This window comes from Rhineura floridana, chromosome 4, assembly GCF_030035675.1.
Source record: "Rhineura floridana isolate rRhiFlo1 chromosome 4, rRhiFlo1.hap2, whole genome shotgun sequence".
Lineage (NCBI taxonomy): Eukaryota > Metazoa > Chordata > Lepidosauria > Squamata > Rhineuridae > Rhineura > Rhineura floridana.
Window position 1 is genome coordinate 166,327,290 of NC_084483.1, and position 72,089 is coordinate 166,399,378.

The 72,089-nt window shown below is 42.4% G+C and overlaps 1 protein-coding gene and 1 long non-coding RNA gene across 8 annotated transcripts; one reads left to right on the forward strand and one right to left on the reverse strand.

The window, feature by feature from the left end:
• Positions 1-4,125: 4,125 nt before the first annotated feature.
• Positions 4,126-7,788, reverse strand: LOC133383775 (uncharacterized). Its single transcript, XR_009762409.1, has 2 exons — positions 7,365-7,788; positions 4,126-7,156 (listed from the first exon to the last, which is right to left on the reverse strand). It is a non-coding gene; the product is annotated as an uncharacterized LOC133383775 (long non-coding RNA).
• Positions 6,795-39,643, forward strand: TLR5 (toll like receptor 5). 7 transcript variants are annotated; one of them, XM_061625107.1, is made up of 3 exons: positions 6,795-7,662; positions 7,760-7,931; positions 34,947-39,643. In XM_061625107.1, exons 2-3 carry the CDS (start codon positions 7,911-7,913, stop codon positions 37,590-37,592), a joined length of 2,667 nt encoding a protein of 888 aa, XP_061481091.1. In that variant the 5' UTR covers positions 6,795-7,662; positions 7,760-7,910; the 3' UTR covers positions 37,593-39,643. The 7 variants fall into 7 exon arrangements, 6 of the variants coding, with proteins under 6 accessions (XP_061481091.1, XP_061481092.1, XP_061481090.1 ...); XM_061625108.1 differs by having other exon boundaries at positions 6,795-7,401; XM_061625106.1 differs by lacking the exon at positions 7,760-7,931 and adding an exon at positions 23,983-24,165 and having other exon boundaries at positions 6,795-7,401.
• Positions 39,644-72,089: the final 32,446 nt, after the last annotated feature.

Genomic DNA, 72,089 nt, shown 5'->3' on the forward strand with positions numbered 1-72,089 from the left:
CACCCTAAGAGTCGGAAACAACTCGCACTACAAGTGCGGGGACACCTTTACCTTTTTTTTACATATGAAATCCTGTGTTTGAGAGATTCCTTCTTCTTCCAGATCAAAAGTACTTTCATGATCAGTAGCTGATATTTTTTGGTCTTTTAAAAATTTCTTAACTGTGTCTATTGCACATTTACACTCATATGTTAGCTGCTTAGTCCCAAAAATAATGTTTAGTTTCCTAATCATCTCTTTGCATTCTGTCATTGTTTTCCCATTTGCAGTAATGCAAAAGCATACATGAAAAAACTTTTAACTTCCTGTGAAACTTTTATTCTGCTTACTTGTCCAGCAATTAGCTTTATCATATGTGCCGTGCAAATGTGAATTATTGTAAATTCAACAGGTCTCTTATTTGAACACACTTCAAAACATGCTTTGAGGTATTGCTTTGGAGGCATCTTGTTAAACACTTCAGTGACAGCATGAATTAAAGCCCAGCTGAAGTCACATTCAACTTTTTGTGTTCTGAGATGTTGTCCAGCCACATTTAGCATGTTCCTTGAATACAATGTCAGTCAGTGTGAAATAGTTGGAGTGCTCTGGTCAGAAGTGAGCATCTCTGGTACTGGAAGAATGATAGATGTGTTTGATGGATTCTTTATGCACAAAGCATAATACAAAATACGATGTTTCACTGAAGGCGCTCTCTGGATTAAGGACCCTGTGGCATCAAGATACAACTTGCATAAACCCACCCTCTGAAGATCACACAAAAGATGTAATTGAACTTCCATGTACATGTGCAATGTAAATGGTGATACAGCAATATACTGCACATAGCAATGTTCTGTTTTATATGGTGCTATTTCTGAAGCATCTTGCTTCTCTTGTAAGTTAACACAGTCCTGAAAAATGTTATGATCAGTGCGTCCTTCAAGGTTTCCCTCACTGGAAATTTTTTGTAAGACTGCAGTACTTTTCACTTCATTATACATCGCCTTTATACATCTTTATACATCGCCTTTATAGATTTCTCGGCGGCTTTTGATACAATAGATAGAGAGCTGCTTTGGCAAAAATTGGCCCGTACTAACATAGACCAAAGATTGCTATGGTTGATCAGGGCCCTTTACCAATCTAACGTCATCCAAGTTCGACAAGGGATCAAAGGCATCTTGTCAACGAAAATCCCCGTATTCAGAGGAGTAAAGCAGGGGTGCCTATTAGCTCCATTTTTGTTCAATTTTTTTATAAATGACATAGTGGATGCATTATCATCTCCCTCCTTCTTCCCATCCTCTATTGGAATAGAAAAAATCTCCATCCTCCTATACGCTGATGACGTGGTTTTATGTTCTCAAACCAAAATAGGCCTTAAAAGAATGCTACATAAATTGGAAGAGTATTGTCAGTCCCAGAAACTTAAGATAAACCATTCTAAATCAAAGGTCATGGTGAGTGGAAAACATATGAAAGCAAAGAATTCCTGGTCACTAAACGGGGTCCCAATAGAACAGGTTAATTCCTATAAATATCTCGGCATATTGCTGACAAATAACCATTCCTGGACCCCACAGTTAAAAGCAGTGACCACAGCAGGCGCACGCGCCCTAGGTATAGCCAAAAAGTTTTTTTACACGCGAGAGGGCCAATTGATTCCCCCTATGATTAAAATATTAAAGGCTAAAATCCTAGCTAAGATACTATACGGCGCAGAACTATGGGGCCCAGCCGCTAGATCCACCTTGGAGCCCACCCAGAACGCCTTTATGAGGATAGTGTTAGGCCTCCCCCCGGGCACTCCGGCTGCCCACATGAGAGCTGAACTGGGACTCCCCTCAGTAAGGGCACGTATAGATATGGCATACCTACGATACTGGCTTCGAATTCTTAATATGAATAATACATCTATGACTAAGAAATGTTGGCAGGTACAAATGGCGAAGGGAGGTTGGGCGAAGGAATATCAATCAGTACTCATAAAATACGACCTTACATTAGATAAACTTTTAGACTTAAGCAAAATGGCTCTCCGCAATTGGATTTATGAATGTGACGCAGCCCAGGACCGAGCCTCAATTGTGATGGCCCGGTTTTCAACATGGTACCCTCATATTAAACTTAATCACACGTTAGCAAATTATTTAGACTCACTTGACAGAGCCCACATTAGAAGAGCCTTTACAGCTCTGCGCTTTCAAGTTATGTCATCGGCCTATTTGGAAGGCAGATATCGAGGCATACCAGTGGCTCAACGCCTATGCATCTTTGGATGCATGGCAATAGAGGACATTACACACTACATACTCCATTGCCCACTTTATGACAATCCTAGGCGGAAATTTTTATCCACTTTTTTAAACCTTTTAATGCCTTATTCAGATAGGGAAAAGATTATAATGCTTTTATTGGATGAATGTAATTATGTATCACTAGCGGTTGCCAATTTTGCCATGGCAGCACAAAAAATGAGAGATTCCTATGTTAAGAGTGTCTCCCCCATGAATGAGTCACCCAAAGAAATGTAAATTGTAAGGTGATACGTATCAAAGTATGTTTGTATGTTTTAACATGTATTCTTGCACATGGCCCATGGCTAAGCATGCAATAAAGATTATTTATATTATTCATTATAGTTGCCAGCTATAAGTATATTAGGGTCACATTGGCTTATAAGTGTGTTCCTTAGGTCACTAGGTGTTTCTCCCTTAAGTTTTTTCCCCAATTCCTTCCTTTCTGGGATACGTGTATGCCTTTTGTATGACTGGCCAATGGTGTGTCTGATTTGTCCATTGACAGTGATGTTTATTCTTACATTATCACCCTTCTTTGGTCTCTCTTTAATAGTCATTTGTAGCCGAATACAGCCATCAAATTTACATTTTGCTTTGCCAAAATGGAGCATTTATTTTTTGTGAGTTCTTCCTTTTAAATCGATTATATTTGAAAGCAAAGACACAAAACATGTTCTTTTCCTCCAGCTTTTTTGCTAACATACTAGCTCATCTGTTCTGTAATCCAGATTGTGATTTGCTCAAGTATATATCTCTCCATTCAGATGTATTTAAAGTTACTATAAATGATAATGGGCATGTTGCAGCAAACACACCTTTTGTTTCAATAGGTAACTCAGTGCACAACATTTTCTGTAACGTTGAATTGTTAATAGTCTTCTCTTCATCACTTGTATGTGTTTCAGAGTGCATAGAAACTGATATCTGATCTTCGTAGACACTCTCTTGAAATTCCTTTCCTTTGGGTCTGAGAACATCACTGCCATTCTTCTGTCTAAATATAGTTTGATGTTCCAACTTTGGATCATTGTGCTCAGTTTGGAGAGTAGCATCTATATCCACAGATTCAGTCAGTGAATTAAAAGATGATTCATTTTGGCTAGCTTCATTAGAAATTACATGAAATGCACTGAATTTATAGTCCTGTTTAAAACGGCAGTTCTGTTCTGATTCACATGCTGGACAAAACCATGGTGTAACATCAACCAACTCCTGTGCAGATTTATAACCTATACACTTCGGGTGAAACCAATCATTGCAATGATCACACTGAACATAAGATGAAGAATCTTCTGGCTTCTTACAAATACAAAACCTTTTGATCCCAGCTTATCTCAAAGTTCTACTTCTCAGGGCTCTTCTATCTTCCTTCCATAAATTATAAAGCCATTTCCTACACTTCTCAGTGTTTCTATAAAGCTTAGTAGATATCCTACCCCAACAAGACATCTCATTTCCGTAACCTTCTTTGTTCAAATACTGCACTTCTTGAATGAAAGCATGTATTATCTGTTCTTCAGCATCTAACGCAGAACTTAAATATTTCCATGACATCTTAAAGGAAATCTCCACATTTGCAAATATAACTGTGGTGCTAACTGTTAGGCAAGGTGAACGGGAATGGTAACTAAAGTTAGGTTTCAATTGCAAAGTTAGGTGTGGAGGCATGAAACAACGATTGCTGTTTCAGGATACACACAACAAACTGATGGATATTTTGGCAATCAGCTGAGAGAGTCTGACCTACAACCCTGGCCCCAGGGTGTTTTTTCCCACCTGGATCCTTATCTTTGATGATAAAGAAGATGGTTATTTCTTTGAATAATCAAGCCAACAACACTACTGACTTGTTAATTTTTATATATATATATATAGTAAACAAAAAAGTACCTCTAAAAGTATGGTTGTATGTGTGTATGTATTTATTTATTATATTTCTATCCTGTCCTTCCTCCAAGCATTAGCCCAGGGTGGCAAAAAAGTGATACCGCCCCCAAGTCTTTTAAAAACATATTAAAAACAGAAGATCTTTACAAAATCAAATACAAAACATTGAAAAACACCTTTTGGAAACTACAAAACATTGCTGAAAACATCTTAAATATAATTCCAATACAGACGCATACTGGGACAAGGTCTCTCCGTAAAAGGGTTGTTGAAAGATGAAGTACATGATCTCTGATGGGATTTATTTATGTTTAATTTTTGTATCGGGTCTTCCCTCTTACTCACCTTGTTACAGCTCAAATATTATTTCACAAAGCCATTGGTACTGGCAACAGAAGGAAACGTGGCAGGTTAAACAACAATGATTTCTTGAAGATGTAATTTCATAGTTGACACTCAAAAGCATTCATGGATGGCATCTTGGAGAAGACACTCTCCCAGATGCAATGATTATGTTTTATGGTGCCCCAAACCATCTTTTGTGATGGGCACCTCATTTCCTTATTCTTTTCCTGTACATATTCGCTATATTTTCTAATACATATATGCCTTTGTCTGTGCCATACAGACACAAGAAGTTCTGAATTGGGTGGGAACCCTCTCCAGAATGCATGGGTGTATGACCTGCAGTGCCCAAAGCATGTTTGATGGTGGAAACCCACAGTTCCTTATGTATTTTCTACATAGCTTGATTATTGTTGTTGTGCATAATGTCCATACCTGTTCCGTATGACCACAAATCATGCCAGGCAGAATGCAGTGGCATCTCGAGGAGGACACTATTCACTTTGCTCAAGTGAATGATTTTTCATAGCCCACAGAAGATTTTGTAGTGGTCACCCCAAATTATATCTTTTCCCCTATTTACTCTTTATTATTTTAGCTGGGAAGGACATGCATCTCATAGAGTACACCATCTTTTTTCCTGGGGTATATGATTTCTCCTGGCCCAGAGCAGATTTTGGGGTGGGCACCCCCAGTTACCTGTCTTTTCCTGCGTCTTTTTGGCCATGTTCGTTTTGCGTAGATGCCCTCATCCACGCTCTGCGCCCAGCAGAAGCTCTCAGCCAGGCGGGACGCACTGATATCTTGTAGATGACACCCTCCCCTTTTCTGGGGTGTATGATTTGTCCTGGCCCAGAGCACATTTTGGGGTGGGCACCCCCAGTTCCTTATTTTTCCCTGTATGTTTTTCCCTGCTTTGGTTTTGCATAGATGCCCTCATCTGTGCCCTGCGCCTAGCAAAAGCTCTGGGCCAGGCAGGATGCACTGGCATCTCGAAGAGGACACCCTCCCCATTCCTGGGGTGTATGATTTGTCCTGGCCCAGAGCAGATTTTGGGGTGGGCACCCCCAGTTCCTTATTTTTTCCTGTATGTTTTTCCCTGCTTTGGTTTTGCATAGATGCCCTCCTCCATGCTCTGTGCCCAGCAAAAGCTCGCAGCCAGGCGGGACACAGTGGCATCTCGTAGAAGACATCCTCCCCTTTCCTGGGGTGTATGATTTGTCCTGGCCCAGAGCAGATTTTGGGGTGGGCACCCCCAGTTCCTTATTTTTTCCTGTATGTTTTTCCCTGCTTTGGTTTTGCATAGATGCTCTCCTCCATGCTCTGCGCCCAGCAGAAGCTCTCAGCCAGGCGGGACGCAGTGGCTTCTCATAGAGGACACTCTCCCCTTTCCTGGGGTGTATGATTTGTTCTGGCCCAGAGCAGATTTTGGGATGGGCACCCCCAGTTACTTATTATTTATGATTTTGTGACATCATTATGTATTTACGATTATATCAGAAGCCTATTTTGATTGCATGAATGTATTGTTAGTCTAGACGGGGAGAATCCCCCGATCATGGTGATATATCATACAGGGTATCCCAACATATATTTTGGGGTTCAGAGACATGTTAAGTTTGGCTTGAAGTTACTGTAGCAGTCAAGTTTTCTTCTTTTTTAGCATTTTGAACTTTCAAGCAAATAAGGAACTGGGAACTAGGAACCAACTTCATGATCGCTTGTTGGAGGAGATCTTTGCAGATACCATGGACCACGAAAAAGACAAATAATTGGGTGTCAGAACAAATTAAACCAGAACCTTCACTAGAAGCCAAAATGATGACATTGAGGTTATCATACTTGGGACTCATAATGAGAAGTCATGATTCACTAGAAAATACAATAATGCTGGGAAAAACAGAAGGGAGTAGAAAAAGAGGAAGGCCAAACAATTGATTGATTTCATAAAGGAAGCCACAGACCTGAACTTATAAGATCTGAAGGGGGTGGTTCATGACATATGCTATTGGAGGTTGTTGATTCATAGGGTTGCCATAAATTGTGACCAACTTGAAGGCACATAACAAACAAACTGGATCCCAATGTCAGTGGTGTTGAAAGGCCTGCCAGAAAGCTTTTAGCATGCCTTGTATCGAATGTGCAAACCTTCGCCTGGTCAAGTGGAGGGAATATGGCTTTCAGTGGTCCCAGGCACACCTCATTTGGTTTTGGGCCAGCTTTCCGTAGAAGTACAAATAGCGCCAGGATTTTGCCCTTGTTGTTCCGGGGGGAGGGGAGGGGAAGGAGCTCACTATTTCCTGACAGGATTGCTGATAGGATCTTTGCAAGGATACTCCAGCCAATGTTAACAGGAGATAGAGCCAGCGTGGGTTGCTCACCCTGTCAGTCGAGTCCCTAAACAGTTGGACATAGCTTTGTGCAAAATCAGCTTAAGCAGATATTTTAACACTCCGACGGGAGGTGCCAGTGAGATCTTTACTGCCAGATAAGTCTGCGTAGAATTGTAGCCTTCCTTCGTTGTGAAATCCAACAAGGGTGGGGGTTTCTCTTCCGACGCCGCCACTTCTGCTGTTTGGAAGGACTTCATCCGGAAAGCAACTACGCTGCCTGAGGACAGCAGAACAAGAACGAGGCAGGTCCTGGAAAGGAAAAGAAATCGGATTGTCTGCTGAAAGGAATCCCCTACAAGCTCAGAAGGACAGCGGCATTTCTCATTCTTCCACTCTCCGTGTACTGATCGGCGGAAGGATTAAGGAAGAAAAGATTTAAGCAAAGGGGCGGAACCTCTACCCAGGAATCGACCTGTGGTGAAGGAAGGGGCTTCGCGTGGCAAGCGCACATACTTACTTCTCATTTTTGGCAATGAGAGGCGGTACCTGGAGAGGTAGGCGCGCGTGGGACGCTCCGGGCAAGATATAGCGGCCCCCTGCAAGGGCGCTCAACCTTTGCCACCCGCCCTAAATTGCTTTGGTAGAGAGGAGGGGATTTCAGTCTAGGCAGCTTCTGTCCCTCCTCCTTCAGGGAAGGGCTGCGGGCCGAGTTGCTGCTTTGCATGCAGAAACTCTACGGCCCAATCCCTAGTGCCACCATATAGGGCTGGGAAAGACGCCTGTTTTTCTGGACATCTCGCTGGTACCCTCCGAAGGTACGTAGATGAGGGTGTGGGCAATACGTGTACTAGTAAGCATAAGACTGAAGAAGCGGCTAGACCTTTTTCTCTCTGGCTTTCGTTTAAAACGCAGTTGTTCCCGGCTGGACACACCTCCTCACTCTATTGCTGATTAGGACAGCCCACAGTAAAAGCCTTGGGCCAACCACTGTGTCTGTAATAAAGCATTTTCATTGGACACACCTGGAGTGGCAATGGAGTTGATGGCCAATCAGTTTTGAAGTATGTTTGAAGCTGACTTCAAGGTAAAACAGCTTCCAAGGTTTTGGAGTAAAAGGGGGTAGAGTGTTACTAGCATTGTGTATCTGTGCATTCAGAAAATGGAGGCGGATATGCACTGAAGCCAGCAAAACTGCAAGTGTGTGTCTACCCTAAGACATGCTGGGGCTTAAGCCATGTCAAGATTCAGGCCACATTCACACCAGACATGTATTCCACTATTATTCCACTTTAAACAGTAATGGCTTCCCCCAAAGAATCCTAAGAAGGGTAGTTGTGTGGGGTGCTGGGAGCTGTTAGAAGACTCTTGTTCTTTTCACAAAGCTACAGTTGCAGAGTGGTTTAACAGTCAGCCCCTCTTCCCACATGACTCTGGGAATTGTAGCTCTATCGGGAATAGGGAGTCTCCTGACAACTGTCAGCACCCTTCACAAACTACAATTCCCAGGATTCTTTGGGGCCAGCCATGACTGTTTAAAGTGGAATAAATGTATGGTGTGAATATGGTCAGAGGCCCCATACCATAAAAAGTAAAGAGAAGAAGAAAGTGTATTACTTTGTAATATATGTATATATATTAATACATATATATATACACACACGCACACACACACACACACACACACACACACACACACACACACACACACACACACACACACACACACAAGAGTAATATAATGCTGCCCTGGGCTCCTGTTGGGAGGAAGGGCGGGATATAAATAAAATAATAAATAAATAAAAATAAACAAATACGCTTCATAAATAAATAAAAAATAATGAAAAAATAAATGGTAAACCATTATGTCTGCGTATATACATTGGCAAAGTTGCAGTGAAAAACAACTAACTAAAACATACTTCTTGCAAAAAGGTCTATTTGTAACACCAAGACTTTTATAGAAACACAAGCAATTACAGAAATTAGAATTAAGGGAAGTACAATGTGGCTTGTAATGAAAAATTAATACTGGTATTCTAAACAAAACATACATACTTGCAGTAATCATATAGGCATTATTGTATACCTTTAAATTAAAATTATTTATTTATTTATTATTTGATTTATATTCTGCCCTTCCTCCCAGCAGGAGCCCAGCGCGGCATGATTTCTTTCTTAGTATATGTGAAATTGAAGACTGCTAGTGTAAAAGAACACAAGAACATTACACAGATTAGCACTTTGTAAATGGAAGCAGCAAAGTAATTTACAAGTTCCTTCTGTTTGCACATCAAATTTAAAACACTTTCTTTTGTGATTTTAACAGAGCAAAATCATGGATGAAGTTGTCAAATGATAAGCTACGAAGCTTATCATTTTGTATGCATATGATGCTTAGTGCAGACAGCTTTTCTTGCAGCAATGATGTCCACAGTTTATTCTTAATCCTTTTCAGTTGTGAAAATGACTTTTCTCCTAACACTTTGTTACCGCTAGACTCAAAAATAGCTGCAGTATTTCTTCTACATAAGGGAAAGCCAACTGAATCTTACCTTTGAAGATGGCCTAATGCAAATTCTGGTGGCATGTGTCCTTTCTCTGAATAATTTTGCTTGATATAAGCATGGAAGTGCTGTATGAGCAAATGTTCAGCACAAGGAATATATATAGCATATTTTTCTCTAGCTGTTTTTGTTGCATGCCATTATATCTATATGTCTGTTAGCTGCATTATCATATGACTGTACTCTGCATTTACTGAAGTCAACTTTGCAGTCATTGCTCAGATAATCCAGTACTTTGTTGGTTATGCTGTCACCAATATGATCTTCTAATTCAAGGAAAGCTGGAAAGCGTTCAATGGTAAAACCATCATCAGATGATACATATGTTACAATAACAGTTAGTTGATCAACTTAGGAAAGATCTGGTGTAGAATTAATCATACAAAACAGGTTTTTTTACTTTTTTAGCCATAAACTGGATGCTTCCTCATATGCCATTTTAAACAAGTATGCAGGCGTCCCAGATCCACTGCTTCCATAATATTTTCTATGGTTGGCAAGAAATGGATCAAACTTAGCAATGAGTTCTACCAAGCCAAAAAGTTTTGCATTATGTGGTCAACCAAACTTTTCATTGCCTCCCCCCCAGCCTCCGGTACTCTTGCACCTTTTTTCAGAGCTTGGAAAAGTTACTTTTTTTGAACTACAACTCCCATCAGCCCAATCCAGTGGCCATGCTGACTGGGGCTGATGGAAGTTGTAGTTCAAAAAAGTAACTTTTCCAAGCTCTGCCTTTTTTTATCTGTTCCTCCAGGTGTGAATCCAACGTTAAACCATGCTGCCTCATCAAATACGTAAACAAAGCTGTTCTATGATCCTCAGGGTCAGTCATCAAACCCTTCGTTTGGAATTGATGTCATCGATGATGTTGAAAAGAGCTTGCAGACAAAGCAGTAAACACAACCGATTGTTGTAGAATATACTAGCTACTCCCGATTGTATTTTTCACCATTAGCTTTTTTAAAATAAAATAGATCTTTTGAGCAACATCTAAATCAGTTTTTGAATAACTGCTTTGATTTCTCGAATGAGCTCTTCCATTGTTGACACTCTGAGGGAATGTTCTGTGTTCAGAATGAAATTTCAGCTTCAGTCAAGACACCCCAAACACTTTGTGTATCTATTTCCTTCAGCTGGGATATCAGGCTCTGTAACTCTCATGTGTACTAGTCACATTCTGATTCATATCCATATAAACTATCCCAGTAGAAGAAGTGGATGCTTGTGGTTGCTGTGGACCTGGCTGACTACCTTGAGTATGAGGTCCCTTCTCTTTACCTGTAATGAAGCAACTGTCAAGTTTCGATAATTTTTTTAACTGCCCTTCAAGCAGCTTCTTTTTTCTCTTCTGACATTCACTTTCAAAAGTTCTCATCATTGTTAGTTACAGCTTTTGCTTAGCCAATGAAAGTAGTCATTAGAATTGTCTTCAGATGAGATAAATAGGCCTCTGCCCACCAGTGGTGTTGTAGTGGATGCTGGGAGTTGTAGTTAAGAGGCATGGAAGAGAAAGTGAGAGGGCAGAGACAGAGTTGGACAGTGGCCTGATTGATTACTTTTCAGTTTTGCTAAGCTCCTGAATAAGGCAGTTTCAAGTCTTATCTATGGGAATTTGTAGTTCATATAATACAATGCTCCCTTATATTTTGTGCCCCCTTCCAGAACTTTGAGACTGGCTACAGGCTGTATGGTGGTATATGGAGGGGTGGGAAAGTGGAGAGGAGGGGATTAGGTGTGGAACAGAGACTTTAGAATGTGTTGGTAGTCTAGCTCCCATTGTCTCCTCTTGAGGTCTGAGGTGAGGTTGGGCAACCCTGTGGATGTGAATAGTCCAGCAGCCCTGGAAAGGAAGCTGATAGAATTGGGTCTGGATTGGGAAGGAGAGGCCAGGTTCAGAACTCTGCTGGTGCCTTTTATAGGAGAGATTATATAAACCAAAGCAATTTCAATTCTTCTTAGTTATCTCCAACATTGAGGCCCTGAGCCTTGGCTTGTTCCTAAATCCAGTACTAGTCACATCCTTTAACACATCCTTGTGTTGTGGAAGGCAGAGCTTGTCCCAGGAAGGAATGTAGGAAGCAACACAAGATAAGCTGCCTTCCCCTCTTGCTTGGGAGGCAGCCAAATTAAATAATGACAGGAGAGGGAGTGCTTTGGAGCATGTTTAAAGGGCATTTCCTTCCATTTTGGGCTGAGATTGAGCTATACTACAGATGAATCATATCAAGCTTCATCATCTAAAGTGCTTCTGAGCATATGTAGTAGGGGGGAGAAAGAGCTTAATTCTGAGAGGAACACATGAAAGAAGTAAATTGAAGAAAGTGGCGCTGAATACTGCAGAGTTCGTTTCCCCCCCACCATCAGCTATTTGTGTGTTGGGCTGCACATCTAGGATAGAGGTCTGCCTTGGGATTGGTTCCTGAGCACTTGAGCCACAGCATGCCTCTTTAGAAATCAACCTCTAGTATTGGGAAAGCAAGTGGAGACATTGGGGGTAGTAAAGTGCTGTTTAAGAGCAGTCTACTACTTTAGTAATGTTTTTGCAGCATACCACAAAAGGAAATGGATGCAAAAATTTAAGTGTAGAATACTTGTGCGCTAGATTGCAATATGGCCATAGTTAGATGTAAATGTAATAATTATTATATGGCCACAAGAGTGGCTGTATACTATAGCCAGCGTGGATTTTTCACATTCCACAATGTTAAATTGAAAATAGCCTCCCATGCCATTCTGATGCTTCCCATAAGCTCATTTCAAAACAAAACCTTACAAAACTTATAGTCCTGAACTCAGAAACACTTGCTTAACAACCCTCTAAATTTTCATGGCGATAACAAAACAGTCAGAGAGAATAGAGAGTTCAAAGTCTAAAAAGAGAGAGAGAAAACCCAAGAGCCCCTTTGGACTTTTTTCTGTCAAGAGTTCTCATAATCTGTTGAAATTCATTAAAAATCAGCCATGTTCACAGAGTACCTGTAATCCTATTACGGACCTTTCCCCATACTCTGACCTTCATCTTCTGCAGTTTAAAAGTTAAAAAAAAAATGCCTGGCTGACTTTTAATTAATTTAAGAAATTTTGGCTTGAACCCATGATAGTGTCGGGCATGCTCAGTAAGAACCAACTTTCAGTGTTCTAAAAGCCAGACTCAGAGCTGCTTGGCTTGGCTAATCAGGGGGCCACACCCACACCAGACTTTGATTTCACTTCAGACAGTCATGGCTTCTCCCAAAGAATCCTGGGAAGTGTAGTTTGTGAAGGGTACTGAGAGGAGACTCCTATTCCACTGACAAAGCTTCAGTGGCCAGAGTGGTTTAACAGTCAGCCACTCTGATTGAAGGTTTGTGAGGGGAACAGGGCATCATCCTAGCAACTCTCAGCACTCTTCACTAACTACACTTCCCAGGATTCTTTGAGAGAAGCCATGACTGTCCAAAATGAAATAAAGCCCTGGTGTGGATGTGGCCAGGGACAGCTTTGGTTTAAATTTGGGTGGAAGACTACATGTGCCTGCTGTAGAATAAAAAGGTGGGGGAAACCCTGAAAAGCAATGATATTGTTCACAATGTTTTCCTTTTGGAAAGGAAAGGGGCTTCCCCTCTGCCCAGTGCCCACCCACTCAATCTCCTCCCCTCCCACTCTTCCTCCCCTCCCTGGCCCTCCCCAGGTAAGTGTTGAACTACAACCTGGGAGACCAGGGTTTGAATCCCCACACAGCCATGAAGCTCACTGGGTGGCCTTGGGCCAGTCACTGCCTCTCAGCCTCAGAGGAAGGCAATGGTAAAACCACCTCTCAATACCGTTTACCATGAAAACCCTATTCATAGCGTCGCCATAAGTCGGGATTGACTTGAAGGCAGTCTATTTCCATTTTCAAAGATGATTGCACAGAAATAAATCCAATTGAACTCAAAAAGTATGCAAATAATCAAATCCACCCTCCCTACTCCTTCCTCCTATCCCCTCCCTCTTGTGCCTTCCCTCCCCCTTCCTTTGCTGCTCCCTACCCATCCCCATCCCCTTCCAAACTCCTCCTCTCCCTCCCCTTCCTCATTCCCATAGTCAGTTTTACCTATCTTAAGCAGTATTGCACAGGAGTAAATACCATTGAACTCTATAAGCATGCAAATGATCAAACCTGCCCATGTCACCAAATTCTTCCGAGCTACACAGGAAGTGGATTGCACTCTGAAAGACCTACCCAAATGGTGTTTGCATTTTGACAAATTTGTAGGGCAGTCCAATATCTCAGAGAGGAGGTCAGGTCTCCTGCTCCCCTGGTGCATTCACTAGAGCTGCCCAATTTCCCTGCTTTTTAAAGTTCGATAGAAATATCTGTGAGGTATAGGTATCTTCTTAAACTGCAACATTTTTCCCCATTAGTGAATACTCTCTCTCTCTGTATATGTGTATGTATTATACATATAAGGATGGATGGATGGATTTTTTAAAAGAATAGACTGGATAAAAATAATACTTGTTTATGTGGTGCTTATCTTCAGCAACATATGTCATATGAGTTATCACAGAGGCCACATTCACACCATACATTAATTCCACTTTACACAGTAATGGCTTCCCCCAAAGACCTATTCTCTCCACAGAGCTACAACTGCCTGAGCGATTTAACAGTCTATCCCTCTTCCCAGAGAACTCTGAGAATTGTAGCTGTATGAGGGGCATAGGAGTCTCTTAACAGCTCTCAGCACCCTTCACAAAGGACACTTCCCAGGATTCTTTGGGGGAAGCCATGGCTAGTGAATGTGATCCTTTGTCCACATTTAATGTAGGAAACAATACCTATTCGACTGCAAGTAGTATAAAAGACAAAAACAAAAAACCTCCAAGTGTTTATAATGCACATAAGTAGAGTTTCACGATACTGCTTCTGGTGAAAAAGTTAAGTTATGCACAATATAAAGATATGCTGTATTCAGTTTAAGCTTCTAACTATCCATTTGCCCCCCTAGATATTTGCAGCAAGTAAGAATTGCCTGTAGGCAGGAGAGCTTTCATAAACAGGAAAAGAGCTAGTCCTTTTCTCCCCCCCCCCCGCTTTTCAGGTTATCCATGTGCCACAAACTACACCCCCATAGGGGCAGGTGGGCAGGTGGGGTATTATTATTATTATTAAATTTATTAGATGCCCATCTGGCAGGAGTTATCCTGCCACTCTGGGCAACGTACAATAAAAGATGGATACATTCCATAAAGACAGAAGCAAAAGATTAAAACCACCCCTAGAACTGCAATCTAACAACCTAACCCCCCTCCCCAGCCTGGTTGAAGAGCCAAGTCTTCAAGGCCCGTCGAAAGCACAGCAAGGAGGGATCCTGGCAAGGCATTCCATAGCGAAGGAGCCACTACAGAGAAGGCTCTTGACCTAGTCCTCTCCAGTCTAGCTGTTTTTGTTGGGAGAATAAGGAGTGAACCATTCATGGACGATCTTGTTCGATGGTGCCTCTGGTGAGAATGGAGGCGCTCCTTTAAGTAGAGAGGGCCGGCTTCAGATAAGGTCTTGAAGGTTAAAGTCAGAACCTTGAATTTGGCCCAAGTGACCACCGGCAACCAGTGCAGCTCCCTGAGGATTGGAGTAATATGATCTCGGTGGCGGCTGCCTTTAATCAGGCGAGCCGCTGCATTCTGCACTAGCTGTAGCTTATGGACCGTCTTCAAAGTAATGTGCAGAGAGGGGCTTGCTTTGTAAAATTGGATGTAGCTTTAAAATCTGCACTCATTTTTAAATGCCTATTTTTAATTAACCCAAAGTTGTTCTTTAGATATTGGAAAGTTACCTAATTCCCTGTTAGAATAGATTATTCAGGGTTTTACAAATTAGTTCAAAATTTGTAAGATTTTCAACACGCAATACATGTTGACCAGCCTGATTTTGCTGGATGGTCTTCAGATCAAACACCACTTGGTGTTGAAGTTAGTGATTTTTAAAAAAACTAAATCAGCTGTAGAGGCTAAGGTTGCCAGGTTCTTGGCCTGAGACTGATCCAGTATCTTTAGCAGAAGAGAAAGTCAGCCAAGTGCAGGTGTTCTTGCAACTCTGTAATGGGAAAAACCACAAGGTGGAATTCTCCCTTCCACCTGCACAACTTTTAAAGATACAGAAGACCTCTTGGTTGCCAGGCCCGGCCCCCAAGAGGTCTTCTGTATCTTTAAAAATTGTGCAGGGGGAAGGCAGAATTCCACATTGTGGTTTTTCCCATTACAGAGTTGCAAGAACACCTGCACTTGGCTGACTTTCTCTTCTCCTAGAGATACAGAGTCAGTCGCAGGCCATGGACCTGGCAACCCTAGTGGAGGCTCTAATCTGCATTGGTGCAGGGGTGAGGCTTCTTAAGAGTTCTCCCTCTAGAGGTTTTTCTTTGAAAAAATTGCTGTCATCAGGCTAAGCTGCTCTTTTCCCTGTGAGGAAAAAGGTCTAAGTACCTGAATTTTTTTCCTCATGGGTGAAAGAAACTGGGGTTTGTTTAGTGGGAGGAAATGCCAGAGGCAAGAAGCTGCCTCTCCTCCACAGGGAGAAACTGTGCTGGAATCATTAAGGGACTTCACTGCCTTGCCCTACCCTGCTACCTGGGACCCTTAACGTAACAGTATTTTGCTGAAGCTGGTTGCAGCCCATGCAGCTGTTTGGAGTAAAAAAAAAGAAAGACCTGTTGGAGCAAACAAGGCACATGGTGGACTTTGGCCTTTATGTGGCTATCTGGTGTGTTTGTTTATATAATATTATTGGTAGAGGCTATTACAGTGGTTTAAAACAGCAGCAACAATAAATCTGTTAAAATCAATATCAGATCCCATTTAATCTATTCAGCAGCCACAATAAAGCTGTTAAAATAAATATCAGATCCCAATTAATCTGTTCTTGTGTTTACTTTAAGCTGTTTGTTTTTAAAGGTTTGTAGTTCTTAACATTTGGTAATATTTGACTGATTTTTAACATATTTTTCCATTACATGCTGGTACTTTGCTCATGCAGGGAAGGATTGTAATATTTCCTTCAAGGGTGGGGAACCTGTGGCCCTGCAGATCATGTTGGACCCCAGCTCCCATCATATCTGACCATTAGCCATGCTGCCTGTAACTTACAGAACAACATCTGGAGTCCAACAACATCTGGAGGGCCACAGGGCTATAGAATATTGCAGGCTGGTAACAGTAAACAGAGAATTTCACTTGCACCCTTTGTTAGGCTTGCTGGATATTCCTCTCCTGCTGAGTTCTAATGATTGGGAGTGTCAAAGAACAGAATACTGAATGTTCTTCTGTATGTGCAGATTGTTACAGAAAAGTCATATTTCAAGCCTTTTGGAAGTGGGGTGATGGAGAAAGTTAATATGGATCACTGTAGCATCTCTGTATTGTAGATTTTGACATCCAGTTGACATTCTTTAAAGCTGTTATTCAGTAGTTCTCCAGATATCCCTTAAAAGGAAAACATTAACATTCTCTTATTATGCAGAGGACCTGAGTGACTTGCATAGGTTCAAGAGGCCAGAATGGTAGGAGTTTAAATAAAGCAGGGGTGGGCCTAAGGGCCAAATTCCCTTCTAGGCAGCCTTCCGAGGGCCATATGTCGGGTGGGCAGAGCCAGAGGCAAAACTGGGCAGAGCAATGAATGAAAATTTTACCTTTGCACAGTAGACTAGTTTCTACACACCCTTCTGGGTCCTCCATCCAGACAAACAAGAAGTTCAAGGACGCATTCCAGTTAAACAAAAAGTTCAGGGTGTGCTGGAAGAAGGCATCTGGCCTCGAGAGAGGTCCAAGGGTCAGATAGGGTTTCATTTCGCCGAGGTTCCCCACGCCTGAAATAAAGGTGCCACTGAATCTCTATCAGTACTAGCATTGGTCCCAATCCAGCTGTGTGTGCGCACAGTGGCTGGAGATGTGCATGCCTAACCCCACCAAATGATCAGCAATAATGCTCTTTCAGCCCCAACAGCTGTTTGGTGCTATGGCTAATTTTCAGCTACAGCTGTTCACAGGTATGTATGACTTCAAGTTAAATTAGAGCTACATTGGGCTATAAAAAACTATCTATCTTGGTTTCTCTTTGTAAACCTAGTGTGCACATCAACATATGTGGCTTTATAAAGCTAAGTAGAGAAGAGTAGGTGTCCAAATAATGGCTATAGGCACCTGTATTCCTTTTACTGTCCTATATTGCAATAAGTTAAAGACTATTCTGCCCAATAGCAGTAATCCTACTGCTGGGCTCCTACTGGGAGGAAGGGCAAGTTATGAATCAAACAATAAAATAAATAAATAAATAAATAATCAGTCTTATATTTCTTTGTTTTTTATCCTAAACTTAAGCCTTAACAAGGGACAGTGATGGCCATCTTGGATGGCTTTCAATGAGGATTAGACAAATTCATGGAGGATAAGGCTTTCAAAGACTACTAACCCTGATGGCTGTGCTCTGCCTCCATAATCCAAGGTGGTATGCTTCTGAATACCAGTTGCTGGAAACTGCAGGAAGGGAGAGTGCTCTTGCACTCAGGTTCTGCTTGTGGGCTTTCCATGGGCATCAGGTTGGCCACTGAGAACAGGATGTGGGACTAGATGGGCCACTGGCCTGATCCAGCAGGCTCTTCTTGTGTTCTTATGTAGTGATGTATTTTGCCAGTGCATTTAGCTTTAGGGTAGCACTTGGAGAAGGAGCAGCTGTTGTTAAAATACTGCTTTCTAAAGTACAGAAAAAACCATTTCTGTTTGCAGTTGACTGATGTAGAGAGTGAACTTTTAACTGGAATTTCAAGGTTGTTCCAGTTGGTACAGGGCACCTCTGTGGCGCAGAGTGGTAAGCGGCAGTAACGCAGCCGAACGCTCTGCTCATGGCCGAAGTTCGATTCAAACGGAAGGAGGAAGTCGAATCTCCGGTAAAAGGGGTCGAGGTCTGCTCAGCCTTCCATCCATCCGTGGTCGGTAAAATGAGTACCCGGCATATGCTGGGGGGTAAAGAAAGGCCGGGGAAGGAACTGGCAATCCCACCCCATATATATGGTCTGCCTAGTAAATGTCGCAAAACGTCACCCTAAGAGTCGGAAACGACTCGCACTATAAGTGCGGGGACACCTTTACCTTTTTTACAGTAATATAGGTAACATCTTTGCAGCTGATAAATAAAGACAGTAGCTTATTCCTTTTGGGTGTTCCATATTGCTAGTATTGTTCAACGTCCATATTGCCTAGTATTGTTCAACATGTTTATAAGGGGAAGTGGTCAGATGAGTTTGTCAGTGAAAACCAGGAACAAGATGAATTCAGTGTCCCTGTAAACCATTCCAAATAGGTCCATATCCTTAAAAAGTGTCAGTCATTGTGTCCTCCTAGGAGCTCAAGGGGTGTACATGATCCTCTCCCCCATTTTAATTCTCACAACAGCTCTGTAAGGTAGGTTAGGCTGAGAGTTAAGTGACCATCTGGGTCTCCCCAACCGTAGTTCCGCACGCTAACCACTATAACATGCAGGTTCTCGAAGGAAGCTGAATTTTGTGATTAGTATGCTGCATAGCCACAGTTCTGGGTATAGGAAAGTATAGGTTTAATAGACTTACACTTCTTTCTGTTGAATTAATTCAGTCAGTCGTAGGAGCCGGGTGAGTGTATGTGGTTGAATAACAGAAAATGGCACACTAATTTATTTTTTAAAAATGAAAAGGTGCCATGGTTAATTGGGCTGCAGATAGGGAAAAACAATTCTTTCTCTAGAAGTACTTATGCAGAAAATGGGAATCACCTTAGAAGTGGTATCACTTCTAAAACAAAGAATGTTTTTGCTTGAGAACTATTATTTTACACATATGCAAAAAATGTTTGCTATTTCTTAATCTTACTGGACCTTCTCGGTTGGTTGACTACGATTACTTTAATTGGTAGCTGCCCTAAATATAGTACATTGAGTGTTCAGTGGTGTGTGTGTATGCATTTAATCTAATCAGAAATTATCTTTTGTGCAGCTAATCTTGGATCATCTTCCTTGCATAATCTAAATATTTTCTTTCACAAATCTAGACAAAAGCCTATTTTATTTTTAGTTCCTAAAGACATAGCAAAAGTGCTAAAGATAACACTTGGAGTCCAAATCACAACTCCACATAGAGGCAGGACGTGTTTTTGGTAAGATTCAAAGCCCCAAATAAGGTTCCCATTCCTTAGCTTTGCCATTGCAGAAGATGAAGACGAAGTAGTAGCTCATCTATTCTTATAGGACAGTCCAACACATGTTTACTCAGAAGTACGTCCCACTGTGTCTTTACAGTTGACAATGAGGACATTGAACTTGTCAAGGATTATCAATGGCACAATCATTAACCAAAATGGAGACAATAGTCAAGACATCAGAAGAAGGCTAGGACTGGGGAGGGCAGCTGTGAGAGAACTAGAAAAGGTCCTCAAATGCAAAGATGTATCACTGAACACTAAAGTCAGGATCATTCAGACCATGGTATTCCCAATCTCTATGTATGGATGTGAAAGTTGGACAGTGAAAAAAGCTGGTAAGAGAAAAATCAACGCATTTGAAATGTGGTGTTGGAGAAGAGCTTTGTGGATACCATGGACTGCAAAAAAGACAAATAATTGGGTGTTAGAACTAATTAAACCAGAACTATCACTAGAAGCTAAAATGATGAAACTGAGGTTATCATACTTTGGACAGAAAATGAGAAGACATGATTCACTAGAAAAGACAATAATGCTGGAAAAAAACAGAAGGAAGTAGAAAAAGAGGAAGGCCAAACAAGAGATGGATTGATTCCATAAAGGAAGCCACAGACCTGAACTTACAAGATCTGAACAGGGTGGTTCATGACAGATGCTCTTGGAGGTCACTGATTCATAGGGTTGCCATAAGTCGTAGTCGACTTGGAGGCACATAACAAGAACAACAACTGTGTTTAGGATTGCAGTCTTAAAATGTCAACAAGAACAAAGTTGATTTGCTAAATTGTGAAGCTTTGAGAATCCTCTTGTCTAATTTTATTGGCTCACTATTGAGGGTTCAAGTCTTGTCCAAAATGTCACTGTTCCCTTGCAGATCTAGTGAATGGTTGCTGCTGATACCTTCCTCTTGCATATCGGTGATACCTTTTTGGCTACATGATCATTGGCACTGTCTGCCGGAATGTCAGAAATACAGTAGGGACCCGCTCATACAGCGGGTTACGTTCCGGACCCCCGCTGTAAAGCGAAAACCGCTGTAAAGCGGATCCCGTTGACTTACATTGACCAAAATGGTGCTCGGTGGCAAAAATCCGCCATAAAAGTGGAACAAGTGCTGTAAAGCGGGGCCTTTCTACAATTCACAACTGCTGTATTAGCGGAACGCTGTAAAGCGAAGCGCTGTAAAGTGGGGCCCTACTGTAGAAGGAATTATGCCCTTCCACCAACACTGGATACTGACTGCAGTCCTGCTGTTGCAAAGCAGCTTTTATTACCATGTCTATGCTGCATGCAGCATGCCCCATGCTCGGATCCTCTCATGCCTTTGTTTGAGACAGGATTCATCTGTTTTCAGTGCCAAGGCCCAGCTTTGAAAGGACAGAGCTTGAAGTGTCTTCGAGCATGTGCAGAGTGCAATTCCCTTATCACTGAGAATCTCCCATGCATAAGGAATCATGGGACGAGGTTCCAGATCTGATGACTTTGTTTCCTGACAGTTCTGGTACCTTTTTCTAAGTGCTGGATTCTGGCACAGCAGTTGTTAAAAATAGCACAGGCATGCCATTTTGAGAACAGCCCTGATGCCTGTGATCTGTATTAAAAGGTGTTTTTAACAGCAAATGAGGCACAACTGCAGTACATGAGGGCCTAAGCAGCTTCCAATGTATTCTGGCCCACAAACAATAGAACCCTTTAAAAATGACTAAATTCCTATTTGCATCTGGAAACAAAACACACCAGGCCAGCCTTTCCGCTTCACGTACCAGCTCCCAAAGTGGGTGCATTTTTTCCCCTTTCCAGCGTCTATCTCTGTGCTGTTACAAATGAGCCGTCATCTTGCCTTTTTGCTTCCGAAGCAAAAAATGTCAAGGGCTGATGATGAGACTTGGAAGCTGACCTAGGCACAGAATCAGGTGCTGTATGATGCCTGCAACCAGATCATGAATATTTATATACTATTTTTCTTTTCTTTTACTATGATTATGTTAGTATTTTAATGTCTAACATGTTTTTACAACCGTAATCTTCTCTGGGACGCCTTCTTGGCAATGAAGAGTAGGCTATAAATAAATTAATACTTTATGCCAGACCCCCCAGGGTCCTGCAGTCTGAACTAATTGTGTATCTTCTAATCTTTTTCTAATTTTGCATAATTCTGCTTTCAGGATGAATTGTCCTGCTTTCAAGGTTGATAGTTGATTTATTTATTTAAATTTTTTTGCTCTCAGAAAGAGGAGGAATGAAAGGAAGAAGAATGTACACATAAAGAACCTAAGAATCACTTTATGAGATCAAACCAATTGTCCATTTGTTCCAGTTCTTTGCCTCTAGTGGCAACTGCCTGGATGCCCCTGATAGGTCTGCAGAGTGCGATGACAGTGGCCATGCCATTTGTCCCAGCGTCTGGCCATCACAGATATATTGCCTCTGAACGTGGTCTTATTTATTTATTAAAATTATATCCTACCCTTCCTCCTAAAAGGAGACCAGGGCAGTAAACAAGAAGTGATAAAACACTAAAAAATACATTTTAAAAACATTTTAAAAAAAAGAATCATAAAAGCAACACATTTTTAAAAACATCTTTTCCCATGCCTTTGATAATCCCAACTCCATGATTTTAGCTAATACTTTCAGTTTCATTTTTTAAAAAATAAATAAAAAGCTGCCTGGGCCATCACTATGCATGGTAGTGAATTTTGTGTATTAGTGTTGATAAGAGGTAGAGGAACGCATATGATAAGCTTGTTTCAAATAACTATAAATTAACTATACATACATAAGAAGCTGCCTTATACTGAATCACACCATTGGTCCATCTAGATCAGTATTGTCTACATTGACTGGCAGCGGCTTTCCAGGATTTCAGACAGGGCCATATCAAGCCCTACCGGGAGATGCTGAAGATTGAACCTGGGACTTTCTGCCTGCAATGCAGATGCTCTAGCAATGAGCTACAGCCCTCCCCCTTCACACTTACATAGTGCCTTTGATATCTATGGTATTTTACTGCAGGAATAATGAACGGGTGGCCTGCCCTCAAATGTTGCTGGACTGCAGTTCTCCTCATCCCTGACCATTGGCCATGCTGGATGTGATTGCTGAGAGTTGGAGCCCAACAACTTTTGCCAGGCCACTGTTTCCCCACCTCTGCTTTACATGGTAGTATGACAGCCAGCAATGTTAGAGGGTTGAACTTAGATGAGGAAGACCCAGGTTCAAATTCCTGCTCATCCATGAAGCTCATTGTGTAACAATGGGCCAGCCACTTTTACTAAATATACATCCACATCATCCATTTAAAGCACTCTTCTATCAGTTTAACAGTCATGGCTTCCCCCAAAGCATCCTGGGGACTCTAGTTTGTTAAGGGTGCTGAGAGTTGCCTCATAACAAACGACATTTTCCAGGATCCTTTGGAGGAAACCATGGCTGTTGAAGTGGTAGAAGAGCATTTTAAATGGATAGTATGACCAAACCTCACCTGCCTCACATGATTGTTGCAATGATAAAATGGAGATGAGGACGCTATGTATGCTTCGCTCCACTCCTTGGAGGAAGGGTGGAATAAAGAATGTAAGGGGGGTAAGGAATGGAATAAGGCGGAGGGGGGGACAGTTTAGACTGATGGCTCTGAAGTCGGTGGGGCAGTGAATCCCCTCTGGGTTGTAGTCTGAGCTTTCAATGAGCTGTCCGAGGTACTGAAACCTATTAGTTCAAAATGTCAATGCTGTCAGCAAAAAGGACAGATTTGACTCATTTTGCTGTTGCTTAAGATGGAGTTGGCAAAAGAGAAGAAACTAGAGAGACTGCACTTTCCACACCCACTTGTATGCACTTCTTAGTTCCCCATCTGATAGTACTATTGGCATGGAACAGCTGGATTCCTGTTGTGGCTTTTGCAAGTAGTGCAGGTCAGTTTTTACAAGCTGAGCAACAAGCCATGCTCCTCTTTTTTGTGAGATTTATTGTGTTGCTATCTTTATGGCACTAGAGGAATGCTTTTGGCCATGTCTAGATCTACAGCTGGATATTTTTGAACAGGGATAGCCGATGTGGTGCCCTCCAGATATTATTGGACTTCAACTCCCATCAGCCCCAGCCAGTATGGTCAATGGCCAGGGGTGGTGGGAGTTGTAGGCGAGGAACATGAGGGCACTATGTTTGCTACCTCTGGTTTCTTGAGGCTGCGCTTCTACTGTGAATATTTCCCTTGGGGACAGGAAATCGTGTATTTCATGTCTGGTGGTAAAGCCTTGCCAAGAACAGCATGTACATCAAGGAGGAGAGATGAGTGTGTTGAGAAGGAAGCACTAGTTTGCATACTGATGTCAGAGACTGCTGCCTGCTGGCCTTCAAGAACTTGTATATGGATGTCTCTTCCAGCTTGCACAAGGAGAAGTCATGTGGATGAGATCGATCAGATGTTGTCATGGACTGCCTGGCTTGCCCATTGTTTGAACCGCATGGAGATGAAAAGGGCCACCCTCTGTTGTCTCCACTACATAAGGACTGCTGCTGCCAAATGCGGCAGGGATGGGCATGACTTGTGTGCAAGGAGAGGCAAAGGTGGGTGAAAGAGACATGAAGGTGAGAGAGATCATGGGCTCCTCCAGCTGACCTGTTTATTGAGCGTTCATCCCGATTTGCTTGCACAAAGCTTATGCAGAGGTTAGACTGTGTCCAGTCTTTATTGAGCATTTGCCCTGATTTGTTTATGGGGAATTTGCACATCTTCCCATTAATCATTGGCTCATCCTACATTTTTCACTGTAATTTCCTGTCACTTTCCAAACTGCAGAAAGTCTTTTTCCCCCTCAGTTTTTTTAAAAGTGGATTTGTCATGACCAGTATAGTACAACTGGAAATGGGACAAGCAAACTGCCAACTAGCAGGTACTGAAAAGAGGCAACAGCATTTTCCCTCACTCCAGATAAACCAACCAACCAACAATGCACAATTTAGGAAACTGAGGCTGAAACACTGCATTTTGCCTGAGGCCTCTCCGAGTGGAACTTGTAACCAGCTTGAAGTCTGAATCCCTGGCAACAGCAGACAGGGTGACGGGGGGGCACCTCTCACCAGACCTCCAGTTGATCGCATCGCTGCTGCTCACTTAGAGAAATTGCCACACAATCTAAGTGCTTCATCATAACACAAGGGAGGACCAAGTACAGTTCTGTGTGGCAGAAGATACGAGATGCCTGTCTATTTTGTTGGGATTATGTTCCTTTCTCTGCATACTGCTAGATGATGTGGATGGTGAGGGAATACTGAAATCCCGCAAAAGTTGGCACAGATCTTGGCATCTCCTGGAGCCACTGGGAACATCAGCTGCAACATTCCAACTGGATTTTTCCCGGGGACTGTGACCTGGTACAAAGGGGAACGTGATGGTAGACTGTGCAACATTGAAGTGGAGAATCTATTAGGAATAAAGCACTGAAGTCAAGTGAATGTGACCAAACACAATGTGCAGAAAAATGACTCGAATCGATTATTGTACTGGACTTTTCATTCATGAATTCAAAATCATGAGCAGTACGAGGCTGATTGTCTTAGGTAAGTGGCCGAACTACTGTTGTTATTTATTTTAATGTACTTCCAGTCCACTTGCAAACCTCCTCCAGGCACCTAGCAAGTTTCAAACAATTGCACAAGAAAGAAAGAAAGAAAGAAAGAAAGAAAGAAAGAAAGAAAGAAAGAAAGAAAGAAAGAAAGAAAGAAAGAAAGAAGATTTTTTAGAGGCTCAGTACAACCTTAGTTTCAGGAACTGGATGCAGCCTTTCAACCAGAATCTCCTTTCTGACCATTAGCTGATTGTTGCAGCTCCTTCCTCTGCAAAAAGATCTGCTGTGAGAAGGCAAAATGTTTCAGACTTGTGTTCCTTGCAAAGGTGCAAAAAGGAGCCCCATGCATTTTGCAATTGCATACATATGTTAATATTTTGTTATTTAAATTTTTGTTCACTGTATTGTTCTTTTCTGATGTGTATTTTTTATTTATTTTTTATTTATTTATTATTTTTTGTGAGCTGCATTGAGGGTCTTTTTGTCCAAAAGGTGGCATAGAAATAAACCAAAACGTAACATAATAAATCCACTTTAATCCATTTTAATTGCACAAACCTAAATTTCCAGTATGCTCTTGAATCCCTCGTGCAAAATACTGACAAACAGGAGGTGACTAGTGTGTGTGACTCATGAGGGAGATTGGGACAGGATGTTAGTGATTTACCAGCCAAACTGTTGGCTACAAGGCTCTAGTCACATTTTATTTTTCCATACTAAGACTGTGAATTATATATCTGTGTGTGTGAGTGAGAAATTTGATTTATTTATTTCCTTAAAAAAGGTATAGCCCATCATTCATTGGTGCCAGTACTAAAGTAGGTATAGCATAAAATAAATAATCAACAACCAAATCAGAGGTTAAATATAAACTTGCTACTTTTTATTCATTAAATACCTAAAGGTTTTATGAGATATACATTTGTGCATTATGACGATGATGATACTTCCCTTGCAAAGCAATCCAAAGCGACTCACAACACTAAAACCAGTTGTAACAAACAAACCCATTTAAAACAACAAAAACAACTCAACAACCTGAAAACACATCAGTACAGCTAAAGACAGGTCTTGCAAGACCTGCCGTGTTAAAAGAGGCCACTGATACCTGAAGCCCTTCAAATTTAAGGCCAAAAGCCCAGGTAAAAAGGAAAAGTTTTGCCAGGTGTCTAAAAATAAATAATGATGGTGCCAGGCATGCCTCTCTGGGGAAAGCATTCCACAAGCAGGGACCCACCACTGAAAAGGCCCATTCTCATGTCGCCCCTCCACACTTCCCTCAGAGGGGGCGCATAGAGAAGGGCCTCAGATGACAAATGCAGGATCTGGGTTGGATAAGACAACTCTTCCTCTTTTTCAGTAGTTGGGATTGATGTAAAGTAGGTTAGCAGCAGGGGACTCATCCCCAAGAAAGATTTCTTTGTTTAGATTGTTTTTCATATTCATCTCATTTCTTTGCATATAATGCCCTCAAAGCAGTACACAATAGATATTAGCACTAAAAATCATGATTTAAAACTCAGCAGAAGGAAGACATAGCAAAGAACACTTTGAGAGAGCTTGGTTGCCCTGTACATGAAGTATAACTTGGAACAATTTAAAACCTCCTTTCAGTGTTGGTATAAACTGGAGATCATAGTAGATGAATTATACTGGGATATTTATAATGGAATGATTGTGCAAGTGAAGGGTCCTTTTTCGTGTTCTCTCTTTAGATAGCTGTGATACTTAATTGTAAATATGTAAATTCTTGCTGCTGACAGACAGTGAAACCGCCAGAACTCCATTAAAATGGCATAAACACAATTAAAATAATGATTACTACACACCAAATACCGCTGATTTTTTTTTTTTTAGTTTTCAAACCTGTCAAAAAGTGGGAAGAGATGAAGCCTGTTAGATCTTTCCAGGGTGGGTATTCCACATGCCACCATCAGGAAAGCCTTTTTGTAGTGCCAGCCAACCACATTTCCAATAGAGTGGCCTCTGTGCTTTCCATTTCTGGAGAATATCCCCAGTAGTCTCCAACATAAGTAATGACCTTCTTGCTATGTAGCATGTCACTGTGGAGGGTTTTATAGTGTTGTAAGCTTTGGAAATTGGTTTAGATGACCTCTCTGGATCCCTTCCAACTCAATGGTTCTTGACAATTTAAGATTGCAGTGAATGGGGATTCTATCAGTGTAGGTTGCCTGGTCAGAGCCTTGGAGTTGTTAATAACCTAGCCTTTGTTAGGGGGATTATCCAATGATTTTAAGCCCCTCGCCCACAGTCACTATGGAATAGTTAGCAATACTCTTCTAGAAAGGGGAAATAACTTTTCTCTCTCCTCCTGGCTAAGGAATGTGATAATCTACTTCTCTGTACAAGCAGGAAACGAAACAGGAACAGGCTGACGGTTTGAGGGCAGACTAAGAAAAGGACAGAGGTGGGACTTTTCAGACACAGTCCTTGTGGTTCCCCCTAGAAAAGTGGCTCTTAACCTTCTTTGGGTCATGGACCCCTTTGGGAATCTGATGAAAGCTATGGGCCTCCATAAATAAATAAATAAATAAATAAAATTTATTGCCTTGGAAATTGATTTTTTTTTGTGCTTGAGTCATGGCCACACACCCCCTCCGAGCTTATCCATGGACCCCAGGTTAAGAACCCCTGCCCTAGAAGACCAAATGTAAGTGCAATTAACTTTAGGGTTTGGCTGGGTTGTTTAATGCTGTACTTCCAGAAGGTGTTCAAGCTATATATTTGAAAATAAACACAAATATTGCAAAACACCAATAAGCCTCCAATGACCTCCATCCAAAGAAAACCAAACCTGGGTAGCACTATAATTGGACTGTGCATAACATTAAGTAATAACCAGCATCTTGAATTGTGGTTGGAAGAACATAAGAACATAAGAAGAGCCTGCTGGATCAGGCCACTGGCCCATCTAGTCCAGCATCCTGTTCTCACAGTGGCCAACCAGGTGCCTGGGGGAAGCCCGCAAGCAGGACCCGAGTGCACTGGCCACCAATGCAGGTTTGAAGCAAAGATATAATATACTTGTCACAGCCTTCCTAAGTATGTTTGCTACTGCATTCTGTACTAACTGAGGCTTCTGAACAGACTGTGAGCAACCTGAAGTACAGTGGTCTATCCTTTAAGGTTGCAAAGGCATGAATTATATTTGTAGGTCAAAAACTGGATAGAAATAACAGGAACTTTTAAAAAGATATAATTAGTTAAAAGTTTTCTTCAGCACAGATGCAGCTTGGAGAACGAATCAGACTTGATATATGATTCAGTTTCAGCTACAAACCTAGGTGATCAAAAGACAACCAAACTGAATGACTGGAGAGTTCATTCCATTGACTCTCTGGACCTGATGACTATAATCACTTCAAATTTCTCAGGATTTGCTTTCAGTCAATTTCCGTGCATCCAGTTTACAATCTGAACCTGATACGCAGCAAGGACTTAGATGGCCAGCCCTAGGTCAGACAAGAAGGTTGAAGAGAAATGGGTGGTATCTATATATTGAAGATATCTTCAAACTGCTTATAATTTTGTCAAGTGTGCCTACATGTATGCCTACTGAAAAAGAAGGGAACAGTATGGAAACCCACAGGGTGGGCCATTGAGTAAAGCAACTGCCTCTCATCAATACCCACTGGAATATCCTTGGCAAGTCAGTGGAAGTCCTTCTGAAGCAGTCTAATGAATATCGAACAGATCTATCTCCACCATTGGAGGCAATGTGCCTCTGAATAGAAGTTGCTGGGAATCAGAGGTAGGGATAGTGCTTTTGTGCTCAGGACAGGCTTCCCATGGGCATCTGATTGACCACTGCAAGACCAGGATGCTGGACTAGATGAACCGTTGACCTGATATATCAGGCTTTTCTTATGTTCTTAAGATCCAACAGTTGTTGAGTCACCAACACCTTCCAGTCAAGACAGAATATGAATTACCTAATTTTAGACCAAGAGAGCCTTTACTGAGGCCACTTGTTCAATCTCCATTCCACTGTTAATCCATTAGGAATGCATCCAGAAATTCAGCTGCATCCATGTGAATTGCAGTTGTCAGATAATCACCTTGTCAATCATTTCTTCTAAAAATGAGATGGGCCAGTAAATTGGCCAACAACAACTTAAATGAAGAGATTGACAATTGCTGCTTTTTAAGATGTTGGATATTCTCTCTTTACCTTGGAGCATGTGTGGGGAACCTGTGGTCTTCCAGGTGCTTCTGGATTAAAACTCCCATCATCCTTTTCCACAGATTTCCCCTCATAGATCCCCTTTAGAGAAATGCAAAGTGGGCTTCTGCCATGAGGCATCTTAATAGTTAGAATTGCCTATATTTTCCTGCTACACACTGGGGGTGGTCTTGGATTAAAATAGCTCCATTAGAACAGGAGTTGGAGCCATTCCTCAGGTGCTGTCTGTAAAAATCCCATTGTCCAGATTGACAGTAAATAAGGCAGGTTACTCCTTACTTTGTCACAAGAATCAACTGTTCAGTAAAATCTGTACCACTTCAAAAGACAGTAAAGGTTTCTAGTATTTTTTTTTAAATAGAGCATTTGTTTGGCAGAAAATCTTTTCTAAAAAGCAGTCTGTGCAAGATGCTAGCAGTCCATACTGTGCATGCAGCAATTTAGTTAATTCGGTATCAATAATTCATGGGACATGCCTATTTGTTAATTGCTGGCTGAAGGCCCAGTTCTCCACACTCCCCAGTGGAATATATTTATGGGATGGCTTGAAGGGATTTTGGTTCCACAGCAGTTTACATTTACTAAATTTGAACACAATTATGCTGAAGGGGACAAAAAAGCTTCCTCTGGTTTCCAGTCAGTTACTTCAGCTATAATCTCAGTAAACTTTTTAAAAACGGAAGTGTTTTTTGTCTTACTGGCAACACATAGCATTTTGTGCAAACCATAACATGACCTTTGCATGTTATAGGCTTGCTGGGGAGACCGTTTCTGTAGGTTTATCCCATGATATGGCTTTAATGTTTAAAGCAGGAGTAGCCACTATGGCGCTATTGTGAGCCACATCTCCCGTCATCCCTGACCCTTGGCCAGGCTGTCTGGGCTTGATGTAAGTTGTTCTTCACAACATCTGGAGGGCACCACATTTGTTTTAAAAGCTTGCATCCACATACATGGGACCAACCACAGTGGTATTTCGTCCACATTTCACATCCTTGGAGGGATGCCTCTTCCAGCTGAGGGATCCTCACTGCCTTCTCCAACCTGGTGCCTTCCCTATAGTTTGTACTATAACCATCATAATCCCTGGCGATGGCTGATGCTGGCTGGGGTTGATGGAAATTGTAGTCCAAAACAACTGGAGGACACCAGCTTGGGGTAGGCTGCTTTGAGCCACAAAATGATCCCACAGTCAAGTAGTTGCTATTGTAAAGCTATAACGTGCCAAGGTCACGTTAAGTATATTATTGCCTTCACATCATTTTCTTTACCAAAGGAGCAGCAGGATAAGAACAAGCTTTATTTTGGGTATTTCTCAGGGCAGTAGCTGCATGAACATAAGAAGAGCCTGCTGGATCAGGCCAATGGCCCATCTAGTCCAGCATCCTTTTCTCACAGTGGCCAACCAGATGCCTATGGGAAGCCTGCAAGCAGGACCTGAGCACAACAACACTCTCCTCTCCTGTGGGTTCCGGGTGGCAGCTGGTTTTCAGAAGCATACAGCCTCTGACCGTACTAGCTATTGATAGCCTTATCTTCCAAGTATTTGTCTAATCCTTTAAAGTTATCTAGGTTGGTGGGTATCACTGCCTCTGATGGGACCGAATCCCATAGTTTAATTATGCACTGGGTGCATAATCCACCTTCATTGGATGTCCATGAGTTCTAATGCCATGAAACTTTTCCCTATCCACTGTCCCCATGGCAAATATAACTTTATATACTTCCATCATGTCACCTCTTACTCACCTTGAGTGAATTTCTGTATGAGCTGACCTGGACTAATGTATGGAGTGGAACATAACTATCCATTGGGTTTTGCACTCCTTGAATCTTGCAACACAGTTCTTGTCTCCAAAAACCCCACTAAAATAAGTTTACAGAATGCATGTATGCATGTACATGATATACATTTAGAATGTATTTTTGACAGAAAATATGTATTTAATACTAATTGTGAGTATGTGGTTTTTTGGTGCAGATTTTAAAAGAAAATTTGCCAAGTAATGCAGAAATGGGATGGATTTTAAAAGAGTAAACATATATAAAAGTAACATAGACTGGAAACAGACATATCTATCGTTCCCTAACTGTGTTTCCTGCTGGATATGTGTCTTGTATACAATCTGCTGGCTTTTACTGAGTTTCGGTTGAACATCATAGGCCCAGCCAAAGAAGGTTAGTTTATAGGGTGTGCTTCTGTAATAGTATATTCACTTGCTCATTTATTCATGAGAATCTAATCCTAAACTGTTACTTTCCCTGGTGTGGTTTCCCAACACCAACACTACCTTTTCTTATGTAATTGCTGGTTTGCAACAATTTCTAGGTCTTCCAATGCAATTGCAGCATGAATTTTTTGGATGTGAACTGACCAGTGTGACTGTCACTTGGTGTGGAGGAGTGATCAGTGTCCTTGCATTCTAGTGTGCCAGCTACTCCACTGTATGACTCACTTCCCTTTTGCTCTCTAATCAGTAAAACTGAAAAGCAGAAAGGAAGTCTTACCAGTTTCACTGGTATCCTTTTTAAAAAAGCTAACCTATTATTATGTAGCCCAGCACTGGTGCATGTACAAACCTTTGTGAAACAAGTCCCCATTCACCTTCTCTTCCTTGGAGCAACAATGAGGGTCTCCTAGGAAAGGGCTGGATGGGTGGATCCAGGAAGAAGAAGGGCTGCATAGTCCCCAACTCAGCTGCTGGCTTACTAGTTACCAATGTTTCAGTTGCTCATCCTTTATTTTACTTTATTTACTGCTTAATATGAAGAAAGTCTCTATGTGGTTTATAAAATAAAAAATACAGTGTGCATGTGTGGGGGTGATATGTAGGAAGTATCATACAGGAATAGAAGACATAGATAATTTCTCCCAGCAGATTGGGGAAGTGGTGCATTGTTAAATCCATCTTTGCATAGTAAAAGGATGACCTTAACACGAAAGGAGAGAAGCCTGTAGCATTGTGTAGTAGCAGCACTAATTATTCTCAGTCTGGTTTCATTATTCTGCGCTGTGGTGTTAGACAAGGTCTGAAATGCTGTACTTGAGAGGTAATATAGGGAGCTGTTTTAAGAGCTCTGTTCTGTGAAATGTTATCTATTATGATTTATACCCTGCCCTAAAAGTGTAGATAGTGCAGGTGATAAATTTATACAAACAAATTATAATGCATTGAAAAGAGATAACAACTTGCAGGGGATGGGCAAAAGCAGGATTTGAACCAACTCTTGCTCATCTCTGGTCAATAAGAAATAGAGCCCTCTAGACTTTCTGTTTGTCTCTTCCTTTGTGTCTTTACATGCAGCTGAACCCTGGCAAACCCTGGGCATACTAGGGATTAGTAGTCTCCACAGCCCAGCTACTGTGCAACAAACTACTGACTTTCCACTCCTCCTTGCCAAAGAATCAGGTCCTTGTGGTTCCTCACTGGCAGCTGTTCAACTGCCCCTACAAGTTGTATCAGCTTTGCTGGTTATAGCTCAGGAGCTAGGCCATGTAGCACTGGAAGCTGGTCCACTGGGACAAATGGAGCAACCCTCAGTCTCCCCTCAGCCAGCCTCCACTTGCCTGTCTGCTTTCTTCCAAGCATGTCAGAGGGTAGCATTGCCTGTCTGCCTCCTTCTTAGTCTTTGTGTTGACCTTGTTGAGTTCAGCGGAGAGGACGATAGGGACAGAACAAGAAAGAATTGATGGCTTGTCGGGTCTAGTTTCACTTACTATTGGCATCTGTTGGTCTACCATTCCCAATGGCACCATCTACCACTGCTATGTAGTGTTTTATCCCAGGTATGCCTGGCATTTACCAAAGTGCTGCTCAGCATTATTTTGGATCACAAACGTCCTCCACCCCACCCTCGCATCTGAAAGATGGCCTTTTTAGTTATCATTAAGATGAGCCTGGGAAGCAGCCACTGAGAACTCCTCTTGTTCTGACCTTAGACATGCTTAACAGTTGAATCTGAAACTGCAGTCTGATGTAAAATCAGACTAATTACAATATGTTGCTACTTAAGCAATGAATCTAGGTGTTGGATAAAACAACCTTGGCTTGTCCAAGATGCATGTGTTCAACCTGCTATGTTTTAACCACTCCATTTAAGGAGGGGTGGGCATGGTCAATTAAAGCATAGAGCACACCTAGAGGTTTACTAGAATATATTTAACCTCCCACTGTTTTATCTTGTGCAAATTGAGACACTCCTCATGTCCACTGGAGATTATTTTACAGAATAGTCAGTGCCATTATTCCACAATTATTTTCAGAGTTTTTTTTAGTGTAAATTATGTAAAGTGTTGCTGTACTTAATATATTCACAGAAACAGAAGCAAAAGAAAACAATTTACCACAAGAAACTTCACCAAAATTGCAAAGTAAATCAAACACATTTAAAGTGAATATCTGAACTATATCAACTGTCTCAATATTGTTGCTTCCTCCCTACTGAAACAAGATCAGCACAGCACATGTCTTGTTTCGGTTATTTGGGCTGATTGCAGGTGTTGCTACCACTCACTATGTGCTCAGAGGCACATGTTATCAAATGCTTCCAAGCTACACAGGAAGTGGATTGGACTGTGAAAGACCAACCCAAATTGTGTTAGCATTTTTACATATTTTAGGGCAGTACAATATCTCAGAGAGGAGGTCAGGTCTCCTGCTCCCCTGGTGCATTCACTATAGCTGCCCAATTTCCCTGCTTTTTAAAGTTTGATAGAAATACCTGTTGACTATAGGTACATTCCTAACCGCAAGGTTTTTTTTGCATACTAGTGAATCCCTTTCAGCCCAAGGCCTTCATTCCCTTCTGGGCAAACTTCCAGAGGTCATGTGCCAAAGAGGCCAGAGCCAAAGGTTGGCAGAACAACTAATGTAAATGTTACCTGTGTACAATAAGCCAGTTTCTATACACACACGCTCTATCCTCCATTCAGATAAGGAAGAGGCATTATCAGAGTTCAAGGACACATTCCAGCCAGGCAGAAACACTCAGGAAGGGTATAAAGCAGAGCAGGTAAGGAGAAGGTGTGTGCGGCTGGGGAGGAATCGTGGTGTGGAGAGAGGCCTTAAGGCCAGTTAGAGAGGCCTGGAAATCTGCAGTTGGCCCCTGGCCTGAGATTCCTCACCCTGATATATTGGAAAAGTGCCCTACAGTTGCTGATGGCCCTCAACTTCATCATCTTGGTCCACTGACCATGCTGAGTGGGACTGATGGGAGTTGGAGTCTGACAGTAGCTGTAAGGCCGCAGGTTCCCAACAACTGAGCTGTTGGATATAATGGCTAAATAGAAGCTCCCATTTTCAGAGGCACTGATCATCAACTGCACGGGACAAATCAGAGGATGGCCACAAACTTACACCCTGCTTATTTAACACAAAGCACTTAGAGGCTTTGATGATTAAGTAGCATACAAATCCTGTTAAACAAAATAAAATAATGAGCTCAGAAGCATGTGTGTGGCTACTGTTGGAAATGGGCTATTGAGCTAGATAAGCCTTGGCCAGTTCTGGTAAAGCAAACCTATGTTAATACCCAATGTGAATTACAATGCTATTTTCTTTCCTCCCCACTTCTAGGGCAAGACCACAATGCTTCATTGTCACCTAATATTTCTCATTGGAATGACACTTGTATACAGAGAAATATGTGCAGTTCCTCAGTGTGCCGTAAAAGATGGACTTGTGTACTATGATGCATGCAACCTCACAGAGGTTCCCCCTCTGCCTGAAGACATTGTTTTACTCTCCCTAAATTTCAATTTCATCCAAGAAGTGAATTCCTCCTCCTTCCCACTGCTGAAACGATTGCTGATTTTGTCACTTGGAAGCCAGAAAATCTATCCTGTAATAATAGGAAAAGACACTTTTAGGAACTTGCCAAATCTTCAGCAACTGGATTTAGGTTTCAATAACATGATTGTGTTGGATCCACAAGCTTTCAGGGGCCTGGCAAACTTAAATAAGCTTCTGCTATATAAAAATGGTCTTAATGGATCCATTCTGGAAGAGGATTACCTTCAAGATTTGGTCTCTTTGGAATTTCTGGATCTTGCATTCAATGAGATCACTAGAGTTCGTCCTCATCCTTCATTGTACAACATGCAGCACTTGAGACTTCTGAACTTGAAATTAAACCACATTGAGACCATATGTGAAGGAGATTTGGACAGCTTTCATGGAAAAGTCTTCACAGTGTTGATTATCAATTCTAATGGGTTGTATCGAGGAAATTCTCAGGACTGGGCAACTTGTGGGAATCCTTTTAAAAACATTATCTTAGATACGTTGGACGTTGGTGGTAATGGCTGGGATGTAGCAACAACACAGCAATTCTGTACAGCTATTCAGGGAACTGCGCTTGAGAGTCTGAAGCTCTCATCTCACTCGATGGGCTCATCATTTGGCTTTAATAACCTACAGGACCCAAACAATGATACATTTGCTGGTCTTTCTAATAGTGGTCTTCGCTTGCTTGATATTTCACACGGCTTTATCTTTTCCCTTAACCCACATGTATTTCAGTATCTCAGTGATCTGAAATGGCTTGATCTCAACAAAAATAAAATTAATCAAATTCAAAAAGGAGCATTCTTTGGACTTTGGAACCTTCAGTACCTAAACCTGTCATACAATTTGCTGGGCGAACTCTTTACTTACACTTTTGAAGGACTTGAGAATGTGCTTTCTATAGATTTGCAACATAATCATATTGGGGTGATTGGTGGGGCTCCATTTAAAGGTTTACCAAGGCTTCAGACTGTGAATCTCGGGGACAATGCCCTAAAAGTAATCCTGTCACTTCCAAATCTCTCCTTTGCTTTTTTAGCTGGCAACCGGCTACAATCTAGAGACTACAACAGAATAGTGGCTATAAATGCTACCTTCCTTGACTTGGAAGGAAACAGGATGGACAATCTGGGGGACCTCTATGAACTTCTCCGATATCCCGTTTCACAGTATATCATTTTGAGAAATAATCGCTTCTCATATTGTGACAAATACAATGATATAGCAGAAAACAACCAGTTGCAGTACTTGGATCTTGGAGACAATATGTTAAAGCTTGTGTGGGAGAGACTTTTATGCTTGGATGTGTTCAAGGTACTTTCAAAGCTTCAAGTCCTGCATCTCAATAATAACTATCTTAGTTTCCTTCCAGAGGGTATCTTTAGTGGCCTAGTATCACTGAAGAGGCTTAACTTGGCTTCAAACCTGTTGACATACATTTCCCACAATACCTTCCCTGCAAGCCTTAGGAAACTTGAATTATCATCAAACCAGCTGCTTCATCCAGATCTTCAGCTCTTTGCAACTCTAGACTATCTAGATATCACATATAATAGATTTTACTGTGATTGCCTCTTAAGCAGCCTAATTGTGTGGCTGAACCAAACCAATGTCACCTTAGCTGGATCACCAAATGAAATGTTTTGTTTTGGACCCCCTGATTTTGCTGGCATTCCCCTTTATGCACTGACTGTTGATAACTGCAATGAAGATAAGATCTTGGAGCCTCTACAGTTGTCACTCTTCATTTTTACCTGTGTTGTTCTGACAATGTTCCTAATAGCAGTGATTGTCTTTACACGCTTTAGGGGAACTTGTTTCATTTGGTATAAGACTATGTCAAGAGTGTTCTTGAAGGAGCAACCACCAGAGTTGGATAAAAAGACATATAGATATGATGCCTATGTGTGCTACAGCAGCAAGGACTTTGAGTGGGTCCAAAATTCCTTGATAAGGCACCTGGACTTCCAGTATTCAGACAAAAACAAATTTGCTCTCTGCTTTGAAGATAGAGATTTTTTGCCAGGAGAGGATCACATCACCAACATTCGCGATGCCATTTGGAACTGTAGGAAAACTATTTGCGTTGTGACAAAGCAGTTTCTCAAGGATGGCTGGTGCGTGGAAGCTTTTAATTTTGCCCAGAGTAGGTATTTTTGTGACCTGAAAGATGTCCTCATTATGGTGGTAGCTGGATCACTTTCTCAGTATCAGCTTATGAAATACCAGCCAGTCAGAGCATTTTTGCAAAGGGGTCGATACTTGAGGTGGCCAGAAGACCCCCAAGATGTGGAGTGGTTTCTGAATGCACTTTCTCACCGAATATTAAAGGAGAAGGAAGTTAAGAAGAAACCAAAAAAGAAGAAAGTTACGAAGAAACCAAAGGGGAAGATGAACCCAAAGTCATTGGAACTGAACATTGTAACTGTCTCTTAGCTGGTAGTTTGGCTGGCTGCCATTTCAATAGCATGGTAGTTAATTCTCCAAAGAAATGTGCTATTCAGTTCTTACAACATGCTGAGCCCTAATCTCTATACATGAGCAAGGCAAATCTCACATTGAAATGGCTGTATGTGAACACTGGTGATCTTCATGTCATTTCCCCTTTCACTGCCAAGGCTTTTCAAAGATCAGCATGTTTCACCAGAGGGATCTTGTACATAAAAGTCTGGGTAAAATTAAAGGGCTATTGCACATTTATAGTAATAATTATGTGACCTATAACTTTTGTTGGTTAAAGGGTTATTAAATTATTGACTTGTTTAGTCAAAGAAAAAAATTCGCTACTTTGCAGTTAGACTTGAAGACACATTGCCAATCTGCAGCCCTGGTGGCTTCAGAGACTTAGGATAGAGACACACATTGTTGCGCCGGTTCCAGTGCGTCCCCACCTCTCTTTTCTGAAAAAGGGAGCACACAATGGTAGTCAGCCTCCACCCCCTTTTAGTCTAAACCTAGTCGGATCAGCTTGAGTGCATTTTTTAAAAATTTGGCTTCAGACAGATTTTGCAACTGATTGGCAGATCAAGCTGTCTGCCTTCCAGGTGTGGTCAATGGAAACACTTTGCTGTAGGCTCAGGCAGAGGCAGTGATGAGCCGAACACTTTGCTGTGGGTGGTCCTGAAAGTCAGTAGTGGGGAAGGGAGGTATGCCAGCTGACAGCAGAGTCGCTTCAAATCAAAGCCAGAAAAAACATTCTCACTGCTTTTGAAGCGACTACTACACTCACAGCCTTAAATTGAAACACAGGATGGCTAGATTTTTCCATTGTGCCTTTTTCAGCACTCAACAGAGCTGGTTACTGCATCTCAAGCCTATCTTCTTCTCATTATCAATATTTTAAAAACTAATTGTTTCAGTGTCTCCCAGTCATGACTTTGTGACTCAAAGGAAAACTATTTGGTTCTTCATCACATGTTGAATGTACATGCACACATACCCAGTGAGAAAGTGGCATCGTTGTGGCAAGCTCCACTTCTGACCTGTGAACGTTCATTATAATGTAAGGTGAGGACCACCTGCAGATACCTTCTCATCAGGAAGTCCATTCTGCACAACATAGTGGGCCTTTAGTGTTGTGGCACCGACCTTTTGGAATTCACTCCCCTCAAATATTAGACAGGTGCTGTCTCTGTTGTCTTTTCGGCACCTGCTGAAAACCTCCCTCCTTCAACAAGTCGTTTAATATTAGACTCCAGTGTTATAGCAGGTGATTCAAGCGGGGTATCCAGAGCACAGCCTTGTCCCAATTTCTTGGATGAGTTTCAGTTGGTGCAGCTTGATGACGTTGACATGGTGCTTGGACAGGTTCATGCAACCACTTTTGTGCTGGATCCTTGCCCTTCGTGGCTAATAAAAGCTAGCAGGGATGGACTAGCCAGCTGGGCCAGGGAAGTGATTAATGCCTCTCTGCGAGAGGGGGTGGTCCCTGGCTGCCTGAAAGAGGCAGTAGTGAGACCACTCCTGAACAGACCCTCCCTGAACCCAGAAAATCTTAATAACTATAGGCCGGTAGCAAATGTTCCATTCCTGGGCAAGGTCCTTGAACGAGTGGTGGCAGGCCAGCTCCAGACACTCTTGGATGAGACCGATTACCTGGATCCATTTCAGTTGGGGTTCAGGCCTGGTTTTGGCACGGAAACAGCCTTGGTCGCCCTGTATGATGACCTCTGTCGGGAGAGAGACAAGGGGAGTGTGACTCTGTTGATTCTCCTTGATCTTTCAGCGGCTTTCAATACCATCAACCATGGTATCTTTCTGGGAAGACTGGCTGAGTTGGGAGTGAGAGGGACTGCATGGTGTGGTTCCGCACCTACTTGGTGGGTTGGCTCCAGAAGGTAGTGCTTGGGGAACATTGCTCGGCACCCTGGACTCTCCAGTATGGGGTTCCACAGGGGTCAGTTCTGTCCTCCATGCTGTTCAACATCTACATGAAACCGTTGGGTGTGGTCATCCGGAGCTTTGGAGTGCATTGCCATCGGTATGCTGATGACACGCAGCTCTATTTCTCCTTTTCATCTTCTGCAGGTGGGGCTGTCAATGTGCTGAACCAGTGCCTGGCTGTGACAATGGACTGGATGAGGGCTAATAAACTGAGGCTCAATCCAGACAAGACTGAGATGCTGCTAGTGGGTGGTTCTTCTGACTGGATGGGGTTGCACTCCCCCTGAAGGAGCAGGTTTGTAGCTTGGGGGTTGTCCTAGAACCATCTCTGTCACTTGAGGCTCAGGTAGCCTTGGTGGCATGGAGTGCCTTCTACCAACTTCGGTTGGTGGCCCAGCTACGCCCCTATCTTGACAGGGATAACCTGGCTTCAGTTGTCCATGCTCTGGTAACCTCCAACTTAGATTACTGCAATGCACTCTACGTGGGCTGCTGTGATGCCCTTCCCTGGCTCTCCCTGTCAGGTTCCTACCTGCTCATGGTTACTGCCTGTCACTAGGCACCACCAGGGACTCCACCAGTCCGGACTGTCCTTTTTTATGGTTTCTCTCCCCGCTCTAGCACAGATCTCAACAGATCCCCCTGCTGGGCAGCACCACCAGTCACGTCCTATAACCAGTAGTCCCAGACACTCTGCCTGAGTCTCTCTATCAGGTTACCTCTGTGACTGAGTGCTTAAGCTGTCCCCAATCCCTTTGATCTTTATATATAATTCTGGTTTGCTCTCAATACTTGTGGTGTTATTCTTCCCTTCCCTGCTGCCACCATTTGTTAACCTTCAGCCTTGGTCATTACCTTACCCTCCCTTCTGGTCTTTGAAACCCCAGCCAAGGATCAGGCCTTTGGTAAACCAAAAGTATTTATTAAATAACAAAGATAACAAAGATTACTTTATAAAGGCACTTAAGCATATGGTTTCATCTATTCCTGAGGTACTGGTCTTAGTATTAATCCGAACTCCACCCTTTCCTCACATCCACCAACTCTCCACACAATCTCCTCTCAAAAACCCACCAAAACAACCCACAACGTCCACCCTCCACCTCACATCCACCCAGATTTGCCTGACATCCTTCCATTTATACTGTCAGCCATTTTAAACATTCAGCCAATCATCCAGCATTCTACTGCCCATTCACTCCCCCCTCCTCTTTCATTCCACTTACCATGTATCTCCTATACAAACAGCACTTACCATATATACACTAATAGAGGAACATCACATTTCCCCCCCCCTTAAAACAACGGCAGAGTATTATTCCTGTTCCAGGATTTATAGGTCGCGTTAACAATATAACAAGTCTCTATGGGGAAAATGTCTTTTTTTTGTTCCTTCGTCTGGGTCACATCACTGCAGTCCCGGCCACTTGCCTGGAAAGTCCATCGGCCAGTACATTGTCCTTGCCTTTTATGAACTGGAAGTCCACTTGATAGTCTTGTAGGGCCCAGGACCACCTCTGCAGCATAGTGTTATGGTTTTTCATAGTCTGCAACCATAACAAGGCCCGATGATCCGTTGTTACCATGAATCTTCGTCCCCACACATATGGGCGCAACTTGTTCAGTCCCCACACGACCACTAGGCACTCCTTTTGAACCGACGAATAGTTTTTCTCCCTTGGCGTTAGCTTGCGACTCAGATACGCCACCGGATGTCTGGTGCCTTCTCTCTCCTGCAGCAAGACGACTCCCAGCGCGAGGTCTGACGCATCTGTAGCAACGATGAATGGTTTCTCATAGTCTGGTGCTATTAATATAGGTCCTTGGCACAAGGCTTGCTTCAGCAGATCAAAAGCCTTCTGACATTCATTCGTCCATACCACACGCTCAGAACACTTCTTCTTTGTGAATTCATGCAAGGGGGTTGCTATTTCCCCAAAATCTTTCACAAACTTCCTATAAAAAACAGCCACACCTAGAAATGCCCTAACTTGTTTTTTGGTTAAGGGGATAGGCCACGCTTGTATTGCCTCCACCTTGCTCCATAAGGGGGTGATTTTCCCACTCCCCACCTTATGTCCTAAATAGATTACTTCCTTTAGCCCAAACTGGCATTTCTTAGCTTTTATTGTGAGGCCTGCTTTTCTTAATGCCTCTAATACTGTGGTCAGGTGTTGGACATGCTCAGGCACCAATTTGCTAAAAATGGCCACGTCATCGATATAGGCCACTGCAAAATCTGACATGCCTCGCAACACAGTATTGATTAGCCTCTGAAACGAACTTGGTGAGTTCCTTAGTCCCATGGGTAAGGCCACAAACTCATATAACCCATCTGGTGTACTGAAGACAGTTTTGGCTCTGGATTGCTCGTCTAGTTCCATTTGCCAAAATCCTTTACAGAGGTCTAACGTAGAGATAATGGTTGCTGCCCTAAATAACTCTAACATTGCATCTACCCTAGGCATAGGATATGCATGTGGGACAGTAATTTTATTGATTAACCGATAATCAATACAAAATCTTGTCGTTCCATCTTTTTTCGGAACCAGGACAATACATGAGGCCCAGGGACTGATGGATTCCCTGATCACTCCTAGTTCCAGCATATCTTCGACCTCCTTTTTAATTTCACTCAAAACTTTCCCATTCACACGGTACGGAACAGATCTGATTGGGGCATGATTTCCAGTATCAATGGAATGTCTGGCTATACTGGTTCGGCCAGGTTTATTACTAAAGAGATCTCCATAGTTTTTCAAAACTCTCAGAATCTCTTCCTTTACTTCTTCTTTCACCTCCTCCGACCATTCCACTTGATCTACCCCTCCTTTGTCTTTGCTTTCCTGTACCAAATCTGGAAGTTCAGGCCCACTTCCCTCAGGGAATAAGGTAACTTGCAACACCTTTGCATCCCTGGCATGGTAAGGTTTCAACATATTTACATGAACCACTTTGTTTTTGTTTAATTGGTCTGTGGTAATTACATACGTCACTGTGTCAAGCTTTTCCCTTATGGTATATGGTCCCTCCCAGTTAGCCTGTAATTTATCATGTTTCCTGGGTATGAACGCCATAACCATATCTCCCACATCATAAACACGTTCCCTGGCTGTTCTGTCATACCAGTAACTTTGCTTCTCCTGAGCTTGACTCAAATTCTTTTGTACAGCTTCCATCATCGATGTTAATTTGCTGTGGAAGTCTAATACAAAATCAACTACAAATGTTTTGTACTCTCCCAGGGTTCCTTCCCATGAATTTTTTAACAGTTCCAAAGGTCCCCTAACTTTTCTAGTGAACATCAGTTCAAAGGGTGAGAAGCCTGTTGACTCCTGAGGGACTTCTCTGTATGCAAATAAGAAGCATCCCAAACGTTCATCCCAGTCTTGTGTGTGATCTTGAACATAACTTCTTATCATGCCCTTCAGAACCCCATTAAATCTCTCAGTCAATCCGTTAGTGGCTGGATGGTAAGTGGTGGTCTTTAGATGTTTTAGACCACAACACTTCCACATACATTGCATCACTTCTCCCATGAATACACTGCCTTGATCTGTCAGCACTTCATGAGGGAAACCCAGCCTCATAAAGATTTTTAACAAAGCCTCTGCCACTACAGGGGCTTCTATGGATCTTAATGCTTCCGCGTCTGGGTACCTGGTGGCAAAATCCACCACCACCAATAGATATTTCTTGCCATGCCTTGTGGGTTTGGAAAAAGGGCCCACCAAATCTACTCCCACTCTATAAAAGGGTTGTCCAATTATAGGAAGGGGCTTTAAGGGTGCCTTAGTCTTTACTCCACTTTTTCCCACCTTTTGGCATATACCACAAGATAGACAATATTGTTTTACATCTTTGGAGATATTTGGCCAAAAATAGTGTGCAGCCAATCTCCTCTTGGTCTTTTTTATTCCCAGATGTCCTGCACATGGGACATCGTGGGCTACCTCTAGCAATCTGGTTCTGTATTTGCTAGGTACTATCAATTGCTTCACTGGTTCACATTCATCCTTTCTCTCAGCAGGCATCCACAGTCTATATAAAATCCTATTCTCACACACAACTTGATTCCTCAGTTTGTCAGTGAAAGGAATCTGTTGGGTCAGGGCTTGCTCCTTTATTTGCTTCAAACTGGTATCTTTATTCAGCTCTTCCCTGAATTGATCTGCCTCATCCCCAGAGACCACTTGATACAAGTTGTTTCTTTCAGCAGGCCTGCTAGTGGTTGCTATGGTGACCTGAGGCTCGCAAACAGATTCTACCCTGTTTCCTTCAGCCTGTGTTAACATGGCTTCTGTTTCTTTGCCAAGTTGCTGTCTTGTCACCACATATATTTTCCCCTGTGCCCCCATAACATCTCTTCCCAGTATCACTGGTTCTTGTTGTTGGGCATTAATGCCTACTTTATATCTGCCCTCTCGGCCTCTCCATGCCATTTTCACCAGGGCCACAGGCAAGCTTTCTGGTTGACCCCTCACTCCTTGGATATTCACCGTTTCCTGAGGTAATATTTCTTCAGATTTTATTAAATCTGGCCTCAGTAACGTCTGAGCGGCACCAGTGTCAAGCAATGCCCAATAATTTGCCCCTTGTACACTCAGTTCCTCTCTCAGACATGAATCAAGGTCTGTTACTTCTGTCCAGTTTATCTGGCAGAACTGAACCTTTTTTGTGGTTAAATCTTTTGGTTCTATTTTTACTGCCCTTGCCTGAGCAGGATTACTAATGGGGTTGGCAACCTCACATTGAAAATGTAGGTGCCCCGGTCTACCACATTTGTAGCATAATTTCTCCTCCATTTTAGGGCACACAGATCCACTCTGGGGTGTCCTGTGCCCTTCAGATTTTACTGGAGGGCTCACTCGCTGTGGCACCACATCCTTTCTGCCACCATTATATGGTCTGGGTTTAAACTCTCTTGATGTTTTCCCCACCCAGCCAGTTCTGTTGGAGGCAAAGTGATCCGCCATCTCTGCGGCCTCCTGCACCGATGTAGGGGAACGGTCTTTGACAAGGAGCCTTATTTCTGGTGGTAACTGATGGAATAATTGATCCAGTATCATGAGGCTTTTCACCTCTTCCAATGACTGAGCTTTGGCACTACTCATCCACTTTCCAAATATATCCATCAACTTAGGTCCCAGTTCAACAAAAGACCTCCCTGCTTGGATCTGACAGTTTCGGAATAATTTTCTAAAGTAGTCAGGTCCCAGTCTGAACCTTTTGTATACTGCCTCTTTAAACTCAGCATAGGTGACGGGCTTGTCTGAGGGGAAATATTGGTATACCTCAGCCAATTCCCCTTTGATCAGGTTTGATAAATATTGCATATATTTATCCTCCGGTAGCCCCCACAATTGAGCTGCTTTTTCAAAAGTGCTGAGGTAAATCTGTGGATCTTGTCCAGGCTCAAACACTGCAAAGTCTTTTGGTGTAACTTTTATTTTTGTTTCATTTCTGTCCTTTCTTGTTTCATCATCCCTTTCAAACTTTAACTTTTCCACCTGTAATTCAGCATCCACTCTCATTCTCTCAAATTCCAACTCCCTCTGTTTTTCCTTCTCTGCACCTTCCATCCTCAATCTCTCAGTTTCCAACCCCCTCTGTTTTTCCTTCTCTTCCATTTCAAAGACCCTCTGCTTGTCTTTTTCCTCAGCCTCCCTCCTCAATCTCTCAGTTTCCAACTCATGCTCCCATCTTAACTTCTCTCTCAAGTACTCTATATAAGCGGGATTGCTTGAGTATCCTTCTGGGGTCTCTTCCCTGACAGGTTGTTTTTGCTGGGCAGTTGCAAATCCTATAAGTGCTACCCTCAATTCATCTACCCCTTTACCCTCGTGAGGTAAATTGAATGTTATGCACTTCTCCACCAGCTCCTCTCTTTTCATTTTTATATATTCAGCCATAGTCACTCACTCTTTGCCGCACACTCTTTGCCAGTCACTCTCACAAGTAATCTTGTCTTGCTATTTCTGTTTGCCACACCACTGTTAGGGATTCTCTAGTATTCGTATCTGGATTCTCTGTTGTTCGTATCCCACTGCTGTGCTACCACATGTGACGCCCTTCCCTGGCTCTCCCTGTCAGGTTCCTACCTGCTCGTGGTTACTGCCTGTCACTAGGCACCACCAGGGACTCCACCAGTCCGGACTGTCCTTTTTTATGGTTTCTCTCCCCACTCTAGCACAGATCGCAACAGATCCCCCTGCTAGGCAGCACCACCAGTCACGTCCTATAACCAGTAGTCCCAGAGACTCTGCCTGAGTCTCTCTATCAGGTTACCTCTGTGACTGAGTGCTTAAGCTGTCCCCAATCCCTTTGATCTTTATATATAATTCTGGTTTGCTCTCAATACTTGTGGTGTTATTCTTCCCTTCCCCGCTGCCACCATTTGTTAACCTTCAGCCTTGGTATTTACCTTACCGTCCCTTCTGGTCTGTGAAACCCCAGCCAAGGATCAGGCCTTTGGTAAACCAAAAGTATTTATTAAATAACAAAGATAACAAAGATTACTTTATAAAGGCACTTAAGCATATGGTTTCATCTATTCCTGAGGTACTGGTCTTAGTATTAATCCGAACTCCACCCTTTCCTCACATCCACCAACTCTCCACACAATCTCCTCTCAAAAACCCACCAAAACAACCCACAACGTCCACCCTCCACCTCACATCCACCCAGATTTACCTGACATCCTTCCATTTATACTGTCAGCCATTTTAAACATTCAGCCAATCATCCAGCATTCTACTGCCCATTCACTCCCCCCTCCTCTTTCATTCCACTTACCATGTATCTCCTATACAAACAGCACTTACCATATATACACTAATAGAGGAACATCACAGCTGCCTTTGAAGATAGTTCGGAAACTGCAGCTTGTGCAAAATGCAGCGGCCAGATTGGTAACAGGGACCAGATGGTTTGAACATATAAAACTGATTCTGGCCAGCTTGCATTGGCTGCCTGTACGTTTCCGAGCTCGATTCAAGGTGCTGGTTTTAACCTATAAAGCCTTACACGGCTTGGGACCACAATACCTGGTGGAATGCCTTTCCCAACATGAACCCACCCATACACTACGCTCAACATCCAAGGCCCTCCTCCGGGTGCCTACTCCGAGGGAAGCTGGGAGTCTGGCAATGAGGGAGAGGGCCTTCTCAGTGGTGGCCCCCAAATTATGGAATGATCTCCCTGACAAGGTGCGCCTGGCACCAGCACTGTTATCTTTTCGGCACCAGGTCAAGACTTTCCTCTTCTCCCAGGCATTTTGGCATGTGTTTTTAAATTGCTTTTTAAAAATGTGTTTTTTAAATTTGTAAATTTGTTTTTAATGTTTTTAATTGTTGTAAACCACCCAGAGCGCTCCGGCTATGGGGCCGTATACAAATGCAATAAATAAATAAATAATATTAGACAGGCACCGTCTCTGTTGTCTTTTCAGCACCTGCTGAAAACCCTCCTCCTTCAGCAAGACCTTATCCCAGTCTGTGTCTATGCTGGATTCTTTTTTAGATTTTTTAAAAAGATGTTTTTGTACTCTATCATTTGTTTGCTGCCCTGGGCTCCCTTTGGGAGAAAGGGTGAGATATAAATTGAATAAATAATAATAATAGTGTCCATTGGGAACCCCCATGCATAAGTTGCACATTCCCTTTGGACGCTCTAATGATTGCACATAGGTCAGGGGTGAGGCCCACTCCACATACATGTTCATTCTACATGGAATGAACAGCTAAAGAGCTCTGTATAATAACTGGTTTTGTATGTAAACTATGTCGAGGAGCAAGTTTGGTGGAATGAAAGCAAGTTCAGCACTTCCTGTTTTTATTTTGTACATAATATTGATTGAAATACAGTGATTATTACTTAATTCCAGTGCCTATCTGAATGCATTTCAAACTAACCACCTCAGAGTATGAAGGACTGTTCAGCAGTCATAAGGAACCTGTGGTCCTCCAGATGTTGCCTTCCAACTCCCATCCTCCCTGACTATTAATCATGCTGGCTGGAGCTGATGGGAGTTGGAAATCCAGCAACATCTGGAGGGCCACATGTTCCTCGCTGCCACTATACACAAAGGGGCTATTCAGACAACGGCGTTTGTCTTAAAGATACTTGGTTACTGTGCATACAACCTGAATGAATTTCAATATTTAGGATTTTGGTTCAGGGCAGAATGTGATGTTCCTGTATTAATGTAAATATGGTAAGTGCTGTTTGTATAGAAGATACATGGTAAGTGGAATGCAAGAGGAGGGGGGAGTAAATGAGCAGTAGAATGCTGGATGATTGGCTGAGTGTTTGGATGGCTGAGAGTATAAATGGAAGGATGACAGTTGAATCTGGGTGGACATGAGTGGGTTGTTTGAGAGGTGTTTGGTGGACGTTAGTGGGTTGTTTTGGTGGAGTTTGGAGGTGGGTGTGAGTTGGTGTATGTCAGGACAGTGTGGAGAAAGAGGGAGGTGGAGTTCGGATTAGTAATAAGTCAAATATCACAGTAATAGATGAAACCATAAGCTTGTAGATCATTATCAAAGTTATCTTGTTATTAATGTTATTTAATAAATACTATTTTGGTTTACCGAAGGCCTGATCCTTAGCTGGGGTTTCACAGACCAGAAGGGAGGGTAAGGTAATAACCAAGACTGAAGGGAAACAGTAACAAATGGTGGCAGCGGTGAAGAGGAGAAGATAACATTATAAGTATCCAGAGCAACCCCGAGTTATGAGTTATCTGCATTGATACAAGGGGGTTGGGAACAGCATAGGCACGCAGTCACAAATGTAACCAGATAGAGAGACTCAGGCAAGGTCTCTGGGAACATTGGTTGTAGAACGTGACTGGTGGTGCTGCCTAGCAGGGGGATCTATTGAGATCTGTGCTAGAGCGGAGAGAGAAACCATAAAAAAGGACAGTCCGGACTGGTGGAGTCCCTGGTGGTGCCTAGTGAAAGGCAGTAGCCACGAGCAGGTAGGAACCTGACAGGGAAGGGTGCCACAGGTGTTGGCTGTAGCGGTGGGATACGAACAAAAGAGAGTCCAGATACGGACAAAAGAGAGTCCCTAACAGTGGTGTGGCAAACAGAAATAACAAATAAAGATTACTTGTGAGAGTGACTGGCAAAAAGTGACTGGCAAAGAGTGAGTGAACTCAAACACCATGGCTGAATATATAAAGATGAAAAGAGAGGAGCTGGTGGAGAAGTGCATAACATTCAATTTACCTCACGAGGGTAAAGGAGTAGACGAATTGAGGGTAGCACTAATAGGATTTACAACTGTCCAGCAAAAACAACCTGTCAGGGAAGAGACCCCAGAAGGATACTTAAGCAATCCCGCTTATATAGAGTATTTGAGAGAGAAGTTGAGGATGGAAGCTGAGGAGAAAGACAAACAGAGGGAGTTGGAAATTGAGAGAATGAGAATGTGGTTTGAGGAGAGGGAGAAGCAACGAGTATTGGATGCTGAGATACAGATGGAAAAGTTAAAGTTTGAAAGAGAGAAGTTTCATTCTGATGAAACAAGAAAGGACAGAAATGAAACAAAGGTAAAGGTTACACCGAAAGATTTTGCAGTGTTTGAGCCGGGACAAGATCCACAAATTTACCTCAGCACTTTTGAAAAAGCGGCTCAAATGTGGGGGCTACCGGAGGATAAATATATGCAATATTTATCAAACTTGATCAAGGGGGAGTTGGCAGAGGTATACCAATATTTCCCCTCAGACAAGCCCGTCACATATGCTGAGTTTAAAGAGGCAGTATACAAAAGTTTCAGACTGGGACCTGACTATTTTAGAAAGTTATTCCGAAACTGTCAGATCCAAGCAGGGAGGTCTTTTGTTGAACTGGGAGCAAAGTTGATGGATATATTTGGAAAGTGGATGAGTAGTGCCAAAGTTCAGTCAGTGGAAGAGGTGAAAAGCCTCATGATACTGGATCAATTATTCCATCAGTTACCACCAGAAATAAGGCTCCTTGTCAAAGACCATTCCCCTACATCGGTGCAGGAGGCCGCAGAGATGGCGGATCACTTTGCCTCCAGTAGAACTGGCTGGGTGGGGAAAACATCAAGAGAGTTTAAACCCAGACCATATAATGGTGGCAAAAAGGATGTGGTACCACAGCGAGGGAGTCCTCCAATAAAATCTGAAGGGCACAGGACACAACAGAGTGGATCTGTGTGCCCTAAAATGGAGGAGAAATTATGCTATAAATGTGGTAGACCGGGGCACCTACATTTTCAATGTGGGGTTGCCAACCCCATTAGTAATCCTGCTCAGGGAAGGGCAGTAAAAACAGAACCAAAAGAGCTGGAAACAAAAAAGGTTCAGTTCTGCCAGATAAACTGGACAGAAGTAAAAGACTTTGATACGAGTCTAAGAGAGGAAGTGTGTGTTCAGGGGGCAAATTATTGGGCATTGCTTGATACTGGTGCCGCTCAGACGTTACTGAGGCCAGATTTAATAAAATTTGAGGAAATATTACCTCAGGAAACAGTGACCATCCAAGGAGTGAGGGGTGAACCGGAAAGCTTACCCATGGCCCTAGTGAAAATGCAGTGGAGAGGCAGAGAGGGAAAATATAAAGTATGTATTAATGCCCAGCAACAAGAAGCAGTGATACTGGGAAGAGATGTAATGAGGGCACAAGGAAAAATATATGTGGTGACCAGACGACAGCTTGGCAGAGAGACAGAAGCCATGTTAACAGAGGCTGAAGAAAACAGGGTGCAACCTGTTATCGAGCCTAAGGTCACCATAGCAACCCTTGGCAGGCCTGCTGAAGGAGACAAACTGTATCAAATGGTCTCTGGGGAAGAGGCAGAGCAGTTCAGGGAAGAACTGAATAGGGATACAAGTTTGAGGCAAATAAAGGAGCAAGCCCTGACCCAACAGATTCCTTTCACTGACAAACTGAGGAATCAAATTGTGTGTGAGAATGGGATTTTATATAGACTGTGGATGCCTGCTGAGAGAAAGGATGAATGTGAACCAGTGAAGCAATTGATAGTACCTAGCAAATACAGAACCAGATTGCTAGAGGTAGCCCATGATGTCCCATGTGCAGGACATCTGGGAATAAAGAAGACCAAGAGGAGATTGGCTGCACACTATTTTTGGCCAAATATCTCCAAAGATGTAAAACAATATTGTCTATCTTGTGGTATATGCCAAAAGGTGGGAAAAAGTGGAGTAAAGACTAAGGCACCCTTAAAGCCCCTTCCTATAATTGGACAACCCTTTTATAGAGTGGGAGTAGATTTGGTGGGCCCTTTTTCCAAACCCACAAGGCATGGCAAGAAATATCTATTGGTGGTGGTGGATTTTGCCACCAGGTACCCAGACGCGGAAGCATTAAGATCCATAGAAGCCCCTGTAGTGGCAGAGGCTTTGTTAAAAATCTTTATGAAGCTGGGTTTCCCTCATGAAGTGCTGACGGATCAAGGCAGTGTATTCATGGGAGAAGTGATGCAATGTATGTGGAAGTGTTGTGGTCTAAAACATCTAAAGACCACCACTTACCATCCAGCCACTAACGGATTGACTGAGAGATTTAATGGGGTTCTGAAGGGCATGATAAGAAGTTATGTTCAAGATCACCCACAAGACTGGGATGAACGTTTGGGATGCTTCTTATTTGCATACAGAGAAGTCCCTCAGGAGTCAACAGGCTTCTCACCCTTTGAACTGATGTTCACTAGAAAAGTTAGGGGACCTTTGGAACTGTTAAAAAATTCATGGGAAGGAACCCTGGGAGAGTACAAAACATCTGTAGTTGATTTTGTATTAGACTTCCGCAGCAAATTAACATCGATGATGGAAGCTGTACAAAAGAATTTGAGTCAAGCTCAGGAGAAGCAAAGTTACTGGTATGACAGAACAGCCAGGGAACGTGTGTATGATGTGGGAGATATGGTTATGGCGTTCATACCCAGGAAACATGATAAATTACAGGCTAACTGGGAGGGACCATATACCATAAGGGAAAAGCTTGACACAGTGACGTATGTAATTACCACAGACCAATTAAACAAAAACAAAGTGGTTCATGTAAATATGTTGAAACCTTACCATACCAGGGATGCAAAGGTGTTGCAAGTTACCTTATTCCCTGAGGGAAGTGGGCCTGAACTTCCAGATTTGGTACAGGAAAGCAAAGACAAAGGAGGGGTAGATCAAGTGGAATGGTCGGAGGAGGTGAAAGAAGAAGTAAAGGAAGAGATTCTGAGAGTTTTGAAAACCTATGGAGATCTCTTTAGTAATAAACCTGGCCGAACCAGTATAGCCAGACATTCCATTGATACTGAAAATCATGGCCCAATCAGATCTGTTCCGTACCGTGTGAATGGGAAAGTTTTGAGTGAAATTAAAAAGGAGGTCGAAGATATGCTGGAACTAGGAGTGATCAGGGAATCCATCAGTCCCTGGGCCTCAAGTATTGTCCTGGTTCCGAAAAAAGATGGAACAACAAGATTTTGTATTGATTATCGGTTAATCAATAAAATTACTGTCCCAGATGCGTATCCTATGCCTAGGGTGGACGCAATGTTAGAGTTATTGGGGGCAGCAACCATTATCTCTACGATAGATCTCTGTAAAGGATTTTGGCAGATGGAACTAGACGAGCAATCCGGAGCCAAAACTGCCTTCAGTACACCAGATGGGTTATTTGAGTTTGTGACTCTACCCATGGGACTAAGGAACTCACCAAGTTCGTTTCAGAGGCTAATTAATACTGTGTTGCGAGGCATGTCAGATTTTGCAGTGGCCTATATCGATGACGTGGCCATTTTTAGCAAGTCGGTGCCTGAGCATGTCCAACACTTGACGGCAGTATTAGAGGCATTAAGAAAAGCAGGGCTAACAATAAAAGCTAAGAAATGCCAGTTTGGATTGAATGAGGTCATCTATTTAGGACATAAGGTGGGGAGTGGGAAAATCACCCCCTTATGGAGCAAAGTTGAGGCAATACAATCATGGCCTATCTCCTTAACAAAGAAACAAGTTAGGGCATTTTTAGGTGTGGCTGGATTTTACCGAAAGTTTGTGAAAGATTTTGGGGAAATAGGAAACTCCTTGCATGAGCTGACAAAGAAAAAGTGTGCTGAACGTGTGGTATGGACGGATGAATGTCAAAAGGCTTTTGATCTTCTGAAGCAAGCCTTGTGCCAAGGACCTATATTAATAGCACCAGACTATGAGCAACCATTCATCATGGCTACAGATGCGTCGGACCTCGCGCTGGGAGTCGTCTTGCTGCAGGAGAGAGGAGGCACCAGACATCCGGTGGCGTATCTTAGTCGCAAGCTAACATCGAGGGAGAAGAATTATTCGTCGGTCCAAAAGGAGTGCCTAGCGGTCGTGTGGGGACTGAGCAAGTTGCGCCCATACGTGTGGGGATGAAGATTTACGGTGACGATGGATCATCGGGCCTTGTTATGGTTGCAGACTATGAAAAATCATAACACTATGCTGCAGAGGTGGTCCTGGGCTCTACAAGACTATCAATGGACTTCAAGTTCGTCAAAGGCAAGGACAATGTATTGGCCGATGGACTTTCAAGGCAAGTGGCCGGGACTGCAGTGACGTGATGCAGACGTAGGAACAAAAAAGACATTTTCCCCATAAAGACTTGGTTTTATTGTTAACGCGGCGTATGAATCCTAGAGCAGGAATAATACTCTGCCGTTATTTTTAAGGGGGGGGAAATGTGATGTTCCTGTATTAATGTAAATATGGTAAGTGCTGTTTGTATAGAAGATACATGGTAAGTGGAATGCAAGAGGAGGGGGGAGTAAATGAGCAGTAGAATGCTGGATGATTGGCTGAGTGTTTGGGTGGCTGAGAGTATAAATGGAAGGATGACAGTTGAATCTGGGTGGACGTGAATGGGTTGTTTGAGAGGTGTTTGGTGGACGTTAGTGGGTTGTTTTGGTGGAGTTTGGAGGTGGGTGTGAGTTGGTGTATGTCATTATCAAAGTTATCTTGTTATTAATGTTATTTAATAAATACTATTTTGGTTTACTGAAGGCCTGATCCTTGGCTGGGGTTTCACAGACCAGAAGGGAGGGTAAGGTAATAACCAAGACTGAAGGGAAACAGTAACAAATGGTGGCAGCGGTGAAGAGGAGAAGATAACATTATAAGTATCCAGAGCAACCCCGAGTTATGAGTTGATACATTGATACAAGGGGGTTGGGAACAGCATAGGCACGCAGTCACGAATGTAACCAGATAGAGAGACTCAGGCAAGGTCTCTGGGAACATTGGTTGTAGAACGTGACTGGTGGTGCTGCCTAGCAGGGGGATCTATTGAGATCTGTGCTAGAGCGGAGAGAGAAACCATAAAAAAGGACAGTCCGGACTGGTGGAGTCCCTGGTGGTGCCTAGTGAAAGGCAGTAGCCACGAGCAGGTAGGAACCTGACAGGGAGAGCCAGGGAAGGGCGTCACACAGAACCCTTCAGACCACTGCTTAATGTGAACTTTTGAAATTTTAAATGCATAAATACAGTAGGGCCCCGCTTTACAGCGTTCCGCTAATACAGTGGTTGTGAATTGTAGAAAGGCCCCGCTTTACAGCGCTTGTTCCACTTTTACGGCGGTTTTTTGCCGCCGGGCGCCATTTTGGTCAATGTAAGTCAATGGGATCCACTTTACAGTGGTTTTTGCTTTACAGCGGGGTCCGGAATGTAACCCACTGTATGAGCGGGGCCCTACTGTAAGTTTAATGCCTTACAGAAGTGCTATACATCTATAGCTGGTATTAGTTACATGATTCACAGATGTTCATTTTTCTTCCCTTCCCCCCCGTGCACCTCCCCCAAATCTGCTCTGGAGGGTTGGGGGGAAACCCAGAACAGATTCATGGGAAATATGGGGGGAGGAGAGGTGCAACAGAACTTCCCCCCAAGTGTAAATCCTTGCACTGATGGAGCATGTTAGTTGGGTACTGCTCCAAGCCAATTGATGGAGGAGGCAAAGAGATGAACTAATATGTGGTGCTAGAGAGGTAAAGATTTAGTGCATGGTTGGTGATTGTAGGAAGGATTAAATGCTTTTGGAGAAAAGTAGAACAAGCAGTTCGAGAGATCTTGGGAGTGAGGAAAGGATTTTCTGTCTGCTAAGCCGATGTTGTTCAATGAGCTAAGAGGCTCCCCTGATACCAGGTATGTTAACTCAGTAACTAATATGAACATAGCTGCTAGGATGCTTATTGTAAAAAATAAAAATAAATAAAAATTCTATGAGGAACTTCTTGAGAGAATAAGGTAAGTTACCCTGAATAAAAGTACAGCAATTACACATAGCTTAATGGGAGCAATAAATGTAATTCAGTTATTTGTTAATGATTGACATTTGTTCCTTCAGAATAATTATACAGATGGTGATAAATCCCAAGTACTGGCTTAGAGTAAACCACCTCTGAATACCTCTTACCATGAAAACCCTACGAATATATTCAAAAAAGATTCATAGGGTCGCCATAAGTTGTAATCGACTTGAAGGCATATAACAACAACAACAAAATCATACCAGTGGACTTGTTCTTTAACAGATCTCTCAAAGCAGCAGTGAGGAAGCTCCAGCCCATGGGCCAGACTTGTTCCAGCACGGCTCCCCATCCTTACAAGGCTGTTTTGGGCAAGCCATGCCCACCTGCCCTCAACCTGACAGCAGGTGTTGGGCAGGTAAGGGATGGGCTTGCTGACAAGGGCTTTGCAGGCCCTGCCAAGTGCCCTCTCTTCAACTATGGAGTGTTTTCATTAGACCCTTATCTTACAATTCATGGTATCTAGTAATGGACATTGTGTTTTGTTGTATTCATTTTTGTTTTATTGTGATCTTAATTGTCATTTTGTATAATTAAATGGATAAAAATAAAAATGCTTCTGAATGTTTGCTACTGTGATGGGAAGACTACATTAAGAAGAGGTGCTTTTTAGCAGTTCAAGTATGTTGCTTTTACATTATTCGTTAGCTTCTGTTTAATTGGAAAATTGCTCATCACTGTGAATCCATTCCTTTCAAAAGGCTGATAAAGTATAAACACACTTAGAAATGAAAGTTAGAAATATGTCTTTACATGTCTCAATATGCAATTACTCCAACAAAGCTAACATTAAATGACTGGTTTGGGAAGGAAATGTATCTTCTGTTTTGAAGAAGCCTGCAGTTGTGACTTTAATAAAAATTAGGATGTAATATTATACTCCTTATCCTGTAGGTGGCACTGTGGGATTTTAAAAGATCTGCTAATTGTGCCGAATGTCCTTAGCCGGAGTACACTGCTGTATTTCAACAAGCAATCTGGCTATATAAGATTCAAAAGGGCTTCTCCAGGTTTGGCAATTTAGTCATACCTCACTTTTTTTTTTAGGCCCAGCTCTGTACATTCCCATTTTATTATCCAACAACAAATTATTACCACAAAAAGTGTCTTGTGGCATCTTACAAGCTAACAGATTTGTGGTGGCAAAAGCTTTTGTAGACAAGAGCCCACTTTATCAGATGCATTCAGTGTTTTACTCAGTAATTTTGTAGATGTACCTGGTTATATTTGTGAGGGGGGGGACTGCACACATTGGAGGCAAAAGGCCATGAAATCCAAGAAGGGTAGTCTGTGTTACTTCTATGCAAAGCTCAAATGTATACAAGATAGCACATTGATCAATTGCCCCAGCAGAAATGGGTAATAACAGCAACATTTCACTTCAACTGTCACTTGAAGCAAAGGTAGCCTCGGTGGCACAGAGTGCCTTCTACCAACTTGGGTTGGTGCCCCATCTATGCCCCTATCCGGACAGGGATAACCTGGCTTCGGTTGTCCATGCTCTGGTAACCTCCACGTTAGATTACTGCAATGCACTCTACGTGGGGCTGCCTTTGAAGATGGTTCGGAAACTGCAGCTTGTGCAAAATGCAGCGGCCAGATTGGTAACAGGGACCAGACGGTTCAAACATATAAAACCGATTCTGGCCCACTTACATTGGCTGCCTATATGTTTCCGAGCTCGATTCAAGGTGCTGGTTTTAACCTATAAAGCTTTACACGGCTTGGGACCACAATACCTGATGGAACTCCTCTCCCGACGTGAACCCACCCATACACTATGCTCCACATCCAAGGCCCTCCTCCGGGTGCCTCCTCCGAGGGAAGCTTGGAGTCTGACAACAAGGGAGAGGACCTTCTCAGTGGTGGCACCCAATTTATGGAATGATCTCCCTGATGAGGTGCGCCTGGTGGCAATACTGTTATCTTTTCGGCGCCAGGTCAAGACTTCCTCTTCTCCTAGGCATTTTGGCATGTGTTTTTATATTGCTTTTTAAAAATGTGTTTTTTAAATTTGTATATTTGTTTTTAATGTTTTTAATTGTTGTAAACTGCCCAGAGAGCTTCGGCTATGCAGCGGTATATAAATGCAATAAATAATAATAATAACACAATATTAATTGACTTTATGCTGACAATACCTGTAGCGGAAGAGACAAATTGTTCTTGAATAAGTCTAACCTCAGGCCGAGGGCTGAATGTGGCCCTCTAGGTCTATCTGGCCCTCAAAACGTTCCCCAGGCCACACCCCTCACTGGCCCTGCCTTGCAACCCCAGTGGCAGGAGGGTGTCCTTGAACTCTGGAGAGAGGGTGTCGCTAGGGAGAGTCTAAAGGGCCAGACAGAGAGACCCATTTAGCCCTTGGGCCTGAGGTTCCCCATCTCCTGGCTCTAGTGAATGTCCTTCTTGGAGGGAAGCCATTTAATTGTTATTCTGTGTACATGCACAAGACAGCTCTGGCCTCCCTGATGTACCACTTGCAGGGGTCGTATGGAAAGAGGTCCTCAGGAAAGGACCAGGTAGATTGCTTGGTGCAGACATGCAAGGGCTACGGTGGTGGAGGAGGAGGAGGAATGGTGGCTCTTGTACATCTCTGAACTTGGATCTGCTACGTGGGTGCATGCCCCTTTGGGTCCCCTGAGGTTGCTGGAGTACCATTTCCCATCATTCTTGACCATTGGCCATGCTGGCTGGGGCTGATGGATGTTGTAATCCAATAACATCTGGGGACCCAAAGGTTCGGAAAGGCTGCCCTATACAGTTGCAGAATGCTCATTTTGAGATCAGTGCAGCTTTTAAATCCATATCACCCTCCATCCCCTCTCCTATGGTAGCACATTTAAACAATGGGGGGGGGAAGGAGCACTCCCACTAGGCTTCTCTCTGTGATTTTTTAACCTGCTTGATTCATTGAGCCCATATAAATTGAGACTTGGACTCATAACTATCGATTGGATTCCCTTTAGCCCCAGTGGAAACATTACAGCTTTATTAGAATTTTATGGCTCCTGTTCAGGACACCCTCCGCAGTTTTGTTCAGAGGATGAACAATGTTAAGGCGATGAGAGAGCTTTCCAACAGGGTCGCAGAATATGATTCCCTAAAATGGATTGTGGTGGCAAAAGCTATTCAGTTTGTTTGTCAAAGCATTCTCTCCTTTAAGGCAAGCCTTCACTGAGTTACACTTTCAAACAATGGTTTCTGCTTTTTTAGATGGAAGATATGCTGAATTACCAATTACTCAGCGTTTATGTATTTGTGGAGCCCTACAAATAGAGAATATTGTGCATTATATGCTGGTTTGTGAGTTGTATTCCTTTCCAAGAAAGAAATTTATTGTTTCTCTGTTAAAAACAATGGTCTGGTAGAACATTATCTGAGAAAATACTAATTCTGCTGTCTGATAATGATCCACATGATACCAAGGAACTGGCTTTGTTTGCTATTGCAGCCAAGAAGATCAGAGCAACGTTCTTAAGATGTATCTCTACCAATTGTAAAGGTGACGGTTTCATTTAGCTTACCTTTGTTTTAAACTTTTTGTAATAACCTATGATTTATACAAATAAAATAAAACCAGCCAGGATTAGTATTAGTCAAAACAACTTAGAAAAACTTTGCTGTAGGCCAGATACTAAGTGCCAGAAACTATAAGATGGTAAAGAAAATAAGCTGCCTGAGGGTTCCTCTTCTGCCCTTCAATATTCCAACTCCCAAAAGGACAGTGATTCTCAAACTGTGGGTAGGGAGGGGCCACCAGTGGACCTCATGGCTAAAAGCAACAGTCCTTTAAACAGTGCTGTTGTCCCTCATCTTCCCATTACTCTCATTGCCTCTGCAGGATCAACTTGGCTGACACAGTAAATGGCCATGGTGTAACCCATTCTGTAACCTGAATCCATAAGGAAGGCCCTTGGACTACATTAAGAGTGGGCTTCTCCGATTCCAAGATAATCAGGCCCTGTATATCTGTGGCACTTGGATGCCAACACATTCATTCTGTAGTAAAATGCACAGGATTTCATCATTACTTGTACTCAGCAGGAAGCTGGAGTAGTAGCTCTCCAGGACCCATTTGAATTCAGAGACATTCAGGTGGCGCGGTAGTATAATATATATATATATCCAAATTGCCGCGCACCTTGACTTGTGATCACTGCAGTCACAAAATGGGCAGAGGTTTGGTAGGCAATCCTCACTTTTGACTTTCAGGCATCTCTTGAAGACTTTTTTATTCCAACAGGCCTATGCAACTCTTTTAAAAATGTTTAAGCAACCAGTCCTTTTAATGATGGTTTTGTATTGTTTTTCAGTGTGTTTGTGTTGTTGTATACTGCCCGAATGTTTTGCAAGACTGCAATAAATAAATACTTTTTATAAATAAATAAGTCTTGCTTTTTATGCTGAATGACAGCTAATTGAAATGGCTTCCTCAAAAACAAAAAGTGCTGTAGTTATGGCCCAGTGGAGGCTAGTGGCTCCACCCTGGGTTTTAGTCTGAACTTTCAAGATTGAAAGTTCAGACTAAAACCCGGAGTGGATTTACTGTCCCACTGACACATTGGAGCCACCAGCCTCTACTGGTATGACCTGGCATACTTATTTCACATGGCAAAGGGCAATGATCTATTCATAGCAGGGACCGTGCTTCCTTCCTTTCTTCCAGATAAGCTAATGTATGATTTACTATTCTAATGTATGATTTACTATGCTAATAATAACAGCCTTTAAAAGCAGGCAGTAAGGGGGTGGAAAGAATAGTCCTCAAGAAATGAACAAGTATTGAATGGAAAGGATAGCTTTTCCTGTTTGAACAGAAACAAATTTGGGTTTTAAATTACAGGCGTTTTACTAGAACAGTAGCTTATAAGGATGAATAACCTTTTAGTATGTCTTGACTCTTGAGGTAGTTCTGTTGAACTGTCCGGTGTCAGTACAGATGTAACAGTCCCCCCTCTTATAACCATGGCTAAAACCATGTGCTCCCACATGTGCTCCACATGCGCTCCTTTCCCTTGGCGAATCTTAGCATGACAGTGGCACACTGATGTTAGCTGCAATTTACATGCTAATCCTAATAGTTCCGGGCACAGCAGTCCTAAGGATAGGAAGCCGGAAGAACTTATGCCTGCTTCATGTCAAATTGAGCAATTTACTCTGTTCAGGAGCTGGCCTAAGCCTGCCAGAAGGCAAGCAAGCCTTCTAATCAGAGGTTGATTAACACCACCCTTTGTGCCAGTGTATGTTCTGCCTGCTTGCCAGGTCACATCACTGAGCTGAAAGAGGTTTGGAACAGTAGTGTCTCCTTGACCAGTCCCATCCCTGCCACATCCCCAGAAGGCCCCCTTTTTGGGGATTGATACCAGTGTAAATTCTGCTGGCTTAAGTTCCACTGGCTGAGCCAGCAGAGCCCCAACTCAGCCAGCTTGAGGGAGTTACACTGTCATATCATACACTGTTATTTTACTGTTTACACTGTTATTTTATTATGTACATGTTTGATTTTATTTTTGTAAGCTGCCCTGAGTGCCCTATTATAGGATAGAAGGGCGGGATAGAAATATTTTAAATAAATAAATCCCCAGCTGAATTGGGATGAGGAAGTTAGCGACGGCATACAGCCCAAGATCTCCCTATTCCAAACATTGAGCTGTTAGTTAGGAATGAAGAGGGGCTGAGTGGGAGAAGAATGTATAATCCCAGGGTCCGCTCCTGATCTGTTAACCATAGGTGGAAAGGGGATCTTCAAGTTTCAGACAACCCCGAACTTTAAAATGCCAGACGTGATTTGGGGCTATTTTGTGCATTTATTTTTGAAACAATGGTGCCTTAATCTATTTAAACTCTTCCCACTTTTCTTCAATGAGCTCAAGACGACTCACAGACTGAGTTAAAACACTAACTTAATTCACATGGATTCACGCAAATTGTGAAATTTCACAATTCATAGGCCTGTCAAAGGTTACCCCATTGGATATGGGGCTTCAAAACAATTTGAGGAACAAACATTCTCCAAGACAGGAAAAGCCACTATAGATCAAAACCACGGTTAAGACTTGAAGGCATGCTCAATATTTCATATGCCATTTAGCATATAACTAAAGGTAAAGGTGTCCCCGCACTTGTAGTGCGAGTCGTTTCCGACTCTTAGGGTGACGTTTTGTGACGTTTACTAGGCAGACCGTATATATGGGGTGGGATTGCCAGTTCCATCCCCGGCCTTTCTTTACCCCCCAGCATATGCCGGGTACTAATTTTACCGACCATGGATGGATGGAAGGCTGAGTGGACCTTGACCCCTTTTACCGGAGATTAGACTTCCTCCTTTCGTTGGAATCAAACTCCGTCTGAGAGCAGAGCTTCGGCTGTGTTACTGCCGCTTACCACTCTGCGCCACGGAGGATCTTAGCATATAACTACAAACACATAAAAAGCAAAGTCATAGCCAGATAAGGCAGCAGTAGCTTCTCTCATCTTGCCCCTACTAGTCCTCCTGTCTGCCCTCTCCCATCAGCCCCAACCAGCACAGGCTCATTTATTACCTCAAATATATTGATTATAGATATAGGGCAAGCCTATTTTGAGTTCCTTCCAGAAAGGAGGACATTTTCTGATTGATCAGGCCCAGAGACAACAGTATGATTTACTAGGAAACCATACAAATGTGTGAGCATGTGCTCTTGCTTCTGTGGTCATTTGTACTTAACAATGTTCTTTTCATTGGTGCTCATCTCTGAAGAGTTTCATTCATCAGATTCTTAGGTGGCAGCATACACGGGCCTCATTGATTTTGATTTTTTTTAGTTATATACTAAATATACACTCACTTGACAGCTTTAAAAAAATCTAACAAGTTTGCTCAGAGATACACATTCTATTTTGAGCCTTGGGTTTGGTTTGGGCATTTTACATCTAGGAGATTTGGCAGCCCATCTATATTTCCCAACCACAACTTGTGCCTAGCCAGAACATGTACAGTACACCATGTGAGGAAGGCTGTTGCCTAAACAAATTGTGAGAGAGATTAAATGTTTCATGACATCCTGGGCCCAGTGCCATAAAAAACATGAGGAGAACCTCTACCATAGGTGTAGTCAGAGCTTGGAAAAGTTATTTTTTGAACTACAACTCCCATCAGCCCCAGCCAGCATGGGCACTGGATTGGGCTGATGGGAGTTGTAGTTCAAAAAAAGTAACTTTTCCAAGCTCTGGGTGCAGTGTATTTTGTGGTGTCATGAACCATGCAATCCTATCATGCAAAGCTCCCCTTTAGGGTTAGGATGTCCTAGACCAGGGACAGGGAACTGGATCTGGCCAGTGGGCCAGATCTCTAATCCCCCCAGCCACCACAGGCCAACTTTGACAACCTGACATTAATGATATCAGGTAAATGACATGTGTCAGAGCCCCAAAGAGGTCACTGCTGATACATGGTTACAGCAAACACCTTTAAAGACATGCTTTCAGGACCAATCAGCTAATTGGCACTGGAAGTGCACCTTTGAAGGGGCTTGCTTGTCTAGGACCTAGACATGGCTGGGATATTGGCTGCTTTGTAGGCAAAGCCATCTTGGAAGGTATATAATGTCAATATCATCAACTAGGTAACAAAGAGTTGAAGCTTAAGTTCTTTTAAAACTTTGGGGTTTGAAATTTGAGGAACTGAACTGCCTGTTCTTCTGTATTATATTAACATACTCAAGCCCTTCCATTTGTGTGTAAACAAAACAATAGCATGTCATTCTGTTCTAGGGGAGGATCAGAGCTTGGAAGATTACTTTTAAAAAGTAATAAATTACAGTTACAATTACATGGCCCAAAAAACAGTAATTACCATTACAATTACAACTGCTCTGAAAGTAACTGATTACTTTAGTTTTTCTCAAAACTAATCACTACAATTATATTTCAGTTACTTTTTTTAAAAAATGCCTACAAGGTGGTGGCCTTGGCTGCTGCACATCTAAGTAGCCTAAAACAACATTAAAAATAAACACATACAGAGGTAGTAGAAAAATTATTTTTATCCATAAGATAGCAATGGTGGTGTCTCCACTGGTAAGGGAGGTGGGGAGGGAGGCAGAGGCCACTACTCAGATCTTTGCACGTCAAACCAAGTGCAACCCACCCACCCCCACTCAGCCAGCAAGCATAATCTCTCTCACTTAACCACCTCCTGGACCCTGCCTTGCCCCCAACTAAGGGATACTCATCCAAGCAAACATTTTCCCCTGAGATGCAAAAAAGTTAAAATACTGCAAATGCAGCACAGTAGCCAGAGAGGGTGATGGAGGCCACTTGGTGTGCCAAGTGCAAACAGTATTCACACACACACACACACACACACACGTCATCTTTCACCTCCACAGTTCTTTATCTCCATTCTGCTGCTGCCTCCATCTCCTTTATCCATGTTCTTGCCCCTTGGTTCCTTTTTCTCTCCGCTCCATTCTTCACCACCACCACCCATTTTTTTAAACAATTGTTTTCTCCACTCCACCCCATCTCACTCTCCACCTCCTCCCTCGTCACCTCCTACCCACACACAGAGCTTGAGGGAAGAGTGACGCTGCACAGAAGCCCAGTTTGAGGCACATGATTTTCATCCACAAATCAGAGTAGCATAAGACTTCCCCTGCTCCCCCCCAAGTAATGCCCAAAAGTAATGCTGGAAACATTACAGTTACTCCACAAAAGTAATAAAATTACTCCTAGTTCTATTACAATCAAAATGTAAAGGAATTACCCACTCGTTCCTCAAAAAATAATGAATTACAAGTAACAAATTATTCCCAAGCTCTGGTGAGAATGCATGCCTAGAAGGGTCAGGTTTGCACTGTGTGGGTGCATTTGGATGCTCTGGCGATTGGTATTTTCATATTTCGAATTTGAGAATGTAGAAGTGGCATCCCAAAAGCAAATTTAGTATTTTTTCAACTTTCATTTTAGCATTATGACAGTGCAATATTGTCATGCCAGCATTCCCCTTCCCTAGGATACATCACACTTTTTGTGGAAGGCTGCATAGCTGAACACATCTGGGCAAAATTCTCTTTGGGGTGGCACCAGATACAGGAGTCACCTTTATAGGCCCAAACACAGCATTTTTGCCACGGGTGAAGTTACAAGGCACAGTGTGGCAATAAATACCATCTATTTATCTCCTCTTTGCCCAGAGGCAGGCCAGACCTGCAAGGCCACATACCCTCTAAAAGGCTGGCAGGAATATTAATACACTTTTTCATTGGATCTCTGTTTTCTTTACTTTATTCTTCCCACCACCACTAATACTGTCCTCACACACACCAACCATATGCACCATGGGACTCAGCATGAGAGTAAATCTTCAGAAGTACAATCCTTTTCAAGACGTTAGTCTTGTTGCACATTATACAGGATAATCTGGGTTTGCTGCTAACTGCATATTCAATAAGGAGACTCATTAATACCAGCTTACTAGCTAGTGTACAAGTATGATACGTGTTTTTGTTGCATTCACAATCAGGTATACACTTAAAAAGATATAATGTGTGAAGAGACCCTTAGAAAACTGAAAAATATCACTGCACCATTGCAGTTAACTAGTGGCAACAGCTCCCTAGTGACTAAAATGTAATGATACAAACTAATTGGCTACAAAACATACATGTTGCTGGTAAGGATTTCTGGCATGACTTTGTTTACAATGGGATGATGGGAGCATTTGCTAAGTAGTCCGATACTAGCCATGGTTGAAATCATTGGGTGGCTTGCTCCAGGTCAGTGTGGAGATGATTGCGATTTGAAGGCTTAACTGCCCACATCTGGGCTTATTGCTCAGTTCTAATATAAAGATACCTAGGTTTAAGTCAACATTTTGGCAGTTGAGAGAAATGATAAGTTTACTTGGGAAACACCTGATGCAATCTTCTGTGGTTTCCTGAGGCCTTTCTCCAGGCATGTCCTATTAGAACATTATCTGCATGTAGAAATTGCATCTTCTTGCTGGGGCAATTTCATATGTAGGTGAAAGGAGCAGTTAGTTAATGGGCAGCATGATGATTACTTAGGTATTGACTGGGTTTTGCTCAGAACAGGAAAATAGAAGTTGTGTTTATTTTTTTAAAAAACAAACCAACACAGATTTCACTATACATGCTTAGAAGCCAACTAATTAATGCCAAAGTTGGAGGTAACTAGTTTTCACACATAAGGGAATGTAAGGGGAAATTCCTAGAATTTTGAAGGATACAATTTTAAGTTTAAAACATGACACCATGTGCTATGAAAGAGTAAGGCCGATGGGCTTCTGGATGGGAAGTCACTGTAAAGCAGGGTGAGCAATCTGTGGCCCTCCAGGTGTTGCTGGGCTCCAACTCGCATTGGCCCCAGCCAACATGGCAAACTCTTAGGGATGATGGAGACTGTAGTTCAGCAACACCTGACGGGCCACAGGTTGCCCAGCCCTGCTCTAAGGGCTGCTTTCCACATCCATTCACTAACATGCCTCCAAAGGCTTTGGCCAAAATAATTTAGAATGGCTTGGTGTGAGTCAATTTCACTCCTCCCACAGACATTTCAGTGGAATCTTCTGCCATTTTTGAAGGCCTGTCTCCAGAGTGAAATTGACATACTATACTAAAAACTTTTAATGCACAAAATGCTACAAATCTTGCTAGCTGAATGAACTCCTCCATCAACGTTCTGAAATTAGATGAAACTCCCCAAAAATGGGAGAGTGCAGGCATTGCTTTGTCAGCAAGAGACACGAATGGCATTTTAATAGTGTACTTAACAGTAATGAAACAGTAATTTATCCTAATTGGTAGAACACTGATTATACAGAAAACGTGATGTACTCACAGTCACAGATGGCAGAGTGGAAAGAGAAAGTTTCCAGCATGGTAAGTAGGTGAGATCCTCTGGCAGAGCCACTGTCTTTTATGCATTCCTTGTGGTTTTCCAAACCTGTTAGAACCTGGTACCAGCTATAACTCAAAACTAAGAAGTTAATAAAGGCTATAAAAGATAGACTTTTAGCTGAAGCATTCAAAGTGGCAATCCTACACCCATTTCCCTGCAAGCAAGCCCCACTGAAATCCATGAGACTTTCTTCTGAGAAAGTTGCATTGGATCACAATGCAAGAGGCCTCTGCAACAGCAAACCAGATTGATCAGTATAAGGCCGCTTCCTATGTTCACCGCTGGAGGCAGCAGGAAAAGGAGGAAGGTAATTTCAAAATGGTGGAGAACATTTGCTAGAGTGGTCACCATGACTGCGTCTTCCTGGTTCAGGATTGGGAAAGGCCATTGCTGAGTTGGTGGAGCACATACCTTGCATGTGGACTGATCCAGGTTCAATATCTGGTTATCTTTAATTTAGGATGCAGTCCTATACACACCAGGGAGTAAGTGTATGCAAACCAATGGAATTAAAGTGCTGGAGCATGCCCTATATACATACTTATTATGGGCTCAGTTGTAGCCAAATCACGGGGGGAAGCCATGTACAGTTTTAGCAGATCCTAAATATGAAACAGGCTTTCTATATATGATTCATCAGTATTTGTGGAACAAGAGTAAAATCTTGCTTCTTATTTAAAAAGGAATAAAAAAATTCAAGGGTTGTCAGTGAACAAACAGAAGCAAGATCCCACTCAGTAAAAGGACATCCTCAAAATGTGCTTCTGTAAAGGACATGCAATATTAAAACCCAAAACAGTTATTCCACAGCTGCATTAGTCAGAGGCTTAAAATATTATCAGAACCGGCTGTGGGGAAAGCTGTGCAAACAGAGCTGGTTTTTTAATGTACTGAGAAGATGCTTTGTAAATGCACAAACTCTATCAAAACAAGTACACAACTGAAATATCTCTCTCTCACACAAACAAAATTAGAATATTGGGAATGAAATAGGATGTTAAGCCCACTTTGTTTCCTGCCAATCCCCTAAAATAAATCATAGAACTATTGGTCTGAACCCCCCATAAGACTACAGCTGTATACACACCATACATTTAAAGCACATGGCTTTCCCCAAAGAATCCTGGGAACTGTAGTTTGTTAAGGGTATTGGGAATTGCTCTATGAGGGGTAAGCTGTGGTTCCCAGGATTCTTTGGAGGACGTCATGTGCTTTAAATGGATGATGCATACATAAGAAGAGCTTGCTGGATCAGGCCAAAGGCCATCTAGTCCAGCATCCTGTTCTCACAGAGGCCAACCACATGCTTATGGCCCAATACTATCGTCATACAAATCTACTCCACTCACCAACTCCAAAGTATAACATGGGTGGGGGAGGGTTAAAGAAGTAAGAAGAACATTTAGTATTCATAACATGTCATGGGAGTTTCAAATTTAAATATGTCACATTAGATAGTATCGCTGATATTCTAGTATTAGGCAGACATTTGGGGACTGGAGAGTACAGATAGTTTTTAACTCCAAAATTCCCCTTCACGTTGTTAATCAACAGTGAATGGACTGGATGTGCATTGCAATACGCATCCGTATCAATTGCATTTGCATACTTTGCTTTGATGAACTGGGGAAATTAAACATGCCATGTGCCTTGGCCCAGTTTCAGATCATGTGAACTGTTGTGGCAGATCATGAACAATGATGTGTGTGAGGAGAAAGGATCTTCTACACTGGTGACAAGTACAACCAGAGCAAACTGTGTACTTCACAATGTGTGTTCTGATTGTGTCATGATTCTAACCCCTGAATGAACCAAAAAAGCAATACAGGCAGATAGTCCCTGAAGCCAAAATAATTTTCATGACTCTTTTACATCCTGCCACTCAGTGATCTATTATCCCCTGAAGCTGTTGCATCAGTGATTCAAATATGGGAGCTTCTCCTGAATCTTGTTAAGATTTATTAGCATTTCAAATTTTGGAATGGGAAAAAAACCCAGTATCAAAACATTTTCTCTGAACACTTGAGTGAGGAAATTTATTGTTTTTTACCCTTTAGTGCCAAAAAAAGAAATGTCTACTTTGTAATGGATCTGTTTCTAGCCTTGTGCATGGAATCACAGATTTACAGATAAAAACATGTCTGTAGATGCTATAGATCAGGAACATATTAATTACTATCAATCAGCTTTCAGTTCATGTTAGACAGATTTCATGTTAGTTTTGTTTGGCTGTCATCTCTGAACCTCAGACCTTGTCATAGACTTAAACATGGAGATAACAGTAGGCTGTGGTTGAAAAATAGGAAATATTTTCAAGTAGCAGGGGTTTTTTTAGATCTTCATCTTAAGTAAGATCAATGAGCAAGAACTTTCAGAATGAATTGCTGTTTTCCCTAATTTTATATGCCTGGTTACTGAAAGCTTGTCTACTGGAGAAAAGGAATAACTGTGGTAATTGAAAATATGTTTAGGAGTCTAAGTCTGAATCCTAGGTTTGTTATTGCTGCCTGGGGATGCTGCTGCTGAATCACCTGGGCCAAAGAGGAAGCTTCTGTACAGAGCTTTTGAGGGTGTTGGGTATAAAAATATATATATTTTCTTCTTCTAAATGGCACCCATGCAAGTTGCCACTGTGATCACCCCATCTATCTTCACAGCAGGTGAGAAATTTCAACTGTACCCATGCACAATAATGCATTATTCTGGTGCACAACCTTAGACCTGACAATTGCCCTGGGAATCTTTCCTGAGCATCTGATAGCATGGCAGTGATGAAATGGGAACACAGGAAAGAACTTTCCCATATAGATAAGCTTAAAGTGTTCATCATTGGGAAGCTGTCCACACTTGTCATTTTCTAAATCAATTCTGAGGTGACTTCTGAAGGTCCCCTCATAGGTTACCTTAACAGTGTGCGAGCCACTGCAGTTCATGGTGTTCCTGTGCTGCTCCTATACTATCATAGAATCAAGGAGTTGGAAGGGGCCTATAAGGCCATCGAGTCCAACCCCCTGCTCAATGCAGGAATCCAAATTAAAGCATACCCGACAGGTAGCTGTCCAGCTGCCTCTTAAATGCATCCAGTGTTGGAGAGCCCACTACCTGTCTGGGTAATTGGTTCCATTGTTGCACAGCTCTAACAGTTAGGAAGATTTTCCTGATGTTCAGTCAAAATCTGGCTTCCTGTAACTTGAGCCCATTATCCTGTGTCCTGCATTCTGGGATGATCGAGACGAGATCCTGGCCCTCCTCTGTATGACAGCCTTTCAAGTACTTGAAGAGTGCTATAATATCTCCCCTCTGTCTTCTCTTCCCAAGGCTAAATGTGCCCAGTTCTTTCAGTCTCTCCTCATAGAGCTTTGTTTCCAGTTCTAAATCAGTTCCTGTTTGTCTGCATTCTTTTTACAATGAGGTGTCCAGAACTGGACACAGTATTCATGATGAGGCCTAACCAGTGCCAAATAGAGGGGAACTAATACTTCACACAATTTGGAAACTATGCTTCTGTTAATGCAGCCTAAAATAGCATTTGCCATTTTTGGAGCCACATCACACTGTTGGCTCATATTCAGCTTGTAATCAGCAACAATCCCAAGATCCTTCTTGCACATGATATTGCTGAGCCAAGTATCCCCCATCTTACAACTGTGCATATGGTTTCTTTTTCCTAGATGTAGAACATTACACTTATCCCTGTTAAATTTCATTCTGTTGTTTTCAGCCCAATGCTCCAGCCTATTAAGAGCCCTTTGAATTTTGTTTCTGTCTTCCAAGGTATTAGCTATCCCTCCCAATTTTGTCCATCTGCAAATTTGATAAGCATTTCCTGCACCTCCTCATCCAAGTCATTAATAAAAATGCTGAAGAGCAATGGACCCAGGACCAAGCCCTGCAGTACCCTGCTCATTACCTTACCTCGGTTTTAGAAGGAACCACTGATGAGCTCTGTTTGAGTACAATTCTATAGCCAACTGTGGATCCACCTGGTTGTTGTTCCATCTAACCCACATTTAGCTAGCTTGCTAATCAGAATATCATGGGGGATGTCAAAAGCTTTGCTGAAGTCAAGATGTATTATGTCCACAGCATTCCCACAGTCTACCAGGAAGGTTACCTGATCAAAAAATGAGATAAAATCCTGTCAAAAGCCTGAATTCACTTGGAAGAACTCATAACACAGCACACTTGTATGCTTTCTTTTGGCAGCAGTTTCAAGTGCTGTGAACTCCTCCCAATTAAGTTTGGGCTCACAATGTTACTGGAGCAGCACAGGAAGGAACACACACACACTGCAGCTACTCTGACACTCTTTACACACCCAAGAGCTCAGAAACAGGCTTTTTTTGGCTGGCTTTGAATGATCCAGGAACTGTTCAAGAAAACATATATGTGGCAATTGAACTAATCTTCAGAATTTAAGATCCTCCGTGGCGCAGAGTGGTAAGTGGCAGTAACGCAGCTGAAGCTCTGCTCACGGTCGGAGTTCGATTCCAACAGAAAGAGGAAGTCAAATCTCTGGTAAAATGGGTCGAGGTCCACTCAGCCTTCCATCCATTCATGGTTAGTAAAATGAGTACCCGGCATATGCTGGGGGGTAAAGAAAGGCCGGGGACGGAACTGGCAATCCCACCCCATATATACGGTCTGCCTAGTAAATGTCGCAAGACGTCACCCTAAGAGTCGGAAATGACTCGCACTATCTTCCCAGGAGGATCCCTCCGCCTGTGCAGCTCTGAGACGGGCTCCCGTCTTGGATGAAACTTTTTCAGCCTTAAATCCAGTCAGAAGGGGGTTTTTTTTGACTGGGGATAATTTCTTCCGGATAAGGAAGAAACATGAGATTTCCCACACAGCTTTGTTGTGGTTGTGGGAGACTGGAATTCGTCAGAATCGTCTGTGAAAGAAGGTCTTCCAGCAGCTCGGACAGAGCGAGGATTTATAGCCAGCTCAGCTGAATAAGTGACCCGTTTTTTTTCCTTTTTTAAAAAAACGGACTAACAGGCAAGCATCCTCCTGTCTATGCTTATCACTTTCTTATCTATACAGCTAAAGAGATTTGTCAAAGGATCGGCAATTAAGAAAACCTGGGTGAGCCAAAACTTTCCTTCTTTTTTACTCACGGAACTAAGGGGGAGGAAAATAAAAATAGCCTATCTTTTTCCTATTGCAAAAAGCTGACATGGAAAATGGCATTGTAAAGATTACAACGGATGAGGGGTTTCTGATTGGAAGAGAAAAGAAAAATCTTTTTGATTTATAAGACTTTTGTGTAATATATGTCTGGGACTATTTTTTTTATCTACTTTTTTTTTTTGACGAATCTGCTCATTCTCGTTGCTACTAGTCATTAGGATGCTGTGAACTAAAGCTGTTTTTGCACTTCTGGGCATATAAGAGATAAGGGCTGTCTAGAGTGTGACGCCAGTTGGTTTGAAAGATTAACTCCTTTATAACTGGATAAAGAAATAAACTGCTCTTTGCTTGGGACATTGAAAATTGAAGGAGTTTAGTTCCTTTGGCTTTAAGAATGACAATTAAGAAGATAATGGATGTACAAGAAGGGACTTTATCTTTAGACATGTTTCAGAAAATAATGAATGGGATTAAGTCAATAAAACAAGAATTGAGAAATAATAGACAAGCGTGGAGAATTGAATTTGATGAAATGAGACAGGAGCTGAAAGAAATTCAGGATTCTATGAGAAAGGAGAATAAAGATAGATCTGGAAAACCAAAAAAGGATGAAAGAGAAATTAAAGGCAAGGTTCAAACTATGGAGATTGGATTAAATATGGACATGGGAAAAGATTTGGATTTCCTGGTTGTGATGGATCCTGGAGACAAATATTATGGTTTGGAAATCAGCGCTGTCCCTGAAGGAATTGAAGAGATTGGAGATAAAGATATTATCAGTTCAAAAAAATTCCTGGACAGGAAGGATTTGATGGAACTTGAAATGGAGAAAGTTAACAGAATTAATCCCTGTTTTGTGTTAATGGAAAAATCTTCAAGAGATGTGCTAGTGTATCATGTAAAAAAGAGGAACAGAGATGCGGCTTTGCAACAATACTTCAGTGATACGTTCGGAATTGATGGCAAGAAAATATCTGTGATAAAGGAAATTCCTATCAGACTTTTATTATATGACTATGACAGCAAGATTATTGGGTGCGTAAAGATGGAAGATGGAAGATGGAACCAATATGGATAATGGAAGAAGAGCGATTTGAAATTACTGGACTTAGTAGACTTGATGAGTTGGATTAATTGACATGTTTATTTAGAAAAAAAATTGATGGACATATA

Bases quoted from the DNA above. Each gene is read 5' to 3' on its own strand.
- TLR5 (XM_061625106.1), top strand. From the start codon at position 24,133: ATGGGCATGACTTGTGTGCAAGGAGAGGCAAAG. The intron at 24,166-34,946 runs GTGGGTGAAAGA...CCCCACTTCTAG, and splicing joins GTGTGCAAGGAGAGGCAAAG to GGCAAGACCACAATGCTTCA.